The sequence below is a fragment of the Helianthus annuus genome, chromosome 4 (assembly GCF_002127325.2).
Source record: "Helianthus annuus cultivar XRQ/B chromosome 4, HanXRQr2.0-SUNRISE, whole genome shotgun sequence".
Classification (NCBI taxonomy): Eukaryota; Viridiplantae; Streptophyta; class Magnoliopsida; order Asterales; family Asteraceae; genus Helianthus; species Helianthus annuus.
The window spans coordinates 52,549,794-52,621,882 of record NC_035436.2 but is presented as its reverse complement, the minus strand read 5'-3'; the positions used below and the strand labels follow the sequence as shown (position 1 = coordinate 52,621,882).

General features: G+C 39.2%; 1 protein-coding gene and 1 non-coding gene across 2 annotated transcripts; one reads left to right on the top strand and one right to left on the bottom strand.

Annotated features, from left to right (window-relative positions):
• Positions 1–42,724: 42,724 nt before the first annotated feature.
• LOC118491828 lies at positions 42,725–42,830 on the bottom strand. The gene has a single exon (XR_004892273.1). It is a non-coding gene; the product is annotated as a small nucleolar RNA R71 (small nucleolar RNA).
• Positions 42,831–43,485: 655 nt separating this feature from the next.
• LOC110933547 lies at positions 43,486–44,895 on the top strand. Its single transcript, XM_022176765.1, has one exon. It carries the CDS (start codon positions 43,486–43,488, stop codon positions 44,893–44,895), a length of 1,410 nt encoding a protein of 469 aa, XP_022032457.1.
• The last annotated feature ends 27,194 nt before the right edge of the window (positions 44,896–72,089 follow it).

The following is a 72,089-nucleotide window of genomic DNA, read 5'->3' as shown; positions in this document are numbered from 1 at the left end:
CTCGACAATTTTAAGTTTAGGCTCGGTTTGGAACCGAAAGTCGCAAAGTTTGAATATTGCTTTGACTATCAGTTTTGACCCGTTTAAGCCAAGATTAGGATTGCCTTAGAACTTCTTTTGAACCTATTTACATATTACTCTCTGAGATTATACAACTTGGTTCATTAAATATCCTATTCACATGCATGTTTCCGTTAATCGCTTATATGTTGACCATTATGCCCATTTGACCTTAAAACGTGATTTTTAAAAATGTAAAAGGGTAGGAACCTTAGCTACTGATTTATAAACTTGCACCCAAAATTTGAAGTCAGTTTGAGATCTAGATTAGGAGTTATGGTCAATAGCGTAATTAAGAGCTTCTTTATTAATTAAATGGCGTAAATTACGTATAGCCCATCAAAACCCAAATTTTTATACCAAACTCTTTACCCACTGTTAAAAAATAATATTTTGGGATTTTTGGTGATTTTTATTTATTTTTAGGCTAAGTATAACTTAGTGTTCTAAGATTAATTCGGTTTATGCCGGTTTTACCCTTTTTTAGCCATAAAATGAGTTTACAAATCCTTTTGGTCTCAAACCAATTTCTACTGATTTGTAATGATAAACAAATTATTTTGAGCCTTCTGGAATATAAAAATTTTCAGCTTTTTACAGAAAATCCGGAAATGGCTCCAAATCGCCTTTTTAGGCATTTTTAGCGCATAAGTGTACTCTAGAACCTTATTAAGCTTAAGGGATTGAACCTACTGATGTAATTAGTGAATTTTTATATTTTAAACAGTAGGCAAATGTTTTGAACTCAGAATTCAAGAATTGACCTTTTAGGCACATGTGAAATTACCAAAATGCCCCTACGGTGCATAGCAAGGTTAAATATAATAAATTTCACATAGATTTGATACCCTACTGTTATAACTTAGTAAATTAAGTATATTTACTAATTTATTCAGACCTGTAACTCAGGCTATTATTTTAACCCTTTTTCACCTTATAAAATGACAAAACGCCCTTATGAGGCATAGTTTTGGTTTAAAACCATTTGGGGCATAATGGAAGGTATCATTTTGATATCACAACATATTTTAAGCATATTGACTTCAGAAACTTGTATTTGACTCTTATCGTTACTCGTTACGCACTATACGCATTCGGATCGGCTTATGTGACTAGTTTGGCCATTTTAGCCGAAACGGGTCAAACCATATCTTTTTGGTCTCAAAATCCAGAATGTGATTATATTACCCATATTAAACAAGTGTGCAAGCTTGTTGGGCCAAAACCACATTCTAAAACGGTCTTCGCCTTATTGTGCGTTTAAAACCGTAATCTTTTTTTTAACTAACCGGTCTAAGTTTAAGACCCGTTAGAATTCTAATAGGTTATTAAAACCTTAATTTCCAGATCTTGGAGCCCAGTAAAAGCTACGTGCACTCGCTGTTTTTGATTTATACTTTGCTCAGGTAAATACGTTTAACTTATTTTCCCTATACGGGCTTGGGGTACGGTATATAAAATACCGCTTGGTCGGGTAATTGACCATAACCGGTCTGTGGTTATGTGCAGTCAAGTGACCCATTTAAAAATGCTGTTTTGTTTGTTTAACGCCTTTGGGAGTTTAATGACCATGTCCCGGATATCCTTGGCATCATTCAAAGAATGGCCACGACCTTAGCACTCGGGTGTAGGCGTACACCCGTAGTGCAGTACAACATGTATAATCGTCGGTACGAGAGAAGTCTCGCGGCGGAATTATATTAAGTGGTGTGTCTATTAATCTTTACCGGCACGACCCGGGCTACCGAACGCAGAATAAACATGTAATTCTTTTACAAGATTATTAAGCAAATAGTTATCCCAAGTTATAAAAAGTTTTATGCCACGGGCATTTAAATCAATTTTAAACATTTTTCAAAATGAGTCAGTTAAATTGTATTTACCAGTGTAAACTGACGTATTTTCCAAAAAGGCTAAGTGCAGGTACTACGCGTAATAGGCTGGTCACTCCTTAAGCATCCATAGAAGTCTCGCAAGCTTAGGATGTATGAAGTCTGTTGAAATGAAGTTTCCTTTTTATTTGATTCTGCCTGTGGATTCTATTTCGACATTTTGTGATACTTGAATATTACAATAATTTATGTTGAAATAAATCTTCCTTTTGCTTCCGCTGTGCATTTAATTATTGTATGTTTGACTATGACGATATCAACTACGTCACGGAACCCCCACCGGGCCCACCGGTGATACGTGGAAATTAGGGGTGTGACAGGTTGGTATCAGAGCCAACGCTGAGTGAATTAAACAGTAGCCTTCTGTGTTTAATCTCAGTTAAATAAATGCACATTCCTCGAGTTCCGAGTCTAGACAAAGAACATAGGACGAACTCTGTTTTGTTTTATTTTTGGGTCTTATTATTATTATATATTGTTGTTGTTATCTAAAACATGTATGCAGGTCAACTTGCCACCAAGATTTCTTCGCGGTCGAGGCAAGGGACCAGTCACGGGTTACGATCACGAAGTCGGGCCTTCGCACCGGCGTACACCATCGATTACTATGAGCACTAGCCCACAAGAGCCGTGGAGGCTCTATGTTGAACCCGGGAGGCGGTCAGTCTCCCTTAGCTCTTCACCTTCTTACCAGCATTCCTTTGGGCCTCAATCGGAAAATGAGCCCAACGAGCAACCACCCTCTTTCATACCGTTGCAGAGATCCAACTCTCACCATTCCTTTGGTGACCCAACCCCAGTCTTCCAAAGCCGGTTCAACCCGGCCAACATTTTTCCAGAACCCGAGGGTTTTAACCCACTCGGACCGGAAGACCACTTCTCTGAGGACAATGACATGGACGAGGATACTGATCCCATGGAGCCTTCTACAGGAACGCCGAACCACCCCATCGAAATCTCGGATGGGTCATCTTTCCACGGATCACCATACTGCGGTCCGGATAGTTACCAAGAGAGGTTCAAGCAGTGGTGTGACACCTGTGTCACTTCAACCATCAAACAAATGCCAAACCAAGGAAATATTGTATCTCATACTTGGGATTTGTATAAATATGTGTATGCTTTGCACATATCAATTCTTGTTCAATTTCATACTCTACAACGCTTTCTGGAGAATTATACGCAAACTGGTGCATAAACGTACTCAGTTTAATGCGACAAAATACTCCGGGAGACCATCATACACTTAACATACCTTAAATAACCTTTACATAACTTAGAAATAAGTTTTGAAGGCTTTGGTATGGCAAAAACAAGTTAATTCGCTTACAGGGACTAAACTTGACAAACTGCGAAAGTATGCCAATTTGAACTGTAACGAACATTCCGGAACATGTCCATAAGTTAAACATACCATAAATATCCTTTACATAGCTTAGAAATAGGCTTTGAGGGGTTTGGTATGCTAAAACAAACTTTTGGATCATTCAGGGACTAAAAGTGTCAAAAAGTGCATAAGTTTGCACTTTCGCGCATAACTTACGTTCTGAATACATCCGGACATCCAAAAATTTATGTAAGCATCCTTATATTATGCCTTAGTGTTTGGCATGAGAAAAATCCATTCGTCGCGTCATTTGGATCGTCTTTCACGCTTATGCGCATTCCGTCGTAATTAAGCGAGCATCGCGATCGTACGGCCAAACAAACCGACATCCGGAATATTTTTGAGCATATTTCAAGTCCCCTACACTTTAACTTCATCTTAGAGCCTTGAAATGAGGTTAACAGGGCTTAAACGTGCCAAAAATGGGCCAAAATACGTGTTTCTGAAGTGCAGGGACCAAAATTGAAAATTCTGGTCTGGGAACCTTAGGCGGGGCGCGTAAGGATTTGCCAAATCTTTAGGCGGGCCGCGTGAACATGTCTGACAGAAAGATTTTGCATTTAATGCAGAATCTGGCCTTTCGTTCGATCAAAGGGCGATGCCTTTTCACCCAATGAAGAGCCAAGGGTCAAGTTCACTGAACTTATCCACTTGGACACATGTACGCACGAGATCAAGGCACGATATTCGATAAAACGATCCTAACGGTTCCAGTTTTCCTATAAATACCCCCCCCCCTTTAGTGTAAAAATCACAAAATCAGATCTTGAAGCTCTAAGTTGAAACCATTGTTTCATACCTGAGCTATGTGGTCTTGATTTGCACTCGGGGACCCTCCGTAAGTCTTCTTTCGCTCTTTTATTCGCTTTTCGAGTCCGAAAGTCAACGTTTTGTTGACTTTCTGCATTGACCAGCTTATGGTCGATGCGAAGTTCATGGAACTTCATAACGTGAGCGTGATCACGATGGTTATGGTCCATAGTGACCATACCTACTGATCACCACGTTATCTAGGCTCGGCGACGAGTCGTAGTTTCGGCCAAAATGTGCATTCTTGCATATTTTGTAACCAAACTACTCGTGGGCATCAAAGCCGTTTGTTTTGATGTCAAACCTGTTTCTAAACTTAGTTAAGCATGTTCTAACATGCTTAGCTCGTCACTTTTAGTTTAGTGCTTATATAGGGTCGTAAGGTAAGCGATCTAAACCATCGCTTATGCTTTCGAACCCGACCCATTTGGTCGGTCATTAGGACCTGACCAAACACATTAGGTGACCATAGCTATAACCTTCCGAGGTTATACCTTGTGGTCACAATGTTAGGCGTTCCAGACGCGTTCTACGCGAACGACGCGTTAGGGTAGCATAAGCTACCTAAACGGGTCGTGATGGACCGTAAGCACTTAGATTAGGTTTCATTTTAGTATGTAGGCTTTGCTAAGCCATATTACACGAGTCTCCATACTCGTTTGGTTTACGAACCCGCGTACTGTCCGATCCTTCCGATTTGGTCCGGTATATTAACATAAGCTACCTATTAGGTGCCGTTGATATTCCGTGATCTTTAGCATTATCCGGTTATTATACAAGGGATCCAAAGCAATCTCAGGTGAGTACATAGTTCCCCTCTTTTACTGTTTTCCGAACTGTTTTGGGGTGAAGCATGTGTACCTATCTGTTATTTTCATGATTTCAAAGTATAATTGATTATACATGTTAATATTTATCTTTTGACGAACTAAATGACTATCTATGGTTTAAACACTGATTTCTCAAAAATTACAAAAGTAATTGTTGGAATAGTACTTATTTTGTTCACCAGACCGATTGGTAGTATGATATAGCGCTATAGGACTAGACACCCCATTCCTGTTGTCATGGAATGTCTGAAACCAATTTGTTTCTCCATCCAAATAGGGATTTCCTTTGTGGTATCCTTATAGTCTCAAAGGTGTAGTTTGATGCACCAGGTCTGAATGAATTCTTAAATCGCACCTTTAAAGTATATTTTGATATACTCCCAAAAAGTATAGTTTGATATACTCTCATGTGTGGTATTGTACAGAACCAACATATATTTTGTAATCATCCAAAGCATATTGTGATATGTTACTTACCTAACTAAAACATAGTTTAATATGTTATTTATCACATCCAAAGCATATACTGATATGTTAGTTACAAAACTAAAACATGGTTTAATGTGTTATTTATAAATCCAAGGTATACTTGTAATATACTACTGAAAACTATTATTTTGAACAACTAAAGTATATTTAATATACTATCTATCAAACGATTTGGTTTTGGTTAGTGTTTAGATAACGGAACGAGTGTAATGTGATGAAAATATGGTAGATACGCCGCTGGTACTTCTTATATATAAGTGTTTTCATTGCATTACATACCGTTGCGTTATTTAGTACACTTGGGTTAACAATATTGGAACTGAAAATATAATTTAATATATTACTTATTCAACTTTCTTAAATCCAAAGTATATTTTATATATACCATAAACGTTTTATCCAAAACATTGTTTTTCAAACAACTTAACTTATATAAACTCATTTTTATGGTTATTCATTTAACCATACATTATTCTTTTATTTATACATATCATCTGATCTTATCGTTTTTCAAACAATTTACAAGATAAAGCAAATTACAAGGTTCATGACTGACTGTTACTAAACATTTTCTCAAACATAAGTCATGAATTCCGTTTTCACAAAACCAATGTATCTCACAGGCATTTTATGCTGACGTACCTATTTTTACACATGTTTCAGGTGCTGTCTTGAGATGATTGTTGATACATGCTACATTTAGGATGGACTTGTGCCTTAGCAACTTTAAAACTTGGAAGATCATAGTTGTACTTATGTGATTGTAATAGAACAACGAGTTCATTTAATCAATAAAACAATATTTAAATTTCCATGTGTTATGAAACAATGATTCTGTTACAACACTCCCCGACGTTTCCGCCACGTTTTGTATGTTCTACGTGGTCGGGGTGTGACAGAAAAGTTGGTATCAGAGCTCATGGTTATAGGGAATTAGGTTATTAGTGATGCTTTGACCTAGTCTATAACCTTCCTAGGACCCTAACGCGAGCTTACTTGCGTTTAGTCATAAAACAATATTGTCACCTATCCTTAGGTGACGACCCCAACAAGAACATAAATTTCAAAACCGCTTTGAAAACTAATCATCTGTTCTAGGATGATTGATTACTAGGTTTTGAACCCTCTGTTATAAGGTTTTGAACCCCTTTGAATTTTCAAAACTCTCGTCAAAGTTGGTCTAAATAATGTGAACACATGCAAACTGGAAGGGTGGGTGCCTGTACCCTGAGTTTTCTGTCTAAGGCTAGAGTGTTCGTACAAATCCACATAATCGGACCAGTTACTCTTACCTGGGAACTCTTGGGGTGAGTGTCCACTTATAGGCGAGCATGTCTTCGCAATACATTATTTTGACCTATTTGCTTTGATTAATCACCAGGTCGTTTGTTGCTTTGTAGTAACAGACAGACGGCCACTATCCTTGCTTTCATCAGATTTGTTTCATCTCATTCTTTTCGTCTAATTCTCTCACTCGTTTCCTCTCATGTTTCCTCTTTTAGAATGCCTCCTCGACGCGACAATCAAATGGCGAATGCCGAACTGGCGGAAATTATCGCGCAGCAAATGGCTGCTGCCTTCCCAAATCTTTATGCTCAAATAACCCAAGCCATCAACAACAACAACAACAATGCTCCATGCAATTTCAAGATTTTTAACTCGGCTAAACCACTCAAGTTTAGTGGTTCTGAGGGAGCAACTGGGCTTCTTCAATGGTTCGAGAGCATTAAGAATACTTTCCGTCACGTTCAGTGTCCTGAAAATCGCAAGGTCGAGTTTTCTTCGAGTGTGTTTCAGAAGAGGGCTCTTACGTGGTGGAACGGGGTTATGAGAGACCGCGGTGCTGAGGTTGCATTAGCACAGACTTGGGCCGAGCTTAGGGCTCTTATGATGAAGGAGTTCTGTCCTCGTCATGAGCTTAGGGCTCTAGAAAGGGAATTTGATGATTTAAAGCAAGACAGTGGGGAACATCGAGCCTATACTGATCGCTATGAGGAATTGAGCTTGTTATGCCCTACTATGGTTACGCCTCTGGATAAGGCGATTGAGAAATACATTGATGGGCTTCCTGACGTAGTTCAGGACATCGTTACTGGCAGCAACCCTACTACTGTCAGACAAGCCATTGAATTGGCTGCCACTCTGACTGAATCCCAAATCAGGAAGCGCAAGCTGTTTCGGAAGGGCGACTTAAGACCATCTGACAAGACTGCTCATGTGGAACCAAAGGAAGAAAATGCTGAGGTGTCCAAGAAGAAAAAGCGCAAAGCCTCTCAAAGCTAAGCTGTAACTGCTCAAGACAAACAAGTTGCACCAAACCAGCCAACACAACCTCGTAAAAGACAAAACTATGTTGGTACTGCACCGTTGTGCAACAAATGCAACCGTCATCATCTAGAGCAAGAGCAGTGTCACAAATGTACCCACTGTGGGCGGTTGGGACATTTGATCAATGTTTGTCGTTATGCAAATCAAGCTGCTGCAAACCCTGCTGCTGTTCAAGCACGGTTCCCTCCAGGGTCATGTTATAACTGTGGTGACCTTACCCACTACAGGAACAATTGCCCAAGGCTTGTTAACATACCTCCAGCGCATGGACGAGTGTTCAACATCAATGAGGCAAACATGAACAATGATGCAGCAGTGAACAATTAGTGTTTTGTATTACCTTAGTTGCTATCTTTTGACACTTCAAGACAATTCCGTTGTTACATAAATAAAGATTTGTTGTTTTTATTTCTGCAAAATTATGCGTTTGTGTGAATGCTTGATGCAACTTTATGATGTCAACCCAAAGACAAACTACTCGTATGGTTCTGTCATATTATGATCACTTGTGATCTCCCCAAGAACCTTAAACTCTCGTTTCTTTTAAGAAACAAAGTCAAACACTTATTGAGAATCCCTCTATCTTTATAGATAGATCTTCATAAATCGTTAAAGTGCCAAATGAAATCCATAGGTTGGATTCCTAGTGTGCCTTAATACCCATACCTAAGGATAACAAAATAAAGAATCAAGTTAACTAAATTTGTGCTTATGTATTTTCTTACATGTTTTGTGGTTGTATGTGATCCATCCAAATCCTCATAGAATCTTTCATATCTTCATACGAGAGATTCATAGTGGGATATCCAAAGATACTATCTTAAACCCTTAATGGATTTCAACAGTGTAGTTAAGTCCCTCGGGTTATAAAGTATTATTCTATAATTGGACCTCTTGAAAGGTCTGCTTAAACAGATTGATTTTGAAAATCTGATTAGAAATATCATGTGATGATATAACTAAAAATGATCCCTTAAGTGGGCTATTTTAAGAGATCGGACGACGATCTAGTTAATAAAATCATGTGTTGATCTAGTTAAAAAGATTGTTCGTTGATCGAATTAAAAGGATCCTTTGGTGGTCTAGTCGAATCGCTTCATGTTTATTCAAGTAATTTTTCCTACGGGTTATGAAATGGACTGTGCGGACTGTGCAAGGAATTACGTAATTATGGAGGCCTACATAATTATGGAATTCAGTGCACAGGAACCACAGGAAGTTTCATCATGTGTTAAGACCTAGTGACAAGAATAATGATACGGGAGAAGTCTCGGACCTCGACCAATGTCATTTATTCTCACACTCCCCCAATTCTGATCTCAATCACACACCAAGTTTTCCTATGATAAGCCTTCATAAGAAACGTTCGTCAATCAGTAGTTCAAAATTTCATGTTTTACTATTTCAAGGAATTCACTCTGAGGGTTAACAAATTCGCTAAAGAATCCTAACATGGCCCAGGGTTTTACCTAAGGGTTCAATGGATCTATTATAAGGCGAAACCTTCACAGCTGTCCTCACGAGTTTCCTCTAGAATTAAATTTCGGGACGAAATTTCCTAAAGTAGGGGAGACTGTGACACCTGTGTCACTTCAACCATCAAACAAATGCCAAACCAAGGAAATATTGTATCTCATACTTGGGATTTGTATAAATATGTGTATGCTTTGCACATATCAATTCTTGTTCAATTTCATACTCTACAACGCTTTCTGGAGAATTATACGCAAACTGGTGCATAAACGTACTCAGTTTAATGCGACAAAATACTCCGGGAGACCATCATACACTTAACATACCTTAAATAACCTTTACATAACTTAGAAATAAGTTTTGAAGGCTTTGGTATGGCAAAAACAAGTTAATTCGCTTACAGGGACTAAACTTGACAAACTGCGAAAGTATGCCAATTTGAACTGTAACGAACATTCCGGAACATGTCCATAAGTTAAACATACCATAAATATCCTTTACATAGCTTAGAAATAGGCTTTGAGGGGTTTGGTATGCTAAAACAAACTTTTGGATCATTCAGGGACTAAAAGTGTCAAAAAGTGCATAAGTTTGCACTTTCGCGCATAACTTACGTTCTGAATACATCCGGACATCCAAAAATTTATGTAAGCATCCTTATATTATGCCTTAGTGTTTGGCATGAGAAAAATCCATTCGTCGCGTCATTTGGATCGTCTTTCACGCTTATGCGCATTCCGTCGTAATTAAGCGAGCATCGCGATCGTACGGCCAAACAAACCGACATCCGGAATATTTTTGAGCATATTTCAAGTCCCCTACACTTTAACTTCATCTTAGAGCCTTGAAATGAGGTTAACAGGGCTTAAACGTGCCAAAAATGGGCCAAAATACGTGTTTCTGAAGTGCAGGGACCAAAATTGAAAATTCTGGTCTGGGAACCTTAGGCGGGGCGCGTAAAGATTTGCCAAATCTTTAGGCGGGCCGCGTGAACATGTCTGACAGAAAGATTTTGCATTTAATGCAGAATCTGGCCTTTCGTTCGATCAAAGGGCGATGCCTTTTCACCCAATGAAGAGCCAAGGGTCAAGTTCACTGAACTTATCCACTTGGACACATGTACGCACGAGATCAAGGCACGATATTCGATAAAACGATCCTAACGGTTCCAGTTTTCCTATAAATACCCCCCCCCCTTTAGTGTAAAAATCACAAAATCAGATCTTGAAGCTCTAAGTTGAAACCATTGTTTCATACCTGAGCTATGTGGTCTTGATTTGCACTCGGGGACCCTCCGTAAGTCTTCTTTCGCTCTTTTATTCGCTTTTCGAGTCCGAAAGTCAACGTTTTGTTGACTTTCTGCATTGACCAGCTTATGGTCGATGCGAAGTTCATGGAACTTCATAACGTGAGCGTGATCACGATGGTTATGGTCCATAGTGACCATACCTACTGATCACCACGTTATCTAGGCTCGGCGACGAGTCGTAGTTTCGGCCAAAATGTGCATTCTTGCATATTTTGTAACCAAACTACTCGTGGGCATCAAAGCCGTTTGTTTTGATGTCAAACCTGTTTCTAAACTTAGTTAAGCATGTTCTAACATGCTTAGCTCGTCACTTTTAGTTTAGTGCTTATATAGGGTCGTAAGGTAAGCGATCTAAACCATCGCTTATGCTTTCGAACCCGACCCATTTGGTCGGTCATTAGGACCTGACCAAACACATTAGGTGACCATAGCTATAACCTTCCGAGGTTATACCTTGTGGTCACAATGTTAGGCGTTCCAGACGCGTTCTACGCGAACGACGCGTTAGGGTAGCATAAGCTACCTAAACGGGTCGTGATGGACCGTAAGCACTTAGATTAGGTTTCATTTTAGTATGTAGGCTTTGCTAAGCCATATTACACGAGTCTCCATACTCGTTTGGTTTACGAACCCGCGTACTGTCCGATCCTTCCGATTTGGTCCGGTATATTAACATAAGCTACCTATTAGGTGCCGTTGATATTCCGTGATCTTTAGCATTATCCGGTTATTATACAAGGGATCCAAAGCAATCTCAGGTGAGTACATAGTTCCCCTCTTTTACTGTTTTCCGAACTGTTTTGGGGTGAAGCATGTGTACCTATCTGTTATTTTCATGATTTCAAAGTATAATTGATTATACATGTTAATATTTATCTTTTGACGAACTAAATGACTATCTATGGTTTAAACACTGATTTCTCAAAAATTACAAAAGTAATTGTTGGAATAGTACTTATTTTGTTCACCAGACCGATTGGTAGTATGATATAGCGCTATAGGACTAGACACCCCATTCCTGTTGTCATGGAATGTCTGAAACCAATTTGTTTCTCCATCCAAATAGGGATTTCCTTTGTGGTATCCTTATAGTCTCAAAGGTGTAGTTTGATGCACCAGGTCTGAATGAATTCTTAAATCGCACCTTTAAAGTATATTTTGATATACTCCCAAAAAGTATAGTTTGATATACTCTCATGTGTGGTATTGTACAGAACCAACATATATTTTGTAATCATCCAAAGCATATTGTGATATGTTACTTACCTAACTAAAACATAGTTTAATATGTTATTTATCACATCCAAAGCATATACTGATATGTTAGTTACAAAACTAAAACATGGTTTAATGTGTTATTTATAAATCCAAGGTATACTTGTAATATACTACTGAAAACTATTATTTTGAACAACTAAAGTATATTTAATATACTATCTATCAAACGATTTGGTTTTGGTTAGTGTTTAGATAACGGAACGAGTGTAATGTGATGAAAATATGGTAGATACGCCGCTGGTACTTCTTATATATAAGTGTTTTCATTGCATTACATACCGTTGCGTTATTTAGTACACTTGGGTTAACAATATTGGAACTGAAAATATAATTTAATATATTACTTATTCAACTTTCTTAAATCCAAAGTATATTTTATATATACCATAAACGTTTTATCCAAAACATTGTTTTTCAAACAACTTAACTTATATAAACTCATTTTTATGGTTATTCATTTAACCATACATTATTCTTTTATTTATACATATCATCTGATCTTATCGTTTTTCAAACAATTTACAAGATAAAGCAAATTACAAGGTTCATGACTGACTGTTACTAAACATTTTCTCAAACATAAGTCATGAATTCCGTTTTCACAAAACCAATGTATCTCACAGGCATTTTATGCTGACGTACCTATTTTTACACATGTTTCAGGTGCTGTCTTGAGATGATTGTTGATACATGCTACATTTAGGATGGACTCGTGCCTTAGCAACTTTAAAACTTGGAAGATCATAGTTGTACTTATGTGATTGTAATAGAACAACGAGTTCATTTAATCAATAAAACAATATTTAAATTTCCATGTGTTATGAAACAATGATTCTGTTACAACACTCCCCGACGTTTCCGCCACGTTTTGTATGTTCTACGTGGTCGGGGTGTGACAAGTGGGACTGGTACTTCACGCCCTCTGAGCACTCGTCCCCATATCAGCAACAACAGCAGTAGCAGGATCCTTCTGAGGATCAACGATTTGTGGCAGTCACTCCGCCACCACCACCACCAGTGGAACAGCAGCCGCCTCCGGAGCCACCGAGGCGGAGGAGGTCAAACGCACGGATGTCCGTGCGAGGGGGTGTCCGCATTAGCACTCCCCAACCATCAAGTGGCAGCCATTATCCGCCACTCCAGGAGGAAGAAGAAGAACCACAAATGGGGGGTCCATCAAACCCCATTCCAGAGGTCAACTCAGTGCCTGTGGCACCTCCGTCGGGTTTTGACAACCCAATCCCTGCTTATGCCGGTTCCGCGGCATACAAACCGTTTGAAATGCCTGGCCACAACAGCTTTAACTATGCTAACGTGGACCCGTATCAGGAGGCGTGGGATTACAACGCTCGACACCCTGAAGGGCCCTATGGTGGTCCTTGGACTACCGGGTACCCTCCATATGTGTTCCAGCAGCCACCACCTCCTCAACCATTATACCAACCGCCGCAGCAGCAGCTTATCCCACCTGAGCGCCAGCAGGAGGTCCTTGAGAGACTGGATCGTTGTGAACGGGAAATCCAAACTGAGCGCAGACACAACAGAGCTTTCTTCAAAGGACTATCAGATTTGATCAAAGGAAAGTCAAAAAGAAGGGATTAGTGAATATCTTTATTTACTTTGTTGTAGTCAGTCCCTGCGTGGACTTGTTGTTTCAGTGTTCAGCTCCTGCGCGAGCTTGTCTTTTTGTATTCTGCCCATGCGTGGGCATGTCTTTCAGTTGAACCCTGCATGGGTTTGTTTGTTTGTTGTTTAATGTAATTCGCCCCTACGTGGGCATGTTATTTGTAGAAGTCTCGTTTAGGGCAAGTATTGTACTCTTAAAATCTTTATTTAGTGAAATGTTGCATTTAAATTTTTATGATTATTATTATAAATAAGTATATGAATAAAACTTAAAATAAAAAGGTAAAAATGAAAATAACATTTCCTAAAATAAAGAAGACCTACCATTAATATAGAATGGCAAAATCTAAATAGGGACAAGACCTAGCCACATGTCATTATAAGACAAGGCCAAGATGGTATCTCCATAATTAGATTCAGGTCCATAATTAACGTCTCAACTTAGGACTGATCTGCATTATAAAGAGAATCTCAGGGGTAAAACCTAGCCACGTGTCGTCGCAGACATGGCCAAAATGGTAGAACCTGTCTAAAAGATTCCAAATTCTGTTGACATCTGTAAGTATGTTGACATGCTGGGCAAATTGTGATGCAATATAAATCACATAGGCCATCTTTAAATTGGGTTAATTTAAAATTTCCCAAGGGATGAAGTGCCTACGGGTAATATGTATATATATATATATATATATAATTGTCCTAGGGACTAAGAGACAGTTGGAGTCTGCAACTCACTGTCTAGAGTAGGGTAATGAACTGTGATTCAAACCCTAATACCTAGATTCTGTAAGAATCCGGGTTATAAACTAACACTGTCCTTGTGACTAAGTTATATGTTAATTCTTAACTATGATATAGGATTATAATACAGATCCTGAATTAATACTTGATTAATAAATTAACCTGCAATGGTTATTTAAAACCATGGTTGATAAAATACATAAAATGCTGTAATAGCTTCTAAATAAATCCTTGCCTATTATTGTCTATATGTAGCAATTGAAGCTACATGGCGGGGTCGGACGAAGTGAACAGTCGTCCGGTAGAGAATCATGATAACGCAAAGATACAGTTAACTGGCGCGGAGTTGAAAGCGCTGGTAGATGATGCGGTTACCAAGGCATTAGAAAGACAGTACAGTGAGTATAGTGGGACCCATAGTAGGACCTTGTCTACACCGCATATCAAATCCAAAACTCATTCGGGAGGTCACAGCAAACCACCACCTACCCCACCAAAGTCTAAGAAAGATGAGTCTAAGAAAAATGACTCTAAGAAAGAGGATGACAGACATTCCTCCAACGAAAACAGCGTCCCATCCAAAAGGGTAGTATTGGAAGACAAGCCTTATGTCAAAGGGTGCACATATAAGTACTTTGTGTCTTGTAAACCTCGGGATTTTACTGGGGAGAAGGGGGCAGTGGACTGTATGACTTGGCTTGATGAAATGGAGACAGTGGTGGATATAAGTGGCTGTGCTGAAAAAGATATTGTGAAGTTTGCGTCTCAATCTTTCAAAGGTGACGCCCTATCATGGTGGAAGTCATTGATCCAAGCCACCGGAAAGGTACCTCTATACAACATGACTTGGGAACAATTTGTTGCCCTGATCAAGGAGAATTACTGCCCTCAGCACGAGGTCGAAAGAATAGAGTCTGATTTCCTGTCTCTTGTGATGAAGAACCTGGACTGCCAGGCTTACCTCACAACCTTCAATACCTTGTCAAGGCTAGTTCCCTATCTCGTAACACCTGAACCGAAGAGAATAGCCCGTTTCATTGGGGGTCTTGCCCCAGAAATTAAAGCAAGCGTCAAGGCCTCTCGGCCCACTACATTTCGATCAGTAGCCGACATATCTTTGTCCCTTACACCAGACGCAGTTAGACAGAGATCCCTAAGAGCTGCAGATGCCGAGAAACGAAAACGCGAAGATGACGGTTCGCGGCGCTCAGACAAGAAGCGCAAGGACAATGACGACCACAAGAAAGGGTCGGTATCCAAGAAGGGAGATCAACAGTCGGGTGAAAAACCCAGGTGTAAAGTTTGTAAGAAGCACCATTACGGGAAATGCAGGCAGGAGTCTAGATCCCAATCTCAGCAGAAACTATGTGGGATTTGCAAGTCCCCGGATTATAAGGCATTAGATTGCAAGAAACTTAAGGATGCCACCTGCTACAATTATAATGAGAAGGGACATATTAGACCCAACTGCCCGAAACTTGCCAAGAAAGCAGAAGAGGGAAAGAAGACTAATGCAAGGGTCTTCCGCATGGATGCGAAGGAAGCTATCCAGGATGATAATGTCATAACAGGTACTTTTCTCATTAATGATGTCTACGCAAGGATATTGTTTGACTCTGGGCGGATAGATCCTTTGTAGATAATAAGTTCTGTGATTTATTGAAACTACCTGTTAAAACTCTAAGTATGAAATATGAAGTAGAATTAGCTGATGGATCGATAGAAACAGTTTCGACTGTATTAGACGGATGTGTCCGATCCATTAGGAGCCACTCTTTTCCTTTATCCTTGTTACCCTTTAAGCTAGCAGGCTTTGATATAGTAATAGGAATGGATTGGTTATTGCATAACCAAGCCCAGATAGTGTGCAACAAGAAGCAGATAGTAATCAAGACCCCATCTGGTGAGCCACTCACAATTCAGGGATATACTCAACATGGATTGCCAGAACAAGTGGCCATGCTTAAGGCATCCAGATGCATGAGTAAGGGTTGTGTCATTTATATGGCACAAGTAACCATTGACGAGAAGAAACCCAGGATCGAAGACATACCAGTCATTTCTGATTATCCCGAGGTATTTCCGGAAGAACTACCTGGTTTGCCACCAGATAGGCAGGTGGAATTTAGGATTGACATCATCCCCGGAGCTGCACCAGTGGCCAGAGCACCATATAGATTAGCACCGACGAAGATGAAGGAATTAAGGACACAACTAGATGATTTACTAGCTAAAGGTTTTATTAGACCTAGTTCGTCTCCATGGGGAGCACCAATTCTGTTCGTTAAAAAGAAGGATGGATCAATGCGTCTATGCATTGATTACCATGAGTTAAACAAGGTTACTATCAGGAACAGATATCCTTTGCCTAGAATCGATGATCTATTCGATCAGCTACAGGGAGCGAGTTACTTCTCCAAGATAGATCTCAGGTCAGGCTATCATCAACTGAAGGTCAAGGAGGAGGATGTACATAAGACCGCGTTTAGGACTCGTTATGGTCATTACGAGTTCCTAGTGATGCCTTTTGGGCTCACTAACGCACCTGCCGCATTCATGGATCTCATGAATCGCGTGTGCAAGCCTTATCTGGATAAATTTGTCATCGTCTTCATCGACGACATCCTCATCTACTCGAAGAACCAAGCTGACCATGAAAAGCATCTTCGGTGCATTCTTAAACTGCTCCATCAAGAGAAGCTCTATGCCAAGTTTTCAAAGTGTGAATTTTGGCTTCGCGAAGTCCAGTTTCTCGGACATGTTGTGAGCGAACGTGGAATTCAAGTGGATCCCGCAAAGATAGAAGCTATTATGAACTGGCAAGAGCCAAAGACGCCTTCAGAGATTCGTAGTTTCCTGGGTTTGGCTGGATACTATAGGCGTTTTATTGAAAACTTCTCAAGGATTGCTGCACCCTTAACTTCGTTAACACGTAAGAACATTAAATTTAATTGAGGGCCTAAGCAGCAAGAATCTTTTGACATCTTGAAGCAGAATTTGAGTAACGCTCTAGTGCTGACTCTACCTGAAGGCATTGAAGAATTTGTGGTGTATTGTGATGCATCACACACCGGAATGGGTTGTGTGTTAATGCAAAAGGGCAAGGTCATTGCCTACGCTTCACGTCAACTAAAGGTGCACGAGAAGAATTACACCACCCACGACTTGGAATTGGGTGCCGTTGTATTTGCACTTAAGCTCTGGAGGCATTACCTGCATGGGACTAAATGTGTGATCTACTCTGATCACAAGAGCCTTCAACACCTGTTCAATCAGAAGGATTTGAACATGAGGCAGCGACGATGGATGGAAACCTTGAACGATTATGATTGTGAAATAAGATACCATCCAGGCAAGGCCAATGTAGTCGCAGATGCTTGAGCAGGAAGGAACGGGTGAAGCCGATAAGGATCAATGCCAAGAGCATTGAAATTAAGAGTAGTTTGAATGAAAGGTTGTTAGCTGCACAAGAGGAAGCTGTGTCGGAAGCTAACTATCCTGAGGAAAAATTAGGAGTAACTGAAGAACAGTTGTCCTACGACAAAGACGGAATGTTGAGATTAAATGGACGAATATGGGTTCCTGTATATGGAGGACTTCGTGATGTTATCCTCAAGGAAGCCCACGGTTCCAAGTATTCCGTCCATCCTGGAGCTGATAAGATGTACCAGGATTTAAAGGCAAATTATTGGTGGATAGGCTTGAAAAAGTCTATAGCTGCTTATGTAGCTAAATGCTTGACGTGTGCTAAAGTCAAAGCTGAACATCAGAAGTCGTCAGGTTTGCTGCAACAGCCTGAAATTCCCACTTGGAAATGGGAAATGGTAACGATGGACTTCATCACCAAATTGCCTAAAACGCCAAAGGGAAATGATACTATATGGGTCATAGTTGATAGGCTGACTAAGTCAGCACATTTCCTGCCCATTAAAGAAACCTTCAGCTCTGACATGTTAGCCCAACTGTACATGGATAAGATTGTGTCCTTGCATGGCGTACCAGTATCTATTATCTCAGATCGGGATACTAGATACACATCTCATTTCTGGAAGAGTTTCCAACAGTCTCTGGGCACTCAATTGAATTTCAGTACGGCTTACCATCCTCAGACGGATGGGCAGAGTGAGCGTACTATCCAAACATTGGAAGACATGTTGCGTGCATGTGTAATTGATCTAGGAGGTAGTTGGGACAGGCATTTACCATTGGTCGAGTTCTCCTACAATAATAGCTACCATACTAGCATTAAGGCTGCGCCTTTTGAGGCACTATATGGTAGAAAGTGCAGAACACCCATCTGCTGGGCAGAAGTAGGGGATACTCAACTATCAGGTCCTGACTTAGTCTTCGAGACAACGGACAAGATTGTCCAGATTCGCGACTGCCTGAAAGCTGCTCGAGACAGGCAGAAGAGCTATGCGGATAAGAGGCGAAAACCCCTCAAGTTTGGGGTTGGCGATAAAGTTTTACTCAAAGTATCACCTTGGAAAGGGGTGATGCGATTTGGTAAGAAAGGTAAGTTAAGCCCAAGGTATATAGGACCATTCGAGATCATCGAATGTGTAGGATCAGTGGCTTACAAGTTAAACTTACCTGAAGAGCTCGATGGTATTCATAATGTATTTCACGTCTGCAATCTGAAGAAATGTCTAGCTGATGAGTCACTAGTTACACACAGATGTGCATATAGACGAGAGCTTAAAATTTATGGAAAAACCTGTGTCGATTGAGGATCGACAGGTAAAGAAGCTTCGGAGAAAGCTTGTGCCTATTGTCAAGGTGAAGTGGGACGCCCGCAGAGGTCCTGAATACGCGTGGGAGCTAGAATCCACAATGAAAGAGAAATACCCTCAACTGTTTCCCTAAATCTCGAGGACGAGATTTCTTTTAAGGGGGTGAGGATGTAACACCTTGAAAATTCCTGTCCAACGAAATAAAGACACGTGTCATGTGGGACAAATGTGTCAGAAACCGGGTCAAATACAAAGATGCGTGGTAGGATTTTTAAGAGGGCGTCATGTTATCAAAATACCTCTGAACGACCCAAGGCCGACATGTTATTAAAACACCTCTGAGCGACCCGAATTTATAAATCCCAAGATCCATAAACTATTTGATAAACATCTTGTATATTTTACCGGCTAATTCTAAATTAATAAAACTCCATCCTTTGTAAGGAAGTTGGATTATTAATAAGTGTTACTACAATAATTTCTGATTTTAAATCCTAATCTAGTGAGAAATGGGAGTTGATAAGAATTCAAGCTTCCTTGTAACTTCCGTCAATTTGCAAGTCCCACAAGAATCCAATTTGAAAAGGGGACATGTAAGAACCATGCAAGCATGCAATGGCTGAACAGATGGTCCCACAACTGAAAAAGGTGGCTTGGATTCGGGTTGTTGATTGCATGGTCAAGACTTGGAAAGTTTACAAATTTTTGTCCTCTGACCATCGGTTACGGACCGCAAGGCCCTAGGCTTACGGTCCGTAAGGAGGGTACCTGGGCATTTTCAGCAAAGGTCGGTTACGGACCGCAACAATCTGAGCATACGGTTCGCAAAGGCTGCATACGGACCGCAAGAGTTTAGGCTTACGGTCCGTAAGCCTGTCGCTGGCAGCAGGATTTGGACAGCTGCCTGTTCAGCCTGTTACACCGACTTAGAAAGGTGGTTTTCGAAACAATGGCCTTGCTAGGCAGTATTTAGCCCTCTAGGGACATCTGGGATGATCTTGTAACTATCCTAGACTACCTTGGCATGATCTTGAGCCTCTTGGTTCACTATAAAAGGGACTTGAGTGGTGATCATTTGGACTTGCTCATTCACATTACACTCAAGGCACTCTTGGAGCTTCTCTGGACATCAACCAAGATTCCCTTAAGCCTCTAATCCTTCTTAGGACTCTTATAAGTGTCCTTAACTTCCCTTAATTTGTTTTAACTTAGTTAATTAGCTAAAAGTCAAACCGTCGTAATTAAGGTTTGACTTCGTGATTAATTAAATTGTGCTCTGTCAAATCACGAATTAAAAGTACCTTTAAGTAGGTAATTATGTGGGTAACAAACCCTTAAAAGGGTATTTCCAGATTCCAAGATTAGGATTGCCTTAGAACTTCTTTTGAACCTATTTACATGTTAGTATAACTCTCTGAGATTATACAACTTGGTTCATTAAATATCCTATTCACATGCATGTTTCGTTAATCGCTTATATGTTGACCATTATGCCCATTTGAACTTAAAACGTGATTTTTAAAAATGTAAAAGGGTAGGCACCTTAGCTACTGATTTATAAACTTGCACCCAAAATTTGAAGTCAGTTTGAGGTCTAGATTAGGAGTTATGCTCAATAGCGTAATTAAGAGCTTCTTTATTAATTAAATGGCGTAAATTACGTATAGCCCATCAAAACCCAAATTTTCATACCAAACTCTTTACCTACTGTTATAAAATAATATTTTGGGATTTTTGGTGATTTTTATTTATTTTTAGGCTGAGCATAACTTAGTGTTCTAAGATTAATTCGGTTTATGCCGGTTTTACCCTTTTTTAGCCATAAAATGAGTTTTACAAATCCTTTTGGTCTCAAACCAATTTCTACTGATTTGTTATGATAAACAAATTATTTTGAGCCTTCTGGAATATAAAAATTTTCAGCTTTTTACAGAAAATCCGGAAATGGCTCCAAATCGCCTTTTTATGCATTTTTAGCGCATAAGTGTACTCTAGAACCTTATTAAGCTTAAGGGATTGAACCTACTGATGTAATTAGTGAATTTTTATATTTTAAACAGTAGGCAAATGTTTTGAACTCAGAATTCCAGAATTGACCTTTTAGGCACATGTGAAATTACCAAAATGCCCCTACGGTGCATAGCAAGGTTAAAGATAATAAATTTCACATAGATTTGATACCCTACTGTTATAACTTAGTAAATTAAGTATATTTACTAATTTATTCAGACCTGTAACTCAGGCTATTATTTTAACCCTTTTTCACCTTATAAAATGACCAAAACGCCCTTATGAGGTATAGTTTTGGTTTAAAACCAATTGGGGCATAAGGGAAGGTATCATTCTGATATCACAACATATTTTAAACATATTGACTTCAGAAACTTGTATTTGACTCTTATGGTTATTGTTATGCACTATACGCGTTCGGATCGGCTTATGTGACTAGTTTGGCCATTTTAGCCGAAACGGGTCAAACCATATCTTTTTGGTCTCAAAATCCAGAATGTGATTATATTACCCATATTAAACAAGTGTGCAAGCTTGTTGGCTCAAAACCACATTCTAAAATGGTCTTCGCCTTATTGTGCGTTTAAAACCATAATCTTTTTTTTAACTAACCGGTCTAAGTTTAAGATCCGTTAGAATTCTAATAGGTTATTAAAACCTTAATTTCCAGATCTAGGAGCCCAGTAAAAGCTACGTGCACTCGCTGTTTTTGATTTATACTTTGCTCAGGTAAATACGTTTAACTTATTTTCCCTATACGGGCTTGGGGTACGATATATAAAATACCGCTTGGTCGGGTAATTGACCATAACCGGTCTGTGGTTATGTGCAGTCAAGTGACCCGTTTAAAATTGCTATTTTGTTTTTTTAACGCCTTTGGGAGTTTAATGACCATGTCCCGGATATCCTTGGCATCATTCAAAGAATGGCCACGACCTTAGCACTCGGGTGTAGGCGTACACCCGTAGTACAGTACAACATGTATAATCGTCGGTACGAGAGAAGTCTCGCGGCGGAATTATATTAAGTGGTGTGTCTATTAATCTTTGACCCGGCACGACCCGGGCTACCGAACGCAGAATAAACATGTAATTCTTTTACAAGATTATTAAGCAAATAATTATCCCAAGTTATAAAAAGTTTTATGCCACGGGCATTTAAATCAATTTTAAACATTTTTCAAAATGAGTCAGTTAAATTGTATTTACCAGTGTAAACTGACGTATTTTCCAAAAAGGCTAAGTGCAGGTACTACGCGTAATAGGCTGGTCACTCCTTAAGCATCCATAGAAGTCTCGCAAGCTTAGGATGTATGAAGTCTGTTGAAATGAAGTTTCCTTTTTATTTGATTCTGCCTGTGGATTCTATTTCGACATTTCGTGATACTTGAATATTACAATAATTTATGTTGAAATAAATCTTCCTTTTGCTTCCGCTGTGCATTTAATTATTGTATGTTTGACTATGACGATATCAACTACGTCACGGAACCCCCACCGGGCCCACCGGTGATACATGGAAATTAGGGGTGTGACAAAAAAGGTTTGATTTCTCTGCATCATGTCCCAACTAAAGACCAGCTGGCAGATGTGCTCACAAAAGCACTTGATACAGCCACTTTTGAAAGCTTGGTCTCTAGGATTAGGATGCTGAACATGGAATAACAAGCAACATCTTGTTTTTCTGTGAATAAAAGCAACAAAATGTTTTCAGAAAATCAAAAATTCATCCTTAAAAATAGCTAAAAATGAAATTTTCATTAAAATCCTTAAAAGTCTGCCATAACCACTGATTGTTCAAAAGTCTGCTCTACTTCAAAAGTCTGTCCACTGCTGAAAGTCAACCCCTGTTCTCCCATTCCTTTGATAATCTCTGTTGTTCAAAAGCAGTGTCTTATCCACTGATATGCTATCCACTGATAGTAAAAATCATCCACTGCTTCCTTACAACTGCCTTCATCTCTCACTTTCATCAAAGTACTGTCCTTCACTTTCACCAGGGGTTGTCACGTGGGCAGTACATAGTGGTCAGACCTTTTGTAACGGCTGCCACGTCAGCATTCACTTTCTTCCCTATAAAATCCCCCACTCACCACCAAAACAGGGTTTTACTGTCGAATTGAATTCTTCAAAAATTCTCTTCTCAAAGCAGTTTTTCATCTCACCTTTCACAAATTTCTTCGATCATTCTCTTCAAAAATGACAAAATCGAAGTCCTCTGTAAAACCCACAACCAAATCATCATCGAAAACAGCCTCTCAAAAGGCAATCTCCACTGAAATCCCATATAAATCATCTCACAATCTCCTGGGTCTTCTCACAAAACCAGGAACCACCGATGTTTTCGATTCCATCATTAACATCATGACAAAATCAAAGTACAAAACCTTGTTCACCGCCAATGCACCAATCTATTTGGAGACCCAAATGGAGTTCTGGAAGAATGCAACCCTTGAAAAACAAGGAGACATTGCAACCACCATACACTCTTCTATAAAGGGTAAAACTATCCAAATAACGCCATAATCCATTTCAGAGGTCTTTCAACTCGATGATCAGAAAGGTAAAACTTCTTTCACTAAAAACGAGTTACAAACTGACTTCATTGAAAGAGGGTATGAAGCCACAATGATGAAGAAACTTACCTTACAAAAAGGTTATTTTCCTTCTGCAACCAGATTTTTATTTCATACCCTCCTACTATGTGTTTCAAACAAAACCACTTCTTTCAATGAAATCCCTTTAAAGATTCAAAATCTGGGATATGCAATTCTTCAAGAAGAAAATTTTAACTATTCTCGGGAAATCTTTAAAGATTTGGTTAATAATGTTGAAAAAAATCATTCTTACTGTTTCCAAGGTTTTTAAGTTACTATTTTGAAAAGAAATTCAGTAAGGATGATTTAGCTGCAATAAATCAAGGTGAGATTACTCAAATAAATAGCCTAACATCTGAAACTTTTTCAAGAATGTTAGCACCTTGCAAAACACAAGCAGAGGTGCCTGAGCAGAATTTAGCAGCTACCACTGCTCCTCAGGTATCTGCTGCTGAGCCCACTGCTCTAGGTGATCAAAGCAGTAGACCAACTGTTTTGAAACCCACACCTACAAATCCCAAAAAGCCAAACAAAAAGAAAAATCAAAAACCCCCCAAACCAATCAAAACGGCAACTCTGGAGGATGAGATACCAGAGCTACTACCTGTGACAACACAAATGTCACAAGAAACCACTGCTGCTACTTCCTCACAGCAGTTGGTACAAATATCTCAACCCATAACCAAAACTCCTCCTGCTTCTTCACAAAAAGAACTGGTTGTACACAAAGGGCCACCACATTATGATGCTCTGGAAACACTCATTTCCATCATCCACAGCCCAATGACCGGGGCAAATCCTCTTTCTACACCCAACTTCACATCCACAATTCCACCAAAAACACAACTTTTGTTGGATCCAATCGATTTGAACCAGGCATTACTCAGTCCTTCTCAATCACCTGTTAATGAGAATATACCTCAACAACTGACTAAGCCTGATGTATCATTCCTTGCTAACCCACCAACACAACCTGAGGAGGTTACACCCCTTGAGTTACAAGTAACTCTTGGTGGTAATCCAAGTGAAGCAGCCACTACAACTGTTGAACCCACTGGTTTGAAGTTGGACAGTGGTTACATCAATAAGACTTCCTTGGAGGCAATTCCTTTTATAGCACCTCTGCCAACCACCAGTGGATTTATATATCCTACTGGCAACATCAAAAGGTTGTCAAGTGTTGAAGGGAGAAGACCCCAGTACCAAGAAAAAGGGGCATCAGTGGTTAATGTTCGGAGTATACTCCCTACCTCTACCACTGATAAAACCACTGTTAGTGGGAAATCAGATGATCCCATTAAATTGGGTGATGATTTAAAATATCAGGATTTGACGGAATGAATTGAAAAGTTGAATACATCTGTTGCAGATCTTAAAAACATGCTTCAGCAGGTGTTGAAAACTCAAAAGATGCAATCCACTGCTGTTCCACCTCAAGCACCTGCTCCACAACCGGCATCTGCTACAAATGAGCTCTGGAATCTATTTCAACCTTTTCTCCATCATCAAGTACAAATAGCAGATCAGCAACATGAAAAACATGTTCATCAGCTGAGAAATGCAATGGAATCAAGGTTCAAGAACACTCAGGCTGATCTAAAGGCACTCAAAACTCAGATCCTGCACACTACTGGCACTGCTCCTCCACCAGTTCTCTTCATTGATCAACTTCCCCCAGATAATGCCAAAAAGGGGGAGAAAATTCAGGAGTGGAAAAAGAAGGGAATAGAGGATGGTCTCTACATTGCACCAGAAAATGCAAACATGACCAAACAGATCCCTCTGCCAGATAAAAGCAAGAAAATTGATGTGACCACAAATGCACTGGCAGAAGCAGTTGCAAGTGTAAAAAGGGATAGAGAGGCCAAAAGGAAAGCCAGGGTGGATTATCCGGATCAGGGTACTTCAGGGTCAAAAGATGATGAAAATCTTGTTGATGAAAAGAAAAAGCCTACAAGAAGAGTAAGGCTACCCAAATCCATTCCAACCAGACGTTCAAAGTCTGTCCCAAAACCACCACCTAAAACAGCTGTTGTAACTCCTGCTGTATCCACTACTGTTGGTACTTCAGTGATTTCAACATCTGCTCCCACTACAACACACACCACATCCACTGCCTTACCACCATCACCACCAAAAACAAAATCACCTCCTGCCAAAAGGCAGAAGACAGCAGTTGTTACAACATCTGCTGTAAAGACAACAGTGGTTGGAACACCAGCTCTTTCAACAACTGTTAGTTAATCACAAATCCCTGCCACTACATCCACCCCCACTGTTCCATCCAAAACATCATCAGCCCCTCCTCAAATAAAGAGGAGAAGGTTAATTCTCAAAGATGATGACACTTCACCATCCCAAACATCTTCAAAATCTTTAGCTCTTGTCACAATACCAAAATCAGTTGCTCTCTCTTCAGTTCAAATGCACAAGTCCTTACCTCCTGCAGGTGTTCAATTTCCTCTTGAACAAGAAGTTGTTAAAGAAGAAATAAAATCTTTTTACTATGAGGATGACCCTGCCAAAAGGAGGTTGCCATCAATAAAAGGATATCCCTGGCCTAAAAATGTTGATGAACATTTGAAGATCAAGGAAAAGCAGGCAGAGGATATCTCAAAGAGAAACACACAAGGGAAATCTGACAAAGAAATTTCTAGAAATTATCAATATCTGCTCACACAAGTCAGCTCCCTAGAACGATTTGCAAAAAATGTCAGTCAACAAATTTCAGAAAGAGCAGCTGAAACTTTGAAGAAAGACTACATTGAAAGCATCATGGCTCACAAGAAGTAACAAGGAGAGAGATACATGTACAAAGAGTGGACTGTTCCTGAGCTTGAAAATGAAGCAGCAAGAATTCAAGACATGATAAAAAGGAAAGTCACTCACACTCCTCCTGACTGGGCAAAGTTTAGAAAGAATGTACCTGACAAACAGGTAGAACTGAAAAGAATGAGAGAAGAACTGGTTGCTGCTGAATATGAAAACAAAAGACAAATTGCTAGATGGAAAGAAGATGTGGTCAGGATCACCTACAAAAGGTTAGAGGAATTAAGAAAGAAAGATCCAAAAGTTCCTCAAAAGCCTGACTATCCTGAAGTTGAGGTTTCAAAAAGACCATCAAAGCTGCAAATCAGGAGAACAACTGCTCCAACTGGTGCTGCCATCTATAAAAGAAGGTCACACAAACAGTTGGGAGCTGAAACCATCCAAGAGTTGATAAAAGGAGATGACCTTGTAAAAGAAGGCATAAAGAAAATGATCATAGAAACTCTTGGTTTGGGTCAAACTGCAAATACTGGTCAGCCAGTTATGAATAGGCCAGCCTCACCAAATACCTCTGCAAATAAACATCTCCCAAGAAACCCACCAGGCTCAAAAATACAAAAGTGGGAAACTGACAAACAGACCTGCGTATTGACTTTGCTCAGGTCTGGTGGAGAAGTGGAGAAAATATCAAGGGAACAAGCTCTTGGCCTGAGTCTTGAAGATTTGCAGGATCTCCTTGATCTTCCACTTAGTAGGAATGATGAAGACACAGATGCCCTTTACTTTGAACTACAATTTAAAGGACAGATAAGGGAACTGTTGATGAGGCAATAAATGTCCACAATAATGAAGAGTTTTGGCATTATCTGTTCCAGGGGGAGATTGTTAGGATTGAACCCTATCAGAGGAACAGATAATTAAAGCCAAAACTGGATCAGAGCAGTGGATCCTAAATAAGCAGATGTTTACATACAAATCTCTCCCCTTGAAAGTGATTTCAACAACTACTGACCTCCTATCTGCTGATCTTGCTAAATGCTGACCTACAACTGCTGCTCAAGTAAAGACCTGATGAAAGACTAAAGCCCTGCTGATTCAATCTACTGCTTTGAGTCAAACTATGCTAATCTGGACAAGTGCTGCTGGGTTCACAGCAGTAGAAGGTTGCAGCAGCTGATCAATAGTCTGTTTTGTTTTATAATGTAATAGCAGTAGTTAACACAGCAGTGTTTGTATAGATAAGAGGTTAGAGTTTGTTAGGAGGTTAGATGTCACTTTCATGGTGACGTCAGCTAAGATGCTCAGTTGTTTGCAAGTGCCTATAAATAGATCAGTACTTTGTACTGTTCTATTAGCTCTTTTGCACAATCGTCTTCTTTGCACGAACAAACAACTGAGCTCTGGCTGAGGGGGAGTTTGCATTCATTCATCAATCATTGTAATCGTTATTGAAATAAATTCAATCTTCCGATTGATTGTGTAAAGATGTTTGATCAAAGTATTACTCTCGTTTGATTGTATGCAAAGTTTGTTTTCATCTTAATTCCGCTGCACACTTATCCATTTTCATTTTTAATTACAAACACAAAATACAATCAGAATCAAACTCAGATCCAACAGTTGCCTATCAACTAGAGCTACCTCCAGAGCTTGGGAATACTCACCCGACTTTTCACGTGTCCAATTTGCGAAAGTGTTTAGCTGGCGCTGATCTTCACATTCCGCTCGACGAGATCCGAATCAATGAAACGATGCACTTTGTCGAGAAACCCGTGGAGATCGTGGACCGTACTTTCAAACAGTTGAAGAACAAACGGATTAAATTAGTCAAAGTTCGTTGGGAGTCCAAACGTGGCCCAGAGTTTACATGGGAACATGAGGACCAAATGAAGACGAAATATCCGCATTTGTTTTCACAAGCTTCCTCTAGTTAAAATTTCGGGACGAAATTTCCTAAAGTAGGGGAGACTGTGACAACTGTGTTCTATAGTCGTGGTTCAATATAAAACAATGTTGGTTATTAATAAAACAATGTGCTTTGGTGTTATTATATGTGTTTTGGTGTTATTATGTGTGTATTTGTGATTGGTGATTTTTCAATTTAATTAGATTCCAATTTCAAGCTTTAAATCGCTTTCTGGAAGGTTATACGCAAACTGATGCGTGAACGCAGTCAGTATAAAGCGAAAAACATTCTGGGATAGTGAAATAGGCTTAACATACCTTAAAAACATTCCGGGATAACTTAGAAATAAGTTTCGGATGGTTTGGTGTGTTGAAATCAAGTTTGTTCGATCGCAGGGACTATTTGTGTCAAACTGCAAAACTATACCGATTTGTATAGTAATGAACATTCCAGAACTTGATCATAAGTTAAACATACCCTAAATAACATTTACATAGCTTAGAAATAGGCTTTGAGAGGTTCGGTATACTAAAATAAACTTTATTGATCAATAGGGGCTAAAAGCGTCAAAAAGTGCACAAGTTTGCATTTTCACGCATATTTTACGTTCTGAATATATCCGGACATCCAAAAATTTATGTAAGCATTAAAATATTTTATTTTAGTGTTTGGCATGATAAAATTCCATTTGTCGCTTAATTTGGATCGTTTTTGCGTTCGTTACGACTTCCGTCGTAATTAAGCGAATAACGCAACCGTACGACCAAACGAACCAACATCCGAGATATTTTTGAGCATGTTTTGAGTTCCCTATACTTTAACTTTATTTTAGAGCCTTGAAATGGGGTTAACGGGGCTTAAAAGTGCAAAAAAATCAAGTTTTACAAGTGCAGGGACCATTTTTGAAATTTCTGACCAGATTCAATGAACCGAGTCCATTTTGAAGTGTTGATGGTTTTAACCCATGGTTTTGCAAAACTATGGGCTGGTATTCAATGAACCTAGTCCATTATGACTCATATTAGGGGCTGGTATTCAATGAACCTAGTCCAGAACAAAGCTCAGTTTTCGACGAACGATCTTAACGGTTCTTGAATTCCTATAAATACCCACCCTCACTTCCTCCAAAAGCACACTTGAATCTGATTTTGGCTCTCTAAGTTGAAGTTTATGCTTCATCCCTAAGAGTAAATCGGATCAAGAGCTTGCGGGGAGCTTTTGTAAGTATTCTTTCGTTCTTTTCATTCGTTTTTTATCGTTAAAGTCAAACTGCGTTTGAATTTCTGCTTTGACCAGTTTATGGTTAAAGCGAAGTTCGTTTGAACTTCATAACGTGAGCGTAAACACGATGGTTATAGTACCTAGTGACTATACCTACTGATTACCACGTTATCTAGGCTCAATGACGAGTCGTAGTTTCGGCCAAAATGCGTTTTCTCGCGTATTTTGTAACCAAACTACTCTAGGGTATCAAAACCATTTGTTTTGATATCAAAACCTGTTTTCTAACTTAACTAAACATGATCTAGCATGTGTAGCTCGTCACTTTTTAGTTTAGTGCTTGTGTAGAGTCGTAAGTCAAGCGGACTAAACACCCGCTTAGACATTTGACCACGACCCGTTTGGTCGATCATTAGGATCCGACCAAACATATTTAGTGACCATAGTCGTATAGGGAATAACCTTCCAAGGTTATACCTTATGGTCACCTAGTTTAGGTAGTTGTATGATAAGTAGTTTATATGCCATAGGTAATTACCAAAATACCCTTTTCATGCATAATTGGTAATTAAACATATGTAACCCAAACTTTTGTCATGTAACTAATTATGTAAGATATCTAAACATGTTTGGGCATATAATACTTGTCATAGGACTAGTTAGACGTCTCAAACGCGCAATTGCGCACAAGACGCGTTAAAGTAGCATAAGCTGCCTTAATAGGTCACAATGGGTCGAAAGCACTTTGGTTAGATTTCATTTTAGGATGTAGGCTTTGATAAACCATATCGCATGAGTTCCAAGGTTTACAAGACCTCATTTTATCCGATCTTCCGATTTAGGCGTCTATTGTTTGACTAGTGGTTCGACTACTAGGTGCTGCTTGATTTCTCTGGTTTGCTTGAGTTTGCTTGAGTTCTATTGATTGAGGATACTTTGCACTTCATGTGAGTACATAGTTCCCCTATTTTACTGTTTTCAATTGTTTTGGGGTGATTCATATATACAAATGATTTTCAAGGTTTAAACAATGGTTTTTCAAAAACAATTAAGATGGTTTATACAAAACTAATAACGATTTCAATAAAGTGAACAAACTTGTTGGTTGTAGTTACGTAACAAATGACATTCATTAGCATTGATCAAGCCGACCAGTATTAGGTTATGGTATCATAGGATCTGACAAATCCCGTTATTTTACTGCACCCATGGTTATGTGTGGGGGTTGTGGGTAACGATTGAATCTGATGTTTGTTAACTTACCCTTTGGTGGTCTGTTAATTCAAGAAGCGAGAAGCGAGGTGGTCTAGTCACAAAGGTTTGAATGTTGTTAGCGAGACAACCATATATAGTTTTCACAAATTAAAACAAGGATGATTTAAGCGAGTTAACAATTTGGAAACGAGTTAAACAAGTTAAGCGAATTGGTTAAACGATTGGTTTTTGGTGAGTGTTTAGATAATGGGATGGGTGTAATGTGGTGAAAACATGGTGGATACACCGCTGGTACTTCCTATATATAAGTGTTCTCATCATCTTACATACCGTGGCGTTATTTAGTTCACTTGGGTAAACGATTTTGAAACGATGTCACACAACAATGTTTTCTAAAGGGTATAAACCATATGAGTTTCTAACAAGTTTTTACAAGATAATTTACAAGTTGGTTTACTGAAACAAATGTTTTTGGGTTAAGAACCATGGCTACGAGACTTTATAAATTATAACCCACTTGATTTGAGTTGGTTAAGATTATGTTGCAATACACTTTTCAAAACTAGGTTTGTATTTTGACTCTCGTAGTCTAATAAAGTACTGCAACATATAAACGAGCCATGATTCCGACACTCTTATAAAACCTATGTACTCGCTAGCATTTCTTTGTTGACTTTGTTTTTACAAATGTTTCAGGTGTTGTTGCTTGACTGATTTCTAGGATGCATGCGTCACATAGGATCTGGATAAGGCATTAGTGACATAATAACAATGATAGTCGTTTTGTAATTTGTTTGTTCTATGTTAAGACAATGTAATGTTCAATCTTATCAATAAAACGGAACACTTTTGTATCCATTGTTATGAAACAATTATTCTGTTGCAACACTCCCCGACGTTTCCGCCACGTCTTGTTGTCTTAACGTGGTCGGGGTGTGACACAGTTCCCATAAAGCCAAACTATGAAGACACCAACATACCCATTAGCTCTCTTGTCAATCCCTCAGAACTTCCATCTGCAAAGCATGTCTCCTCAATGGTTAGAAGCCACCTAAAAGACAAAAGGAGATGTTTGAAGAAGATCAAAAGAAATATAAAGATGATATAAGGAAAGAATGGATCAAAAATGAACTCATGTATGGTCCAGAAGAGCTACTTAGGCAAATTTTGGGAAAACATATCCATTCACCTCTTCCAATAAAATTAGTCCTAGTAATTCCATCAGCCTCTAAAATTCTAAAATGGTCCTCATAAAGAGCAAGCCATGAAGTAACAATAGTCAGGGCTAATGGAGAAGTGAAAAACACTTCAATGAATAGGGTGATGAACCTGAAAATTGAAGATCTGCAAGATCTACTAGATCTTCCACTCGCTGATGACTTACTCTCACAAAGATTTGAAAACAATTTAAGACTTAAGTCAGAGATAAGTTTAAGGGGAATAAAAATTGATCAGTTAAACATTTGTTTTAGCATCATCTGTTCTAGGGGAGATTGTTGGACCTACAAAAGAATAGATGATGGAGAGGGTGAAACCCGAGCCTTATAGTGTTTAAATATTGTGTTTATGTGCATTTTATGTGTTTACTTGCTTAGAATGAGATAACTATGAGAAATTGGTGATTTGCAGGTAAAGCACGTAATTTGGTGCACTTACAATGGTTAAAGATGAAGTTGAAGGCATTAGATTGGACATTGCAGCTAGAGAATGGAATTCGGAGCTTTGTCAATTGATATAAAAGTTCACGAGTGAAAAAATCAAGGAAGAGCGAAGTCCAGGGGTCATTTGGTATTTAGTTGGAAGTTATTTTGTGCTTACATATGCAAGAAACAAGATGATATAAAGTTGAGGGGCCTGTTTGTCATTATGTGAAAATTAATGTGAAGAGAAAAAGGGGGATGTAATCGCGACCATGGGCTACGGTTTGTGAACCGTAGCTTACGGATTGATGGTGCTGGCATATGTTGGACATAACATGTGAACCGTAGCCTACGGTTCACAATCGTAGGTTGCGCATGGTTTACACAAATTCAGCAGAGTTTGAGAACCGTAAGCTACGGTTCCCAAACGTAGCTTATGGTCCGTAGAGGTAAAAAACGCGCGGATTGGGCTCTATGAGATATATTAGGGTTTATTATTGTTGGAAGGGATATCTCATAACCTAGGACGACTCAAAGGCATCCAAGGGCTCCAAGACTCAGGCTTTTCACCACCAATCCATCATTTATCTTCACCGAATCATTTATCCGATCATGAATTCATCATCAATTCAAGCTTTTGTTTACTTTATGAGCGAGATGAGCGGCTAAACTTTTATGGTTTCCTCCGGATGGAGGGTCTTTGTAAGTTAGATGATACTATGTGTTTGCTATAGTCGTTTTGACTTGGTGATCTAAGCATTCGATGCTTTTCACCTTGATTTGATTTATTGATTGTAAACAATTGCATTTTATTTAAACCTTGATTTCTAGGCATTAAATTCCCGAGAGTTCTAGTAATTGGGATAAATTTGTCATGGGATTATGGTTGGTAATTGTAATTGATAATCATTCGATAACCTCCCGTTATGTATTGACCGGAGTACTTAGTCGTTGGTTATCACAATTGGTTAATTAGGTTAAACACTTATGTCTATGTAAGTGTTTCGATTAAACATATAATTGAATCTAGCTACAAAACCGGAAATCTGGAGGAACCATTATTTCTCTACTGATTTAAACTTCGTTTTTTAGTTCGTAATTTTAGATAATCAATCAAATCCACAATTTTTTATTTTTTCTACAGTAGTTAATTAAAACTAAGCCTTAAACACTTTCCACAATCCTCCTCTGGTTCGATATCCGACTTACTCTATCTATATAGTTTATTTCGGTTTTTGCATGACACTAACGACAGTCATCAAAATAGCGCCGTTGCCGTGAGGCGTGCGCAAAGTGTTTAGTGTTCAGTTCTAGTTTAGTAAAAATAGATAAAAATTCAAAAATAGTTTTACTTTGTTTTGTTTGGATTTACGCGCGGTTTTCTTGTTTTTGGTTGTGCAGGTGAACTAGGAAGTGTATGCATCATACTCGCAATTCCAGGAAGTCATCACCATTAGTGTTCGACCCAGAGATCGAGAGAACAGTGACGCATACAAAGAAAGTACTACATCGTGAGAACAAGATCCTACAATCACCAACACCAACACCAACACCAACACCCAAAACAATGGAGAACTTAGCAACTCCGGAAAACCCAATACAGCAGCAACAATTCTCACCAACACCTAATCAACCATCACCGAATACTACCATGCCAGCTTCGCCACCACCATCACAATCCACTCAACCTACATCTACCTCTCCAGTACCACCATTCTCAACATATTTCCCAAACCTTGATAACATTCAACAAGCTTCCACCCAAACGACATCTCTTCAATACACGTCTGCCACTCAGACATCCAACATACAACAGTCATCTCCAGACGTGAGAATCATTCTAGATGATAGCACCACATCACCGAGCCACACCTAACTGATTAACTCATCATCTACGATTCCTCAATCAACACAACCGTCTCATTATCAAACTGATCATCAGCAGTTTTCTTAAAAAGCAGCAATGGTTGATCAAGGGACAAGTTCGAGAGAGTTCGACGATGGGTATGGCGAATACGATAGTTATGGGCATCAAGGTGATCGCCAAGTGTTAAGAACAGCAAATGTTGAGAGGTATGCTACAGGGTTCGGTTCTATGGAAACGGGAAATCAGAATGTTCTGGGTTATCAACCGTTTGTGCAGCAACAGTATGTTCAGCAACCACCCATACCAACAAATCAGCCGGCGGTTAATCTCGTACCATAGCAACAGCAAGTACCAATGCAACAACTTTAATATCAGCAACTGCATGTGCACCCGATACCGATGTCACAACAGCAGTATCATCAACCTGACCCGATCAATCAATAGCCTATTCCGAGAAGGCCGGTGGATATTCCATTACCACCACCGGTGTCACACCCCGACCACGTAAAACAACAAATCGTGGCGAAAACGTCGGAGAGTGTCGTAACAGAATCATTGTTTCACAACCATGGATTAAATAATTTTGTTTTATTGAATTATTGAACTCATTGTTTTATTACAAATCTGATAAATACAAATATTATCTTTCTAGTTTTAAAGTCGCTAAGGCACGAGTCCATCCTATGTATAGCATGCATCAACAATGATCACATAACAGCACCTGAAACATGTGTAAAAATAGGTACGTCAGCATAAAAATGCCTGTGAGGTACATAGGTTTTATTATAATAGGATTCATGACTTATAAGTTTTTTAAAAAATATATTTAATCAAAAATATTCATGAACCTTAAAAATATTTTCTTTTATAAATCATACTAAAATTTATAAGAAATCAGATGATATAACAGAATAATACATAGGTAAATAAATAACTAAGTAAAATGAATTTATATAAAATATGTTGTTTGTAAAACAACATTTTGATAAAAAGGTTTGTAATATATATAAAAGTATACTTTGGTTTTAAGAAAGTCGAATAAGTAATATATTGAAATATATTTCAGTTCCAAAATCGTTAAATAGAATATTAAATATACTTTAGTCGTTAAAATAATAATTTTCAGTAGCATATCAAAAGTATACTTTGGTTTTATTAATAACATATTAAACTACGCTTTGGTTTTATAAATAACATATTAAACTATGTTTTGGTTTTATAAATAACATATTAAGCTATGTTTTGGTTTTATAAAATAACATATTAAACTATGTTTTAGTAATTAACAAAATATATGTTGGTTTTGTACAATATCACACATGAGAGCATACCAAACTATACTTTTGGGAGTATAACTAAATATACAATAAAAATGTGATTTAAGAATTCATTCAGACCTGAGTGCATCAAAATACACCTTTGAGACTATTGAAATACCACAAAGGCAATCCCTATTTGGATAAAATATCGGTTTCTGACATTCCATGACAATAGGAATGGGGTGCCAAATCTTGTAGCGCTATATCATACTACCACACGGTCTGGTGAACATAAAATAAGTACTATCCAACAAATTAATTTTATAATCTTTGAAAAATTAGAGTTTAAACCATAATAATTCAGTTTATCAAACGATAAGTACTAATATGTATAATCAATTATACTTTTGAAATCATGAACATAACAATTAGGTACACATGCTTCACCCCAAAACATTTGAAAACAGTAAAAGAGGGGACTATGTACTCACTTGAGAGTGCTTAGAAGTCTTGAACAACTACCAAGCCAGCTAGAGGGATCACAGAATCAAACGACACCTAATATAGGTAACTAAGTAAATAAACCGGACCTAAATCGGAAGATCGGATAGAATGAGGTTTCGTAAACCAAATGAGTGTGGGAACTCATATGATATGATTTAACAAAGCCTACATACTAAAACGAAACCTAACCTAAGTGCTTACGACCCATTTCGACCCGTTTAGGTAGCTTACGCTACTTTAACGCGTCGTTCACGTAAAACGCGTTTGGAACGCCTAACTAGTCCTATGACAAGTATTATATGCCTAAACATGTTTAATTACGTTGCATAATCAGTTAAACGACAAAATTTTGGGTTACATATGCTTAAATATCAATTATGAATAAAAAGGGCATTTTGGTCATTTTCCTAAGGTATATAAACTACCTATCATACAATTAACTAAACGAAGTGACCATAAGGTATATCCTCGAAAGGTTATTCCCTATGCAACTATGGTCACCTAATGTGCTTCGTCGGATCCTAATGATCAACCAAACGGGTCGGGTTCGAAAGTCTAAGCGGTTGTTTAGACCGCTTATCTTACGACCCTATATAAGCACTAATCTAAAAGTGACGAGTTAAACATGTTAAAACATGTTTAACAAAGTTTAAAAACAAGTTTGATATCAAGACAAAGGGTCTTGATACCCAAGAATAGTTTGGTTGCAAAATACGCAAGAATACGCATTTTGACCGAAACTATGACTCGTCACTACGCCTAAATAACGTGGTAATCAGTAGGTATAGTCATAAGAGACTATAACCATCGTGATTACGCTCACGTTACAAATTTCAAACGAACTTCGTGTTGACCATAGATTGGTCAAAGCAAAAAGTCAAACACTGTTTGAATTTTACGCTTAAAAACGCATAAAAGAACGAAAGAATACTTACAACGGGTCCAAGAAATGGAGGATATGATCTATAAATTCTCAGGTATGAAGCATTTGAGCTTCAACTTAGAGAAAATTAGATCATGTGTGAGGAAAGAATGAAAATGAGGTGGGTATATATAGGATTCGGTCCACCGTTAAGATCGTTTATCGAGAACCATGCTTTAATCGTGGCCTTACACTTGGGCCCAAGGTTTTAGAATACCATGGGAACATGTAAAACCATCAAATACCAGCCCATAGGGTGCAAAACCATGGGTTAAAACCATCAAAATCTCAAAAATGGACCAAGTTCAATGTATCTGCCAGAAATTTCAAAAATGGTCCCTGCACTTGTAAAACTTGATTTTTTTTGCACTTTTAAGCCCCGTTAACCCCATTTCAAGGCTCTAAAATAAAGTTAAAGTATAGGGAACTTAAAATATGCTCAAAAACCTCTCGGATGTCGGTTCGTTTGGTCGTACGGTTGCGTTGTTCGGTTAATTACGACGGAAATTGTAACGAACGCAAAAACGATCCAAATTACACGACGAATGGAATTTTATCATGCCAATCACTAAAATAAAATATTTTAATGATTACATAAATTTTTGGATGTTCGGGTATATTCAGAACATAAGAGATGCGCGAAAATGCAAACTTATGCATTTTTTACGCTTTTAGTCTCTATTGATCAAATAAGTTTATTTTAGCATACCGAACCCCTCAAAGCCTATTTCTAAGCTATGTAAAGGATATTTAGGGTATGTTTAACTTATGATCAAGTTTCAGAATGTTCGTTACAGTACGAATCGGCATACTTTCGCAGTTTGTCGAAATTAGTCTCTGTAAACGAATAAACTTGATTTCAACACACCAAACCATCCAAAACTTATTTCTAAGTTATGTAAAGGTTATTTAAGGTATGTTAAGCCTATGTCACTATTCCGGAGTGTTTGTTGCATTAAACTGATTAAATTTACGCATCAGATCGCGTATAATCTTCCAGAAGCGATTTAAAGCTCGAAATCGAACAAGAATTGATATGTGCAAACGATACACATATTTATAGAAATTCCAAATATGAAATACAATATTTCATTGGTTTGGTATTCGTATGATGGTTGAAGTGACACAAGTGTCACAGTCTCCCCCACTTTAGGAAATTTCGTCCCGAAATTTAATTTTAGAGGAAACTTGTGAAGACAACTGTGATGGTTTCACTTTCGAATGAATCCCTCGAACCCTAAGTAAAACTCTGGGCCATGTTTGGATTCTTAGCGAAATTGTCAACCGTCAAAGTGAAGTCCTTGTAGTAACAAAAGATGGAGTTTCTAACTACGGATAGAAGAACGTTTCTCATGAAGACTTATCATAGGAAACTTGTGTGTGCTCGAAATCAGAGTCAGAGAGTGTAAAATAAAATGACATCGGTCAAGGTCCAGGCCTTCTAGTAACTTAAATAACGCTATGTTTGCAATGTAATAAGGAACACTTATATATAGGAAGTACCAGCGGCGTATCCACCATGCCCCTTTTTACATTGTTCCCATTTCATTATTCTCATCACCATAGGTCTTAACACATGACAAAATTTGCTGTGGTTTCTGTGCACTGAATTCCATAATTATGTCCATAATTATGTAATTCCTTGCACAGTCCGCACAGTTCATTTCATAATGCACAGGGGAAAATCAATCGAATAAACATGAAGTGATTTGACTAGAACACCAAAGGATGTTTTTAACTAGATCAATGAACGATCTTTTTTTAACTAGATCAACACATGATCTTCTTAACTAGACCGTCGTACGATCTCCTTAAATAGACCACTTAAGGGATCTTTTTAATTATATCATCACATGATATTCCTATCCAGATTTTTAAATCAATCTGTTTATATAGACCACTCAAGGGGTCCAATTATAGAATAGTACTTCATAACCCAAGGGACTTTAACTACAACACAGAAGTACATTAAGGAATTAAGATAGTACCTTTGGATATCCTACTATGAATCCCTTATACGAAGATATGGAAGATTCTACGAGGATTTGGATATTGAAAATTCGGATCACACAAAAACATAAATAAAACTCAAAACATATAAGCACAAAATCACTTAATTTGTTTAACTTGATCTTTAATTTGTTATCTTTGGACACGGGTGTTTTAAAGCACACCAGGAATCCAATCCGTGGATTTCATTTGGCAATTTAAACATCTTCAAGAATTTAACTATGGAGATAGAAAAATCTTAATAGGAATTCGGCTTTGTCCTTATTGAATTGTAATATACGTATTAAGGCATACGAATAATTCAATTAAGGGCTCCGATTTGAGTGATATTTATCCACAAGGATCTAATTATGAGGATAGAAAGATCCTATTTTGGATTTTGGAATTTGTGTAACGAGAGGTGTTTCGAAACCTTGCACTAAACATGCTTAAGTCGATACACAAGGTAGAGAGTTCATGAGGTTGAGGTACTAGATATGCCAAGGCGACATATGAAGCAGAATTTGGAGTTTGAGCAGCGGCAGGATTTGCAACAGCTTTGTTTTGGATAGCAAAACGACACATGTTAACCAAATGTCTCCATTATCCACCGTGGGTACATTTGAAACGGGGTATTTGATTCAGATGATGATGGTGGCATCAATTGCATCAAAGAGCAGTTCCCTTGTACAGCTTCATCCCGTAGGCGAGTCATGGTGATAGCTAAATCAACGGTCCTCTGGAGTACAACGCCTATTTGTTGGGCAATTGAAGCACCTGGTTCTGACATTGTTGTTGCGATAAAGAGGCATCATGAAGATAATGAAAGATATGGGAGGAAAGAAGTGAAATGAAAACAGAATGACAATGCATAAAAATTGCGATCATTTGTTTGTTACCTAAGGCAAACAAACGAGATGGTGATTAATCAAAGTAAGTGGGTCATATTAATGTATCGCGAAGACATGCTTTAGCCTATAAGTGGACACTCACCCCAAGAGTTCGCAGGTAAGAGTGACTGGTCCGATTATATGGATTTGTACAAACACTCTAGCCATAGACAGAAAGCTCAGAGTACAGGCATCCACCCTTCCAGATTGCACGTGTTCACATTATAAGACCCAAACTTTGACAAGATTTTGAAAACTTAGAGGGTTCAAAACCTTATAATAAATCATCCTAGAACAGATGATTGGTTTTCAAAGAGGATTCGAAATTTGTGTTCTTATTGTGGTTGTCACCTAAGGATAAGTGACGGTATTGTTTTAAAACTAAACACAAGATAACTTGTGTTAGGGTCCTAGGAAGGTTATAGTCTAGGTCAAAGCATTACTAATAACCTAGTTCCCTATAACCATTGGTTCTAATACCAACTTTTCTGTCACACCCCGACCACGTAAAACAACAAATCGTGGTGGAAAAGTCGGGGAGTGTCGTAACAGAATCATTGTTTCACAACCATGGATTAAATAATTTCGTTTTATTGAATTATTGAACTCATTGTTTTATTACAAATCAGATAAATACAAATATTATCTTTCTAGTTTTAAAGTCGCTAAGGCACGAGTCCATCCTATGTATAGCATGCATCAACAATCATCACATAATAGCATCTGAAACATGTGTAAAAATAGGTACGTCAGCATAAAAATGCCTGTGAGATACATAGGTTTTATTATAATAGGATTCATGACTTATAAGTTTTTTAAAAAATATATTTAATCAAAAATATTCATGAACCTTAAAAATATATTCTTTTATAAATCATACTAAAATTTAAAAGAAATCTGATGATATAACAGAATAATATATAGGTAAATAAATAACTAAGTAAAATGAGTTTATATAAAATATGTTGTTTGTAAAACAACATTTTGATAAAAAGGTTTGTAATATATATAAAAATATACTTTGGTTTTAAGAAAGTCGAATAAGTAATATATTAAAATATATTTTAGTTCCAAAATCGTTAAATAGTATATTAAACATACTTTAGTCGTTAAAATAATAATTTTCAGTAGTATATCAAATGTATACTTTGGTTTTATTAATAACATATTAAACTATGCTTTGGTTTTATAAATAACATATTAAACTATGTTTTGGTTTTATAAATAACATATTAAGCTATGTTTTGGTTTTAAAAAATAACATATTAAACTATGATTTAGTAATTAACAAAATATATGTTGGTTTTGTACAATATCACACATAAGAGCATACCAAACTATACTTTTGGGAGTATAACTAAATATACAATAAAAATGTGATTTAAGAATTCATTCAGACCTGAGTGCATCAAAATACACCTTTGAGACTATAGAAATACCACAAAGGCAATCCCTATTTGGATAAAATATCGGTTTCTAACATTCCATAACAACAGGAATGGGGTGTCAAATCCTGTAGTGCTATATCATACTACCAACCGGTCTGGTGAACATAAAATAAGTATTATCCAACTATTTAATTTTATAATCTTTGAAAAATTAGAGTTTAAACCATAATCATTCAGTTTATCAAAATATAGGTACTAATATGTATAATCAATTATACTTTTGAAATTATGAACATAACAATTAGGTACACATGCTTCACCCCAAAACATTTGAAAACAGTAAAAGAGGGGACTATGTACTCACTTGAGAGTGCTTTGAAGTCTTGAACAACTACCAAGCGAACTAGAGGGATCACGGAATCAAACGACACTTAATATAGGTAACTAAGTAAATAAACCGGACTTAAATCGGAAGATCGGATAGAATGAGGTTTCGTAAACCAAATGAGTGTGGGAACTCATATGATATGGTTTAACAAAGCCTACATACTAAAACGAAACCTAACTAAGTGCTTACGGCCCATTTCGACCCGTTTAGGTGGCTTACGCTACTTTAACGCGTCGTTCGCGTAAAACGCGTTCGGAACGCCTAACTAGTCCTATGACAAGTATTATATTCCTAAACATGTTTAATTATGTTGCATAATCAGTTAAATGACAAAAGTTTGGGTTACATATGCTTAAATATCAATTAAGAATAAAAAGGGCATTTTGGTCATTTTCGTAAGGTATATAAACTACCTATCATACAACTAACTAAACGAAGTGACCATAAGGTATAACCTTGAAAGGTTATTCCCTATGCAACTATGGTCACCTAATGTGCTTGGTCGGATCCTAATGATCAACCAAACGGGTCGGGTTCGAAAGTCTAAGCGGTTGTTTAGACCGCTTATCTTACGACCCTATATAAGCACTAATCTAAAAGTGACGTGTTAAACATGTTTAACAAAGTTTAAAAACAAGTTTGATATCAAGACAAAGGGTCTTGATAACCAAGAATAGTTTGGTTGTAAAATACGCAAGAATACGAATTTTGACCGAAACTATGACATAGGTTTCACAACCGGCACCTCAGATGCCAGGTCAGGCAAGACCGCTTCCGCGAAACTTACACCGGCCGGTAAATCTACTGGAAGCTATTCCATGGAGAAATAATCATGGTCCAGTTCACGGAATCGAGAGCCACTTCAAGCCTGCCATAGCTAATAACCCATCGCCGGTTGTGTTCCCGCAATTACAAGGAGGGCGGTTATTTGAAGTACGGGCACAATCAATATCCAGTTTGCCCAAATATCATGGTCAAGTACATGAAGAGCCCTACTTGCACATCGCTGCATATGATGCACGTTGTAACACAATCGGTGGCCAAGGTTTTTCAACTGATGATGTGAAATTGGTACTCTTCCAATTCACCCTTGAAGACAAAGCGCAGCAATGGTTCCATTCATTACCATCAGCCTTGATTTTTACATGGAACGAGATGCAACAACTATTTTTAGATGAGTTCTAGACTCTGCTGCGTACTAATAATGCCAGAAAGGATATTCGGGGTTTCCGACAACAGCCCGGGGAGTTATTTCACGAAGCATTCAATCGCTTCAAGATGATGCTCAAGAATTGTCCACATCATGGCATTCAACTTTGGGAGCTTCTCAATGCATTTCACGAAGGCCTAACAGATGAGGATGCATGAGATGTAAGTTCAACATCTAATGGTACTTTTGGGACAAATTACGAGGAGGACGATTGGGAATTTTTAGAAAGAACTGCGAGGATGTCAAAACGGAAAGCTCAATCTTCTAGAAGTGCACGACATTCGGTGGTGAGAGCGGTAGAGAACCCACCTGACGCTAGTGGACAGTTCCCGATGTGTGGACATTGTGGCGATAAAGGGCCTATCACGGATCAATGCCCGGTTATTCATGGTGAAGGTGAGGATGTGAATTTCGTTCAAGGTGGGGGCGGTGGAAGAAACTTCAACATGCAGTCCAACACATATCACTCGGGCCTTAGAAATCACCCTAATTTGAGCTATGGGAATACAAACAATCAGCTCAATCCGGATTTCAAGGAAACAATCAATCTGGTGGTCAAAGGAATTTTAATCAGAACCGATTCGAAGGTAATTTTCAAGGTGGCTACCAAAACAATCAAAGAGGACCAACTGGACCTTCTAACATTTCTGGGGATAGTGACGTGGTGGAGATGTTGAAGGCGATTCAACTTGATTTGCAAAATCGTACTCAAAAGGATGAGGTGCGAGACAAGGCCATACAAGCATTGACTACAGATGGGCCAACTTGCAACCGAGATGAAGGAGCTGAAGCAGAGTAGCAGGAAGTTAACGAGTGATACAACAACAAACCCCGCTCATCAAAAGAAAGGCAGCTCAGTTGGCCAGGTAAGTACTTTACGTAGTGGCAAAATTTATAAAAATGTCGACACTCCACCACAGCTTGTTGATGGTGTGGTGGAGGATTTAGGTGAAGAGGGTGAGAGTGATGATGAATCGGAACCTAACATTGTTAAAATTGATGGTAACAATACCCGTGCTACAACTTCTAAGCCAATCAAGGCTAAGGAAGGGGAACCGATTTTACCTCCCTTTCCCGAAGCCTTGAAGGATCTGGGTAATATAAAGATAATCAATAAAAAGGGACCTCAACCGGAGGAAATCTGGGAGGTATTTAAACAAGTGAAAATCAATTTACCCTTAATCGACGCCATTAAACAGGTTCTGGCCTATGCTAAATGCCTTAAGGAATTGTGCACTCAAAAACGGCAGCACAAAGTCCCTGAAAAAGTTGATCTAACTGATAGAGTTAGTGCTGTTTTGAATGGAGTCCTTCCACCTAAGCTACGAAATCCCGGGACGCCTTTAATTTCAATTCAAGTTGGTGATTTTAAAATGAGTCGGGCATTGTTGGACCTCGGAGCTAGCATGAGTATCCTTCCGGGAAGCTTGTACAACCAATACATTTTTGGTCCACTGCGTCATGCTGACACAACTGTTGTGTTGGCAGATTTGACCCCTAAGATTCCTCAAGGGATAGTTTGCGACGTGATAGTTAAGGTGGAAGAATTCTATTTTCCAGTTGACTTCTTGGTGCTTGACTATGTTTCTTCTGATCAAGTCTATCAGCCAAACGTTATCTTGGGCCGACCTTTCTTAGCCACTGCGCATGCTCAGATCGACTGTCGCACCCGTACTGTCGACATGGCATTTGGCAATAGAACGGTCCGATTAAATATGTTTTCAAACGTTTCTGACATGTTTTCTAGTGATGAATGTTTCATGGCAGATATCATAAATGGATGTCATCCTCATGTAGAGGATGAAATGTTCGAGTTTTGTTTGCTTTGTGACAAGATAGAAGAAAATCACATGTGTGATTTGGAAGAAGAAGTTCAGAAATTAGAAGCACAGGTGGTGCAAGAGAGAAGGCCCGCATGGTCCCATCATGTGGAGAGCCAACCTACTGAGATTTCATCTGGTTTGAAACCGTCCCTAATCTGCCCACCGAAGGTAGAATTGAAGGAGCTGCCTGCGCATTTGAAGTATGCGTTTTTAGGAGAGGATCAGACTCTCCCGGTTATTATTACAGCTAATTTGGAGAAAGAACATGAGGAAGCACTACTGAAGGTGCTAAAGACCCATCGAGCAGCGATCGGGTGGACTCTCACCGATTTGAAAGTATAAGCCCCTCTATTTGTATGCATAAAATTATTACTGATGCAGATGGAAAGCCTTCACGGGATACCCAGAGGAGGCTTAACCCAAACATGCGAGAGGTGGTAAAGAAATAGGTAATCAAGTGGTTGGACCATGGGATCATATATCCCATTTCAGATAGTGCATGGGTGAGTCCAACCCAAACGGTGCCGAAGAAAACAGGGATTCAGATTGTCAAGGGCGATAATGGTGAGCAGATAGCCACTCGGCAGGTAACCGGGTGGCGGGTTTGTATTGACTACCGGAAACTAAATGCCACTGTCACACCCCCAAAATACCATATACGGAATCACCGCGGGGCGTGTGACGTACCAGGATCCAAGCCACCAATCATGTTGAACTCATAACAATTATTCCTAATATAACTTTCATTTATTATAGATAGAAGTGTTACAAAACAAAATTTTTCGTTCAGCGGAAGCATAATACATTAATTAAGAAATTCATAAACCAAGTGTGTGAAAGACATTAGATTCAGCTCGCGTTTCCATGTATCTCGACCCATGACCACTCCAGCCTCCCAGATAGCAAGTTCCAACAATATGCACCTAAAGGCCTGCAAGGCATGTAACAACGAGTCAACAACAAAGTTGAGCGAGTTCACGGTTGGTGTTCATTTGTAAGTTGTTTCAAAAATCATGAGTTCATTTGTAAACCATAAGTTAACCAGTTTCCCTGTTGCCCAAACATATCCATAACCAGTGGGGGCTTCCCCATGTGAACCACTAGACCGTTACCATATCGACAACTGACGAAAGTAAGTTGTGCCCTAAGTCAATGTCTATCATCATAGACTGAGTGCCCAGATCCATTAGTACACGCCCGTCCTACCGGCACGGTGTGAGGCTTGTCAACCCTAATAGCGCTATTAACTAATGACCCGTTCGCCATTGGCCCAGCGATTAAGTCGATATAAAAATGAGGGACTCCATGATAGAGTTTTGTCTAGTAAGTTTAAGGTTGTTGTCCTACCCAAGGAGGACGAACGTACGTATTCTACCCAAGGAGAACACGCAGGATTAATATTGGCATCCTACCGATGGAGGATGGCGGTACATATCCTACCTAAGGAGAATATGTAGGTTCCGTTTTTAATTCTTTAACACATTCCCAACCACCGGGAATCCCATGCCTTAGAAAGTGTGTGAACTCACCTTAGATTGCTCCGTAAGACTAATTACTTGTTCTATCGTTGGACACCCCAAACCCTAGTATGGTTCCAATGATAGTCAGTTTCATTTACATAGAATTCACTTATTCATTGTATACACTCCACAAGTTGTAAACAAGTATGGTACACATTGTCACACAGGTTATGACGCATATTCGGGTCACATGTATTTTCCATATTACCAATTCATTTATCATACACCACACATTAACAGTTCCCTACTAAATCAAAGAATCACACATTGTTAGTGCATGCATCTGTCGACTTCATCTTGTATCGAGTCTTGTACTAGATAGGTTAGATCAGGGCACGTAGATCGAGAAAACAAGAGGTTTATGTGTTTTTAATAGAGATTTCGCTTGAAAGTGGATATTCCGCTTGAATGTGTCTTGTAACATTTCAAGCGGAATCAGCTAGGTTGATATTCCGCTTGAAGTGATTTCAAGCGGAATCAGGTTACTATATATAGGAGATGTTAGGTTAGAGCTAAATCAGTTGTTGGGTGTGAGATTTTGGATACCGAGGTGCTGCCAGTTTATCCAGTGATTGTACAAACTGTTAAATCAATCAAACAAGTGTTTTAAGTGAAAATTTTGTTGTTTCAACCTTTGTTTCTTAGTTTCTGCCTCTGAAACAAAGTAAAACTCCTCTGAATGACTCGTTCGGTCATCTACACGATCCTACAAGTGGTATCAGAGCTCAGGAGGAGCAGTTCTGCAGAGATTAGCTGGATTTGATTGCATTTTCTATCGTCTACACCTTCTTTCTTCATCAGAACAAAATTTAACGGTCCAAATCGGCTAAATTTTTCACAGTCTGTGTAAAAGTGTATTTTAACAAAGCCTAGAAAGAATCAGTTTAAAATTCGACTTAAAAATGGGTGAAATGGACATTCGAAGTGATTTCGCTTGAACGGACAAATTTCTGTGTCTGCTTGAATTTAGTGGTTTCGCTCCATAATATAGTGATTCCGCTCCAAATTTGAGATTCCGCTTCAAAGTTTTCACTGATTCCGCTCGAAGCTGCCAAATTTAAGATTCCGCTTCAACGTTGTATTGATTCCGCTTCAAGCTGCCAGTTTAGAGATTCCGCTTAAATTTTTCTGGTGATTCCGTTCCAAAGTGTTATTTGGTTATTTCGCTAGAAAAGAAAATTTGTTATTCCGCTTGAACTGCTGATTGGTTATTCCGCTTGAACTTGAGTGTTTTTGAAAAACGTGCTATTGAAACATGGATAACGATTTCTACAACGCGTTTGCTACTCCGTCTACTCCGGCTGTCATTGCTCAAAACATGAATTTGGAAAACAAAACGGGAACTACTCAAAAACCCCTGAAGCTAATGAGCATCGAGGAGTATTACGGATGGAAAGATAGGTTCGAAAATTGGGTACAAGCTAATCATCTCAGATCATGGGAGTGTATTTTGAAGAGATATATTCTACCTCGTACTGATTTGTAGGTTGTCAAAGAACTCTCGGAGTTCAATGACAAAGAACGAGAAATGTATAGAGCTGAAAAAATGATGATCAGCTATAACACCTCGAAATTTTGTGTCCAATAAGGTATTGACACGTGTCTTGAGTTTACACGTGGCGTATAATATTAATAAAGGACTAATGTTGACAAACCTTGAAAGTATGTAAATTCGAGGGTTATAAATGTCAATTAAGGGTAAGTATACTGTATAGTAACCCTAAACGATGCTCGTACCTTCGAACGAATAAATCATGGATCGTACGGAAGCGAAACGCGGAAGAAAGTGAGGGATTACAAACTGCAAGGGTTAACTGTGTCATCATGTGTAATTATACCTCTGAGTGACCCTTTGACATACTCGAAGCTTTGTAAACAGTCAAATACGCTCACTAGAATGAACTATATATATACCGCGAAGTTCCGTTTTAAAACAAGGAAGTTATGATCAAATTCGTGAGCGAGGGGTTAAAAGCGTCAACAATATAAATTAAAGCTTTTCGGATAATAATCGAACTAACCGGGAGCTTAACTGTACGAATAAAAGACCCGAGGCCTTAATTGTAATTAACCGAGGGCCAAATCGCAAAGTTACCCCTTCAAACCCGAAAGGTCAGGTTATTAATTACCAAAGATTTTATTAATCATTTCAAAAGATTTAAAAAGATTTAAAAACCAACCCTTACGGACCGTAAAGGTCCTGCCTTACGGACCGTAAGGGGGTGAATGATTAAATTAGATCCGCCACTGGCTTACGGACCGCAAGGCCCAAGCCATACGGTCCGTAAGCGATGCCCATCGACAGAAAGTTGGCTGTTGGCTGTTTAAAGCGGTAAAACAATTAAGAATGGGTTTCCCAGAGGTATGGGCGTCCCCTACTCGACCCATAGCACCTTAGGACACCTGCCATTCATCCATATCATTTGTGGTATGTGTTGTAATGATCTAGAGGCAAGTTGTGTACTATAAATAGACCCATTGTATGCATAAGTTCATTACACTTCAAAACACATCCTCTTGATCATTTCTGAAGCTCCCAAGTCTTCTTCTAGCATTCCAAATCGTGCTCAAGCTTCTGTAAGTTGTTTAGAACATTTATGGTTTAGTTTTGCTTAGTAAAATAGCTAAAATCAAACCGTCGTAACTACGGTTTGACTTCGAGAGTAGTCTACAATGGCTCAGTCATATCTTGAATCAAAAGTAGTTATGTGTTGGTATTTATGTGGGTAACAAACCTCTAAAAGGGTTCCCCCTGATCACCACGCTAACTAGTTCAAATATCGAGTCAAACGTATGCTTAAAAAGTCAACAGAAAGTCGTTTTGCGATTTTGTACATAATCTGTAATGTATATGCTATGAAACCTGTTTGAACACTCATAAAACATGATATTAAGTGTATTAACTTGTCTAAGCTCGTTTGATTCGGCCATTTGCCATATTGACCCGGTTCGGAGCCGAAAGTCGCAAAAGTTTGACTTTTGCTTTGACTTCAGTTTTGACCCGTTTTAATACAATGTAGATATGCCTTAGGACTCTCTTAGGACCAGGTCACGTGATGGTATCACCCTATGTGGCCGGTTCGTTGTTTGTCCGAGTCTTTTACGCAATTCCGTTAATTACTTAAAAGTTGACCGTAACGCCCTTTTTAAAATAAAACGAGTATTTCGGACACGTGAAGGGACCATAACCTTGCTTACTAAATTCTAAGCATGTCCCTAAAGTTTCACGCCAATCCGAGGTTTAGAATGGGAGTTATGCTAAATAGCGCATTTATAAGAAACTTTTGTAATAAACGGCGCAATTAGCATAACGCCTACCTAAACCAAGATTCGTCCCTAAAACTTTTACTCACTGTAGTTAAATAATATTTTGGGATTTTTAAAGATTTTTAATTAATTTTAACCTGCTCATAACCTGCGGTTATGGCTACGGTTCGGTAAATACCGAATATGCCCTTTTCGGCCAAAACTTGAGTTCTACAAGGTCTTTTGACCCGATTCCAGTTGCTACTGATTTTAAATAATAAATAAGATATTTTAGACTTATTAAACTGATCGGGAACCTCAGGTTTCCTGTAGAACTCAGAAATCCCTTTAAAAGTCTTTAAAATGACCGGAAAACCCCTACGGGGCGTATAATGAACTAAAAACTCGTTACGGGCATTATGGAAGGTATCCTACTGATACCACAACCTCTTTAAAGTATATTGGCTTAGGAAAACAGTGTAGGACTCTTACGGTTACCCGTTACACCTATTGCGCGCACGGTTCGGCTTATGTAACTAGTTTACATAAATTAGCCGATACGGGTCAAACCATGTCATTTTGACCCCAAAATCCAGAGTGTGAATATTAAACCCATATAAAACAAGTCTCCGAACTTGTTGGGTCAGAATGACATTCCATTCTCGGTTTTCGCCTTTCACGCGATTAAACCGTATCTATCCCTCGAAACTAACCGGTCTAGGCTACGGCTAATATAAAGACCCGTTAAGATTCTAATAGGTTATTTTAAAACCTTCATTCCAGAATAGGAGCCCCAGTAAAAGATATCTGTGATTTAACTGATTAAGGACAATACTTGCAAAGGTAAATACTTTTAACTTATTTCCCTTATACGGGCGGTATATAAAATACCGCTTGATTGAGCATCAAATCTTCCATCGCTTAGGTGGTTAATTGAATAATTTGATCGGCTCATTTAAACAGTCTTGTTACTTAAAAGCCTTTGGGGGGTTAATGACCATGTCCCGGATATCCTTGGCATCATTTTACGAAATGGCCACAACCTCGACACCCGGGTGTAGGCGTACACCCGGTATGATGTCTATACTATTAAAAGACGTAGCCGATGGTTTACCCACCTCGGTTTTACGCAATGTGGTGTGTCTATTGATCTTTAACCCGGACAGGATCCGGGCTACTGAACGCATAGAAGGAACATGTAATTCGTTCACAAGATTATAATTTTAAATAATTTTCCCAAGTTATAAAAGAATTTGTGCCTCGTGCATTCAAATCAATTTTTATAAACATTTTTCAAAAGTGTCGGTTGAATGTATTTACCAGTGTAAACTGACGTATTTTCCCAAAAAGATTAAGTGCAGGTACTACACGTAATCGGCTGGCATTAGCTCCTTAGCATCTTAAGAAGTCTCGCAAGCTTGATGTCTTATCTGTTGAACAACATTTTTATTTATTTTGATCCCTCCTGTGGATACTATTCAACTACTTGTGATACATTTGATATTACAGTACATGGTTGAATTATATTTATCTTTATGCTTCCGCTGTGCATTTATATATTGTGGTTTGACTATATTGTTGCCAACGACGTCACGATAATCCCCCACCGGGCCCACCGGTGATACACGTGGAAATCGGGGTGTGACAGGTTGGTATCAGAGCCAACATTGAGTGAATTAAACACTATCCTAACGTGTTTAATCTCAATGACACAATTGCACATACTTGAGTCTAGACATGAACATAAGACAAACTGGAATCATTTTTTTTTCAGTTAAATCTTTTCCTTTTATTATGGTATTTAAAGTTTTAAAAAGCAGGAAATATGCCGCCAATGATATTCCGAGGAAGAGGAAGGGGAAGAAGAGGCAGAGGAGAGATCGTTACTCATCACGATCACGAAGCCGGACCTTCAAATACGCGAGCTCCTTCGACCACAAGGAGTGAAGAACCGCAAAGGCGAAGAGACCTTTATGAACCTGCGAGGCATTCCACCTCGCATAGCTCGACGCCATCATACCGGCACTCATTCGGGCCAAATTCCGAAAATGATCCCAACAACCCGCAACCCTCCTTCATACCTCTACAGCGTTCGGTATCACACCGAAATTTTGACGACCCTACTCCATACTTCAGAGGTCAGTTAATCCAGCTGACTACATCCAGGAACCTTCAGGCTTTGTTCCGTTAGGACCACAAGACCACTTCTCCGAAGATCATATGGACGAGGATACTGATCCGACAAAACCTGCTCGTGGTACGCCCACGCATCCAATAGAAATCTCTGATGGGTCATCCTTTCATGGTGCACCCTATCAGGGACCAGATAGCTTCATGGCGTTGTTTAATCAACACGAGTGGTACCACACGCCACAGACATCACAACAGCCGCAACATCCGCGAGATCCCTCCGAGGATCCACATTTCGTGGCAGTTACGCCACCACCTCCGCCACCGGTACAGCCAGTAATGCCTGATCGGCCAAGGCGTAGGAGGACAAATGCTCGTATGTCCACACGAGGAGGGAAATTTCACTTCAGCACCCCTCGACACTCTAGTAGTAGCCACTACCCGCCACTACAAGAAGAAGGACCTTCAAGTCCTGTACAGGAGGCGAACTCCGCACCAGCTGCACCAACTTCGCCACCATTTGGGTATGACCACCCAATACCTGCGTACACGGGTCCAACGGCTTACAACCCGTTCGAACCATCATCATAAGCACATTACAACTACAACTATGAGCGCGACCCATATGTGGTAGCGGCTAGGTATAATGCACGCTATCCCGACGGAGCTCATGGGAACATGGGAGTACCGGACTACTCAGCTCATGGGTATCCAGCACCTCCCAGACCTCCAGTTCCGCAACAGGCGCCACAACCACGTTTCTCTCCTCCCGAACAGGAAGAAATACTCCACCGTTTGAGCCGTGTGGAGAGAGAATTCGAGGAAGAACGTAAGAGCCACCGAGGATTCCTCAAGGGCTTAGCAAACCTACTGAAGGGCAAGAAGAAGAAACGTGACCATTAGTCCTTATGTATGTTCTAATGTAATGTTTATTTTAAATAAGTCCCTGCGTGGACGTTTATCGTATTTCAGTCCCTACGTGGACTTATCTTTTAGTCCCTGCGTGGACATCTATCTTATATTAGTCCCTGCGTGGACCTGCCTTTTATTAAACCTCTATGTAGGTATGTACTGTTCAAAAGTCCCATTTAGGGCGGTGTGTAATCGTATTAAAATTATGGAATGTTATATTATGAATTTCATTTTATTACTATATTTGAAATAAGTCAAAACCATTCCTTTAATTTGATCTGCCTAAATAAAGAATCTTCAGAGTGAAACCTAGCCAGGTGTCTTTTAAGATCCGGCCAAGATGGTAAGACCTAATTAAAAGATTCAAATCCTCTGTTAACCTCTGTAAGCATGTTAGCAATCATGGCAGATGTAATTCGTTAAAATTACACACGCCATTCTTATACAAGAATCCTTAAAGGATTCCAAAGCCCAAATTAATGATATAATATATCATGGCTTAAATCATCAATAAAGATGATCACTTGTTAAAACATCCATAAGCGATGTAGTGCCTACGGGCCATACATATTGTCATAATAAGGCAAAGGACAGTGGTGGTTTAGGACTCCCTGTCAGAAGGAGTAAAAGGACTACGGTTCAAACCTTCATACCTTGATTCTCTGTAATCTCGGCTAATATTATAATAACGTCCTCGTGACTAGGCTTTTATGCCGCTAGAAATATTAATTGTGATTAGGATAAGTGTGTTCAAATCCTAAATATAAAGTGAGTAACAAATTAACCGGATATGGTCTTCGTCACCATGGTTAATGAATTACCATAGAAGACAATTCAATGATAAACTCCTAAATAAAATTTTCATTATCTTCTGCAGCAGATACAAGCTACTATGGCAAATCCTAATGGAGGAAGTAGTCATACAAATGAAGATGATTATGATAATGCCCAAATAAATTTAACGGGCGCTCAACTCAAGGCTCTTGTCGACAACGCTGTGCAAGCAGCTCTAGATCGACAATATACAGAATCTCGAAGCAGAACAGTTTCCAAACCACCATCGAAGCCAAAGACACACTCAAAAACCCACAGCAAGCCACTATCCAAACCCAAGAAGGACGACGATAACCACTCGTCCAAACCCAAAAAGGACGACGACAATCACTCGTCGAATGAAAATAGTGTTCGTCGTGAAAGGGAGTATACCGATGCTTCCCGTGCCAAGGGCTGCACATACAAGTACTTCGTATCTTGTAAACCCCGAGACTTTACGGGGGAAAAGGGTGCCGTCGAATGTATGACATGGTTGGATGAGATGGACACAGTGGTGGACATCAGTGGCTGCGCTGAAAGGGATGTAGTGAAGTTTGTGTCGCAGTCGTTTAAGGGCGAGGCCCTAGCTTGGTGGAGGGCACTGGTTCAGGCCTCGGGAAAAGCTGTGCTTTACAGCATGACGTGGGAGGAATTCGTTTCTCTCATTAAGGAAAATTACTGCCCTCAGCATGAGGTGGAGAAGATAGAGTCCGATTTTGTGTCATTGGTGATGACAAATCTGGACTGCCAGGCCTACTTGACGAGCTTCAATACGATGTCTCGCTTGGTTCCTTATCTAGTCACCCCGGAACCAAGGAGGATTGCTCGTTTTATCGGGGGGTTAGAACCCGCGATAAAGGCTAGTGTGAAGGCCTCTCGGCCAACGACCTTCAGGTCTGTGACTGACCTCTATTTGTCCCTCACGACGGACGCGGTCCGACTGAGATCGCAGAGGAACAAAGAGGCCGAAAAGAGGAAGCGTGAGGATGATACCTCGCGAAGGTCGGGAAAGAAGCACCGTGGGAACGGTGATGGCAAGAGAGGAACAGAGGCGAGAAAAGAAGGACAACAAACCGGAGAGAAGCCTAAGTGCAAGAACTGCCAAAAATTCCACTTTGGGAAGTGCAGGTTTGGGCCGAACTCACAGTCCCAGTCAAAGACGCATACTTGTGGACTGTGCAAGTCCAAAGACCACAAGACTGTGGACTGTAAGAAGATTAAAGACGCTACCTGCTACAACTGTAGTGAGAAGGGGCACATCAAGACTGAAGAAACCAGAAAGAATAACGCTAGAGTCTTCAAAATGGATGTGAAGGAAGCGTTGCAGGACGACAACGTGATAACAGGTACTTTTCTCGTGAATAATATATTTGCAAAAGTACTTTTCGATTCAGGCGCTGACAAATCCTTCGTAGACCAAAAATTTTGCAAACTGTTGAACATGCCTATCAAAACCCTAAATGTGAAATACGAAGTAAAGCTAGCAGACGGCACTGTAGAAACCGTCTCCACTATATTAGAGGGATGTATGATATCCATTAAGAACCATTCTTTTCCTCTATCTCTATTTCCCTTTAATCTAGCTGGTTTTGACATCGTTCTGGGCATGGACTGGTTATCGCACAACCAGGCCCAGATCGTCTGCAATAAGAAACAAATCGTGCTAAAGACCCCGACTGATGAATCGCTCACCATTCGAGGGGATACGCAGTATGGATTGCCCGAGAACGTAACTATGCTCAAAGCTTCAAGATGCTTAAAAAGAGGCTGTGTCATCTACATGGCACAAGTGATTATCGAAGAGCCCAAACAAAGGATAGATGACATTCCTGTCATTTCGGAGTATCCAGAAGTTTTCCCGAAGATCTACCTGGATTGCCACCAGATAGGCAAGTGGAATTCAGAATAGATATCATCCCTGGAGCAGCTCCCATTGCTAGAGCACCCTACAGGCTAGCACCGACTGAAATGAAGGAATTGAGGAACCAGCTGGATGAACTATTAGCAAAAGGTTTCATCAAGCCTAGTTCGTCTCCCTGGGGAGCACTTGTCCTGTTTGTGAAGAAAAAGGACGGATCGATGTGTCTGTGCATCGATTATCGTGAACTTAATAAGGTCACGATAAAGAATAGATACCCATTGCCAAGGATCGACGATTTGTTTGATCAATTGCAAGGGGCTAGCTATTTCTCGAAGATCGACTTAAGGTCGGGCTACCATCAGCTGAAGGTCAGAGATGAAGACGTGCATAAAACAGCATTTAGGACTCGCTATGGTCACTACGAGTTCCTAGTGATGCCTTTTGGGCTCACAAATGCACCGGCTGCGTTCATGGATCTCATGAATCGCGTCTGTAAGCCGTACTTGGACAAATTTGTCATCGTATTCATCGACGACATTCTTATCTATTCAAGGAATAAAGCCGACCATGAGAAACACCTACGATGTATTCTCAAATTGCTGCATCGTGAGAAACTCTATGCCAAATTCTCTAAATGTGAATTCTGGCTATGAGAAGTCCAATTTCTTGGACATGTCGTAAGTGAGAGTGGTATCCAGGTGGATCCCGCTAAGGTAGAGGCAGTCATGAATTGGCAAGAGCCAAAGACGCCCACAGAGATCCGTAGTTTCCTGGGATTCGCAGGATACTACAGAAGATTTATTGAGAATTTCTCAAGGATTGCTGCGCCCTTAACTTCTCTAACCAAGAAGAAGGAAAAGTTTGTTTGGGGCCCTAAGCAGCAAGAATCCTTTGATATTTTGAAACAAAGGCTGAGCAACGCTCCTGTGTTGACGCTACCAGAAGGTACCGAAGAGTTCGTAGTTTACTGCGACGTGTCGCACACTGGCATGGGGTGTGTGCTCATGCAGAAAGGCAAGGTGATTGCCTATGCTTCAAGACAGTTGAAGGTGCACGAAAAGAATTACACCACCCATGACTTGGAGCTGGGTGCCGTTGTATTCGCACTAAAACTGTGGAGGCATTACCTATATGGAATCAAGTTTGTGATCTATTCAGATCACAAAAGCCTTCAACATTTGTTCAATCAGAAGGAGCTAAACATGAGGCAACGCCGTTGGATGGAGACCTTGAATGATTATGATTGTGAGATCAGGTACCATCCCGGCAAGGCGAATGTAGTCGCTGATGCCTTGAGCCGGAAAGAAAGGATGAAACCCATCCGAATCAATGCTAGGAGAATGGAAGTAAAGAATAACTTGATTGAAAAGATATTAGCTGCACAGCGAGAGGCTGTGTTGGAAGCTAATTATCATAAGGAAAAGTTAGGAGTAACTGAGGAGCAGTTAACTTTTCACTAGGATGGACTTTTGAGATTGAATGGGCGAATATGGGTTCCTATTTATGGAGGACTACGAGATGTTATCCTCCAGGAAGCCCATAGTTCCAAATATTCTGTCCATCCTGGAACAGACAAAATGTATCGGGATTTAAAGGCAAACTATTGGTGGATAGGCTTAAAAAATTCTGTAGCCGCCTATGTAGCGAAATGCTTGACTTGTGCGCAAGTCAAGGCCGAGCATCAAAAGCCATCTGGCTTGCTACAACAGCCTGAACTTCCTGAATGGAAATGGGAGTGTGTAACTATGGATTTTATCACCAAGTTACCAAAAACGAGCAAAGGAAACGACACAATATGGGTTATAGTCGATCGACTGACTAAGTCAGCTCATTTCTTACCCATCAAGGAGACTTATAGCTCCGATACATTGGCCCAATTATATGTTGATAAGATTGTCGCCTTACATGGTATACCTGTGTCTATTATCTCTGATCGAGATACTAGATACACGTCTCATTTCTGGAAGAGTTTCCAACAATCTTTGGGCACACGTTTGAACTTTAGTACGGCTTACCATCCCCAGACAGACGGCCAGAGTGAGCGTACTATTCAAACGTTAGAAGACATGCTGCGAGCATGTGCTATCGATTTAGGTGGTAGTTGGGATAAAAACCTACCCCTAATCGAATTCTCCTACAACAATAGCTACCATACCAGCATAAAGGCTGTGCCTTTCGAGGCATTATATGGTAGGAAGTGTAGATCGCCTGTTTGTTGGGCGGAAGTAGGAGAGGTCTAATTATCAGGACCAGAGATAGTTTTCGAGACAACGGACAAGATGTATAGATCCGGGAACGTCTCAAAGCTGCCCGTGATAGGCAAAAAAGTTACGCTGATTCGAAGCGTAAAGATTTTCACTTCGAGGTAGGTGAAAAAGTGCTATTAAAGGTATCGCCCTGGAAGGGGGTGATGCGTTTTGGTAAGAAGGGTAAACTGAGCCCGAGATACATAGGACCTTTTGAGGTTATCGAACGTGTCGGGTCGGTTGCCTATAAATTAAACTTACCAGAAGAGCTCAATGGAATTCACAAAGTGTTCCACATCTGCAATCTAAAGAACTGCTTCGCTGATGAATCATTGGTGATCCCACACACAGATGTGCATATAGATGAGAGCTTGAAGTTCGTGGAGAAGCCTTTGTCGATTGAAGACCGACAGGTGAAAAAGCTCCGAAGAAAACATGTGCCGATAGTTAAAGTTAAATGGGATGCCCAGAGAGGTCCCGAATTCACGTGGGAAGTTGAATCCACGATGAAAGAGAAATATCCCTATTTGTTTGAGTAAATCTCGGGTCGAGATTTATTTTAAGGGGGTGAGGATGTAACACCTCGAAATTTTGTGTCCAATAAGGTATTGACACGTGTCTTGAGTTTACACGTGGCGTATAATATTAATAAAGGACTAATGTTGACAAACCTTGAAAGTATGTAAATTCGAGGGTTATAAATGTCAATTAAGGGTAAGTATACTGTATAGTAACCCTAAACGATGCTCGTACCTTCGAACGAATAAATCATGGATCGTACGGAAGCGAAACGCGGAAGAAAGTGAGAGATTACAAACTACAGGGGTTAACTGTGTCAACATGTGTAATTATACCTCTGAGTGACCCTTTGACATACCCGAAGCTTTGTAAACAGTCAAATACGCTCACTAGAATGAACTATATATATACCGCGAAGTTCCGTTTTAAAACAAGGAAGTTATGATCAAATTCGTGAGCGAGGGGTTAAAAGCGTCAACAATATAAATTAAAGCTTTTCGGATAATAATCGAACTAACCGGGAGCTTAACTGTACGAATAAAAGACCCGAGGCCTTAATTGTAATTAACCGAGGGCCAAATCGCAAAGTTACCCCTTCAAACCCGAAAGGTCAGGTTATTAATTACCAAAGATTTAATTAATCATTTCAAAAGATTTAAAAAGATTTAAAAACCAACCCTTACGGACCGTAAAGGTCCTGCCTTACCGACCGTAAGGGGGTGAATGATTAAATTAGATCCGCCACTGGCTTACGGACCGCAAGGCCCAAGCCATACGGTCCGTAAGCGATGCCCAGCGACAGAAAGTTGGCTGTTGGCTGTTTAAAGCGGTAAAACAATTAAGAATGGGTTTCCCAGAGGTATGGGTGTCCCCTACTCGACCCATAGCACCTTAGGACACCTGCCATTCATCCATACTCATTTGTGGTATGTGTTGTAATGATCTAGAGGCAAGTTGTGTACTATAAATAGACCCATTGTATGCATAAGTTCATCACACTTCAAAACACATCCTCTTGATCATTTCTGAAGCTCCCAAGTCTTCTTATAGCATTCCAAATCGTGCTCAAGCTTCTGTAAGTTGTTTAGAACATTTATGGTTTAGTTTTGCTTAGTAAAATAGCTAAAAATCAAACCGTCGTAACTACGGTTTGACTTCGAGATTAGTCTACAATGGCTCAGTCATATCTCGAATCAAAAGTAGTTATGTGTTGGTATTTATGTGGGTAACAAACATCTAAAAGGGTTCCCCCTGATCACCACGCTAACTAGTTCAAATATCGAGTCAAACGTATGCTTAAAAAGTCAACGGAAAGCCGTTTTGCAATTTTGTACATAATCTGTAATGTATATGCTATGAAACCTGTTTGAACACTCATAAAACATGATATTAAGTGTATTAACTTGTCTAAGCTCGTTTGATTCGGCCATTTTCCATATTGACCCGGTTCGGAGCCGAAAGTCGCAAAAGTTTGACTTTTGCTTTGACTTCAGTTCTGACCCGTTTTAATACAATGTAGATATGCCTTAGGACTCTCTTAGGACCAGGTCACGTGATGGTATCACCCTCTGTGGCCGGTTCGTTGTTTGTCCGAGTCTTTTACGCAATTCCGTTAATTACTTAAAAGTTGACCGTAACGCCCTTTTTAAAATAAAACGAGTATTTCGGACACGTGAAGGGACCATAACCTTGCTTACTAAATTCTAAGCATGTCCCTAAAGTTTCACGCCAATCCGAGGTCTAGAATGGGAGTTATGCTAAATAGCGCATTTATAAGAAACTTTTGTAATAAACGGCGCAATTAGCATAACGCCTACCTAAACCAAGATTCGTCACCAAAACTTTTACTCACTGTAGTTAAATAATATTTTGGGATTTTTAAAGATTTTTAATTAGTTTTAACCTGCTCATAACCTGCGGTTATGGCTACGGTTCGGTAAATACCGAATATGCCCTTTTCGGCCAAAACTTGAGTTCTACAAGGTCTTTTGACCCGATTCCAGTTGCTACTGATTTTAAATAATAAATAAGATATTTTAGACTTATTAAACTGATCGGGAACCTCAGGTTTCCTGTAGAACTCAGAAATCCCTTTAAAAGTCTTTAAAATGACCGGAAAACCCCTACGGGGCGTATAATGAACTAAAAACTCGTTACGGGCATTATGGAAGGTATCCTACTGATACCACAACCTCTTTAAAGTATATTGGCTTAGGAAAACAGTGTAGGACTCTTACGGTTACCCGTTGCACCTATTGCGCGCACGGTTCGGCTTATGTAACTAGTTTACATAAATTAGCCGATACGGGTCAAACCATGTCATTTTGACCCCAAAATCCAGAGTGTGAATATTAAACCCATATAAAACAAGTCTCCGAACTTGTTGGGTTAGAATCACATTCCATTCTCGGTTTTCGCCTTTCACGCGATTAAACCGTATCTATCCCTCGAAACTAACCGGTCTAGGCTACGGCTAATATAAAGACCCGTTAAGATTCTAATAGGTTATTTTAAAACCTTCGTTCCAGAATAGGAGCCCCAGTAAAAGATATCTGTGATTTAACTGATTAAGGACAATACTTGCAAAGGTAAATACTTTTAACTTATTTTTCCTTATACGGGCTTGGGTTACGGTATATAAAATACCGCTTGATTGAGCATCAAATCTTCCATCGCTTAGGTGGTTAATTGAATAATTTGATCGGCTCATTTAAACAGTCTTGTTACTTAAAAGCCTTTGGGGGGTTAATGACCATGTCCCGGATATCCTTGGCATCATTTTACGAAATGGCCACAACCTCGACACCCGGGTGTAGGCGTACACCCGGTATGATGTCTATACTATTAAAAGATGTAGCCGATGGTTTACCCACCTCGGTTTTACGCAATGTGGTGTGTGTATTGATCTTTAACCCGGACAGGATCCGGGCTGCTGAACGCATAGAAGGAACATGTAATTCGTTCACAAGATTATAATTTTAAATAATTTTCCCAAGTTATAAAAGAATTTGTGCCTCGTGCATTCAAATCAATTTTTATAAACATTTTTCAAAAGTGTCGGTTGAATGTATTTACCAGTGTAAACTTACGTATTTTCCCAAAAAGATTAAGTGCAGGTACTACACGTAATCAGCTGGCTTTAGCTCCTTATCATCTTAAGAAGTCTCGCAAGCTTGATGTCTTATCTGTTGAACAACATTTTTATTTATTTTGATCCCTCCTGTGGATACTATTCAACTACTTGTGATACATTTGATATTACAGTACATGGTTGAATTATATTTATCTTTATGCTTCCACTGTCATTTATATATTGTGGTTTGACTATATTGTTGCCAACGACGTCACGATAATCCCCCACCGGGCCCACCGGTGATACACGTGGAAATCGGGGTGTGACATCAGCCTACTTCAGCAAGCGATCAAAGAAGACATCTTCATATTGCTTCAGCATGACAAAACCTCAAAATCAATTTGGGATGCTCTTAAAGTCAAGTTTGAGGGTAGTGAACACATGATTAAAAGCAAAAAGGCACTTCTCAAGAAGGAATTTGATTTGTTTAGTAGTCTACCAGGGGAAGATACAAAGAAGATAATTGAAAGATACTGTCACTTAGTTCGATCCATGTCAATGTTGAGCATAACAAGAGATCGGGAAGAGTGGGTAGACAAGTTAGCTGACGCCTTTGGGGTTTATGATGGGTTGACTATCTCTCAGTTTATCGAGAAGATTGAGGGCCAAGATTTGGAACAGCAAAAGATCGCGAGGATGAACAGTCCGAGTGGTCAACAAGACGTAAAGATGTATTACAAAGGCAGTGTTCCGGAGGTTGAAAGAAGTTCAAAGATTCAAACTGCTTTTAGTGCTGGAGATTCATCTGAAAAAGTTGAGCAAAGTTCAAACAAATGCAGTGGATTTTCTTCTTATCCGAGTGTGAATCCAAAGGATACTTCATCAAGTTTTCAGCATCAAAGCACAAAAACGGGAAATGGTTACGTGATCTTTCGCAACCTCCGGAACACTGCCTTTGTAATACATCTTTTCTGAGGAGGTTGCGAAAGATCACATGGCTTTACTTGGTTTTGTGTTGTTATCCTATGAAGGATTGGTAGCAGGGCGGATCGGGAATCCTATGCTTACTAAAGAGGATTACATTCAGATTGATGCCAAAGAGATGGAACTAATGGACATCAAATGGTGTCTAGCTAGTGTCCTTAGAAGAGCAAAAAAGTTCAAGCTGATTACTGGGAGAAATGACTTTCTTGATGCACATGTTTCTACTTTAGGTTTTGATAAATCTAAAGTTACTTGTTTTCGATGTAGGGAGAAAGGTCATTTCAAGAGGGAATGCAAGAACCGAGAGGCAAATGATGAAAAGAATCCATTCGGAAAAGATGACTACTACCAGAAAGCCATATATCAGCAAGTTGGTCAGCAACAACATCAGGAACCACAGGTGGCTCATGGTAGAAAGGTGATCGAGGATTCAAAGAGAGCATGTATGGTGGATTTTAACTGGAACAAATACATAGCACCCGAAAACAAAGTATGCTTAGTCAATCAGGATGATGAAAGGCTACCAGAAGGTTTTAGCTGGGATATGTTTACAGATGAGAAAGGAGATTTCAAAGCCTTCATTGCCAAGATCGTGAAAGAACCAGATATGTTCACTGAGTGGATGAAATCAATTGGTGAAACTGTGAAGATTGAAGAAGAAAAGTCTGTCTCATCTGATGAAAGCTCCCTAAGTTCAGTTGAAAGTTCAGAAAAAAGAAGTTGTTTTTGATCAAACATCATCCGATTCTAGTTCTTCGGATGATAATTCTGAAAAATCAATTGAGTTCGATCAATCACCAACAGATGGTAGTAGTGATGATGAGGAAGAAAAACATATTAATATTGCAAGATCTCATCTCTCTCCTGAAAGTTTTCATTTCTATTTTGCAGATCACTTGAAGAAAGTTAAGGAGAAACAAGCTACAAAAGAACAAATGAAAATGAAGTCTGAAAGTGGTGTTAAAATAGAAGAAATTGTTAAAATGAAGAAGTTGCTACTGAGAAGATTGCTGAAACAGATAAGGCAACTGAAGCAGAAAAGGTGATTGAGATAGAAAAAATCATCGAAGTAGAAAAGATTGTAGAAGGCATCAAGCCTTGCACAAAGTGTTTAGAACCTTGCAAGAAATGTGTAGCTAAAGATGAGAAGCTAGCTGAGTTTGAGAAGATGAAAGAGCAGTTGTTGTTTAATCTCAAATATGTAAAGGAATCTTATGACGTTTTGAACCGAACAGTAACGGGTCTTCAAAAGACAAACTCCGAAGGAGAAGATGCTTTGACGATAATGAATGCTGTGATGATGACAAAGCAGAAAGCTATCAACTTCTACATTGAAGAGAGTGCACAGTGGAAGCAAGAGTTGGAAACCGAGAAAATTGAGAATGAGAGAATCAGACGTTTATTACAAAGTTATTCTAGTTCTGATTATCTTATTGATCGAATTTATCCGACTGTTGCAGGTTTCGAAGTTTTTCATGACGATAAGCCAAAGAAGAAGGATACTGGTAAGAAACTGACTGTTAGCTATAACAAGTGTCCACCTCAGATCTGGGAAGGTTATTCTCCCAGAAAGCCAGACGAGGAGCAAGTCCAAAAAGCAGTCAATATAAAGTTAAAAACCGACACAACTGATGATTTACCAGAAAACATTGACGTCATTTTCACATCGTCTGACACTGATCATGAGTCTGAGTTAATCAAAAAGGTGGTTGATCAGGTGTTGGATACTGATGAGGAGTCTGAGTCAAAGTCTGAGTCTGGAGGTTCAAGTTCCTCAGTCAACAGTCAAAAACCGTCGGTTAAACGGTCTTACAATAAAGAATTTTTGTTATCAAAATCGAATTTGAATGATGAAACATTCGAAGTAGTTTATACTTTGAATGATTCGGAAAAATTATATTATAACAAAGAGTTTCCCATAAGTAGTGTAAAAACGGAAATGATTAACAAGACTTTCAAACTAATAGAAATTAATATCCCTGAATTGAAAGTTCTGAAAAGTTTTTAAAAAACAAAAAAAATATACTTCAAGGGTTCAACAACGTTTAAACAAGAAAAAGGGTTACAATTCTGGTTCTGGTTTTCAAAAGAAACCAAACCATAATGGTAGATTCAAAAAGAAAGGTTTAGGTTTTATTCCACCAGAAAATTATAAATATGAGAAAAATTCTAAAACAAAAACAGAATTCGTTTCAGGTGGAAGTGCAGAAGAGGAACAGAAGAAACCGTTCTGGAGACAATCAAACCAGGAGTTTCTTGCTGAGAAGAAAAGGATAGGAACGGGAGTGTTTCATCCAAAAGAAACTCGAACCTGTTACAAGTGCAATGAAGCTGGTCACATTGCATGGAATTGTCCGAAGATTACAAAGACAAAACAGGGAGTTTCTAAGAAACTTAAAGAAAAAGTTGTTGATGTGGAACCACTAACTGAGAAATTTAAAATTTTTGAAAATTCTACTTATGAAGTTGGTGAGTGTTCCAAGAAGAATTTTTACATAAGAAAAGCAAAAGATAACCAAGTGTGGGTTGTTAAGAAGGTTGATGAGAAAGTCGGTGATGAATCTGGCTCCACAAAGCCAGAAGAGCCACAGGTTGAGATGAAAAATGTGTTTTCAGTTGATAATGTTGAATTTCCATCTCTGAAGTTTGAAGATATGAAGCTTAAAGTTGGTAAAGTTGAGATCTCAAATTAATTCTTTACTGATCAGAAGGAATTTGGTATTGAGAAAGCATTCAATGGGAATGTTAAGAAAATTTTTGGAAAAATGCTTGATGGGAAGGTTAAAGGGGTTAAAGATTTTTACGCTACCAAGAAAGCAACATATAACCCTACTAACCAAGAGTTGAAATCATCCAAGGTTGGTCAGACTTGGGTGGAAATTTTATTCCCTTAAACGATCTGACTACGCCGGAGATCCCACGTTTGTAATCGTGGATCAGGAATCGGCATCATTCTTGTATGATTGTTTGTGTGAAGAAGTTTTAAAAAATTGTTTAAATTTTACAGGTAAAGGACTTTGCCAGAGCTTCCAGGTTGGTAAGTGCGAAGCAGGAATCGGCATCTTGATTGGTAAAATGGTTTGTGTAGATGATCTATTCCTACATGTGATTATTTGTTATAGATATTTTTACAGGTGGTAAGAGGTTAGATCTTACAAGTGATTTGTCAAGGTCATTAGTTTGAACTTGATGTAATCTTCATATATGTGCTTGTTTGAACTAGATGATGAACCATTCCCTCCAAGTGATAAAATCAATCAAACTCATTTTCCGGAAAAATCATTTTGATTAAAACAAACTTAAGTGTTTTGAAATCTTCATGAGAAAATGGTTTGTTGATAGGGGGAGTTCTGATTGTTTATGCCAAGAGAATGGCGAATTGATGCGATTCAATATCGGTTGTCACTTTCTTGTACAGTTTATTTTCAATTTTTCTTTAATGTGTTTGCATTTTAGGGGGAGTAGTAATTTTAGAAAATCCAAAAACATTAGAAAATTTGAAAAACCCAAAAACATTACAAAATCAAAAATGAGTTTTTGTTGTATAAAAGAGGAAATGATAGTACATCAGTGGACTGTCACAACATGCTAACGATATGAAATGTTTAAAGTGATAAACAGTCTCACTGTGGATGTGTCAGTAGGTTTTTACACATTTAGTAGATTGTAACGAGATATAAACCTAAATATTTCAATCTTACTTATTTTGTGGGTAACATTTCTTGGATATATGGGTAACCCCCGAAATCTTGTTTGAAAGATTTTCTACTTCTGACATACTAGGTCTTTGTATGTGATGATATCTGGGATATTATATTTGGACTTCTGCTGAACGAAAGTTCTGACCTAGTCCTTATATAATATCCTGCACTGCTTTGTTCCTTAAAGCTTACCCTCAGCATAAAAAATGATAAAACATTGAAAAATGTTAATCATGTGCTGTTGAAACAAAAGATCCCCAAATGGGACATACCTAAAGTCGAGCCGTCATCTCTTTGCTGAACGGAAGTTCTGACCTGAGCTCTCACGGTTTCACATTACCCGTTTACAGATATCATTAGTTTATAATCACCTGTAAGACTGAATATAGAAGTCTGGATACGGGAGTATATTCAAGTAGTGGGACACATGTGTAAGTTTAAGTACTTAAGACATTAACATCGTATCTCGAAACAATTGAAATTTGTGTGAAAATTTAAGTGGATCAGTATACTAACAATCTAGGTGAATTTTTTATAACTTACAATGTTCAAAGCTTAACGGTGTTGATGATTTGTCTCATATACTGATATGATCCTCTTACACAAACTCACAAAAAATATTGTTTGTAAATATTTCTTTTTTTTGTTTTTATCTGTGTTTACATGTGGTGTCAGTGTTTCTTATTAAAATCTAAAAAGATTTTTGTGTGTTTTAGCATTTCTTTTGAAAAATATAAAAAGATTTTCGACAACTGATGTTGGAAAGTTGATTTTCAAAATTCCAAGGGCTAAACATGATGTGCATAAAGTGAAGGGGAGTTTGTGTGTGTAAATAAATGTGTTAATCAAATCTACAAGTGGTTCATCAGTTTGATAGTTAAATCCGAGGGAGAGTCTGTGTTAGTGCATGAATGTTATTATCTGGAAATTTTACTTTGAGGTAGAGTGTGTGCAGGTGAATATTTGAGTCAGGTAATGATCCAGATCAGAACGAGAAAAGCCCGAAGACTGATCAAGACTGAAGATGCAAAGACTCGACACGTGAGACTCGTCAACATCTGAGGGGGAGTCTGTTAGTGCATGCATCTTTCGACTTCGTCTTGTATCGAGTCTTGTACTAGATAGGTTAGATCAGGGCACTTAGATCGAGAAAACAAGAGGTTTATGTGTTTTTAATAGAGATTTCGCTTGAAAGTGGATATTCCGCTTGTGTAGATCCCAAAACGAATCCGGATCACAGTGTTTGGTTGTTTTAACCCAAAACACCTATTGATTAGGTGTTTGAGCTATGAAAAGTTAAGAATGATCAAAGGTGAAGGTGAAGCTTATGGATTAATGAATACAACAAGTGTTGTATTGAATCCAAACAATAAGATAAATCAGTAAAACACCTTGGATATCAGATTTGAGCACAAGATCAACACTAGAATGTAACAACACCAACATTCATTCAAGAGCCAAAAGCTTGAGTTGGTTACAATGTGTGGGCTATATATAGTGTTCCTGATCAGCCAACAAATTTATAAATTTGCCGGAATCTTATCTACACTAGGTCAGGAACTTTACTTTTAGAGAATTACAAAATAAGCCCTTGTACATTCAAAATAGCTACAAACTATGACTAAACTAATCCAGCACAAGTATCAACGATCTCAAAAGTTCTAACAATATCCCCCCTAGATCGTTGCATACTTGTCTTTTCATTCTTCAGTTGTTACTGCTGGATTCTTTGTAGCTGGTCAGGCTCTATTGGTTTTTCTTTGCTTGTTATCATTTCAGATGGTGCCTCGGTCTCGGTTGGTGCATCCGGAGTTTATTGAGTAAATACGGTTTCACAAATAGGTTGATCCTCCATAGTGGCCTCAAATGTGGATGAGGCCGAAGGTGGTGATGTTGTGGTGGTTTCGGTTGTTGTAGCAGAAGATTTTTCTTTCTTGCGTTCATGTTTCTTCTTCTTCCTTGCTTCATTCTTCTTTTCATCAGCTTCTTTCCTCTTCTCAATCTTGTCTACCGGATCCAACATTTCCCTTTTCAACTTCCAGGCTCGCTCCACCACTCTCTGAAATAACGCTGCCTCCTCCATGTTTGCGTTACCAGCTCCCACGTTTATACGACTAGCGTTCAATATGGTTAGATCTGAGAGCCCAAACATAAAAACATCCATCGGATCCAGAATACGAATATCCACATTTTCATTGGATCTTATTACAGCTTCACCAGTCTTGCTGTCGTAAAACCATTTCTTAAAATCATTGAGGGCGACAGGAACTTCTTCAGGAAGCTTGATCCTTGTGACAACTTTGGCAGGATTGATCACCCACGTCCCTTTTCCCTTTCCAGTTACTGGATCAATGGTTGTTTTTGAAACTCTGCGTCTTGGACGCTGTGGAGCATGATTAGGGAAACCCTTGTTGCTTTCTTTGGCAATTATCCGCTCGAAATCCCTCCCGATTCCTCTTTCTTCTGGGTTTAATATGTCCAGACGAGTAAGTTCCCGCAGATCCGACCTGGGAAGTGTGAAAAGATCAAATCCGGTCTGGAAATACTGAATTACTCCACCACGTCTCTTTACCACAAACATTCCTCGAAGATTGTCGTACATCCAGCTGATGATCTTGTCAGTAGCTTCATTCTTTTCTACTGTTATTACTTGATAAAGGTCTGGGAGTCGTTCTCTCTCTTTCTTGAACCATTCAGGGTGTTCAGGAGAGAAAGTTTTTCCATTTTCTTGTTCGTAGAGAACTTCTTCTTCAAGACCCCATTCGAGGAATTTGGCCAGCATATCATCTCGATCCACTGCCTCTTCATCACTTTCATTTCCCTCAGTTACTTTTTCGACCGATTCCAAACGCTTTTTCTTAGCTTCAGCCTCCTTTTCCTTTCGAGCATTTTCTTCTTCCACGAACCCCTCAAAGTCGAAGATTTCTTCAAAAGAGAACATGGGTTTCACTTTCATTTGCTCACACATGTTTCTCATCATTCTATACATTTTCTCCAACCCCGCTTGCTGGAATCTGATGAACTTGGATTGCTTAGCCATGTAGGCATTCACTTCTTTGTTTTTCTTCCTTTGATCCTTGATCTTTTCCCTCAGAAAGTTCATGTCGTTTACTTGATTCTTCAGCAGGCAAATTTCTTTGGCAACTGAGGGACCAGTATCTTTGATCAGTTTGTCGTAAAGTTCTTGAAAGGGACGAACCCTTTGTGGAGGTACTGGAGGCTTTGAAACCCTCGTTGGCTTCACAGGAGACACTTTGGAGGGGCCCTTGCTGGCTGAGGCTTCATCGAGGTCAACAGTCATTGCATCTACGAAATCATTCAACGATTGAGCTTCCTCGGTTACAGTCTCTGGTCTTTCTTAGGCTGATATCTCTTTTCGCTTTAACTTCTTTTCTCTCTTCTCCTTTGCTTGCAAAGCGTGAATATCTTTCAAATCTCTAATATGCTGGCGGTGTTCTTCTGACTCGGCCGCCCTTATGCTTGCACCCATAAATCTTTCAGTGCTTTCCGGTGCCCTTTTCTTTTTGGGTGGTTCGTCTTCAGCCGCCTGCTTTTCTTTCCTTTTTCCTTTAGAGCGTTCTTCTTTTGCAGCTGCTTCGGCTTGAGCTTGAGCAGCTCGTTGTTGTTTTTCTCGAACAGCTTCCTTGTACTTTCTATAAGCTTCCTTTACTAGAGGCAATCTCTCAGCTCGATACATCCAGTCATGCAACAACACCCATTCATTAGTCTTGATCTCTGTGTACTGACGGCTTGTGGGGACGTGAAACTTGTAAAGATCTCCATCATTTGGAAGATCCTTGTATTGGTCATTGATCAGCATCTGAACGAATCTTGGATACATCGCCCACGTTGGTCCACTTACATTTTCAAGCATGTAGTTGAATATTAAGCCAGAGAAATTAAACTTGTGATTTAAACACAGATTTAGCATAGCTGCCGACCATTCCAAGTTCAAACCATCATAACCACCCTTTCGGTGTGCCAGACTCATAGAAATAACATGAACAATGAATCTCCAGTCTCTGGTGAGTCCTCCTCTCTTAATTTCTTTCTGTTGACGGAAATCTCCAAGGTAACCCATTCCTCGAAAACCATCAAGAATATCATCTTTGCTCAGGCTTAACGGATCTTGATCATTGTCTAGTAGCTTCAGAACCTGGCGGATCCTGTCTTCAGTTACTTCTACTCTTTTGTTGCGAACCGTTGACGCTATCCCTCTTTTGTTGTTGATAGTCTCAGGTTTTGCATTTTCCCAGAATTCTTGTATGTGAATTTTGTAAACCTTAACGTTTGTTTCCACAGCATAGCCGATTCTGCTAGACCGAACCCATCTAGCTACATCTTCAAAATCTTGTGGCACTTCATCCAAGTTGATGCTTTGATTATGTTTCAACGTTTTATCCCACTCGAGATTCTTCACCATACTGCATATGTCACGTAAAACGAGGCAAGTTAGAATAGATATTTACACAAGAAACTATGCCCAAAACTTTACTTACAATAAAGAATATTGAAAGAATTTGTTCATTAATTAATTAAAAAAAATATATCAGCATAATTTCGCTGCCAAAACATGATTTGTCGTCGCTGGTGCTGGTTATCGGGATCCACAGACTAGATCAATCAACGAAGATTGATCATCTTTGTTATCTTCGCTGACTGACTGGTGCCGGTTATCAAGATCCGGAGTTAAGATCAATCAATGAAGATAGGTCATCATCGCTGTCTTCGCTGACTGACCAGGCTGCTTACTTCGCTATTGTCGCTCACTGACAATACTCGTGTCATCCCTGAGTTCGCTAGTGGCTCGGTTAGCTTTGTCGGCATCAAGTCCGGGTCAAGTGAACTGTTACCAGGTTAAATTCGCTAGCGAACTTAGCGAAGACAAGGTTTCGTTTCCGAGAACGACTTACCAGCGAAGGTAATGATCTAGATCGCATTCAGGCGAAATAGACTATTTTGCCGGTTGCTCGAACTCGCGTTCGAGACTTTTGAGATTCCTTGTTAATTTCGCTATCTTCGCTGTCATCAAGTTTAATTCGCTGGCACCATAAATTTCTTATAAAACCCTTTTAAAACCCTTAACGATTTTCCTAGATAGATCATTGATTTCAGACCGATTAAACAGATTCAAGCATTTCGATGTCACACCCTAAACCGATTTCATGATTCATAACATTCTGAATAACAACCATAGCCGAGTTCAGATTCAAAAAGGCCTAGAATTATGATGGAAGACTAAACCAATTATCTGATCTAAGGCAATCATGAGACAATGGAATGCGGAATGTACATAGTTGAGCATTGATGAGAAAACAAACCTGTTGAGTTTGAACGATAATGAATCTTGTGATGAGTTTTAGAAAGATTGTCCGATTATTAGAGAGTATTAGCGAGGAAGATGAAGAGAGGAGTTTTTGAAAATTTTGAAAAGTGACGGTTATAGGGGTTATATAGGGAAAATCGGATAGCCAGCGAAATAATAAATTCGCTGGCATCTTAATTTCTCCGCCCCTGGAGATATTTTCTAAGTCTTTTAATTTCGCTCGTAGATTTCAAACTTTCTCGTAAAACGTGCCCATTTTTGATTAAAAAATTATTTATTACGTAATATTCACAAACTTAATAAGATTTGGGCCATTTTTACTCCGAACTTCAAATTTCCAGCTCTGGGAGGATCCATTTGATGCAAATTTTCTTGAAATATTCGACGCTCACCGAACTTACCTGCAGAAGATCGTATTGCCAACACTTGCCAAATTCTTTATATATTATAATTATTATTTACTAACCAGGGCACAAGAAAAACTGCCAGTATGTTTGTCCGCTTAAATCCATGCATCCTTCTTTCAACATGCCTTCGGAGAGCGCTTTTATCATGTTTTTGGTAATATTGACAAGTCTTCGATGGCCCCCACACAAGCTATTGAGAATAGAATCATTACGCCCTCGTGAGTCCCACATCAGGACATACCCCCGCGATCAAGGTATGCGCAAAGATTCCTCATAACTGATCAGAATATTGGTTTCATTCTCTTCAACGATAGAGCGGAGATCAGGTCTGTACTTTCGTACAACAGAGATCCCAAGAACTATCGAGGGCTAAGAAAGATAGTTCGGTGAACAGGTCAGTACCACCGTACAGCAGAGTTACCAAACTATCTATCTAAGGATTTTGGCCAAAAATGGCGCTTATTATGGTTTTGGCCAAAAAATGGCGCTTACTAGGAAGGGTTTGGCCTTTTTTTTAGGCACTTATTATTAAAAGAATATCATAGCGTCTAGGTCAACATGTATCTGGATGCAGCAGAAGAACAACTATGATATCCTCCGAATGAAATACCAATATAAAGACCTGAAATCTCAGACTTTGGCAATCTGTCAACGCAAGATTCAAGACCATTAAGCCATATGCCGCAACGTGTTACCCACAGAGGTGCGTAATGCCTGAGAAAAGCCAGAATTCTTGTGTAGACATTATGTTTTGCTCCCTAACAGCAGTTTACTCGTTGGTTGTTGCTGAATCTACCG

Bases quoted from the DNA above. Each gene is read 5' to 3' on its own strand.
- LOC110933547 (XM_022176765.1), top strand. From the start codon at position 43,486: ATGGGCCAACTTGCAACCGAGATGAAGGAGCTGAAGCAGAGTAGCAGG.